Here is a 72089-nt window from a genome sequence, read left to right as displayed (position 1 = left end):
TAAAGTTCTTGTGGCAGAGCAGTGCTGTGCAAGGTGAATGCCTCTGTCGGGATGCAGAGATTACTATCTCCTGAATGAGATGTAAAACCAGATACACACCATTTATGGTTGTAGAGGTCACACGGGACCTTTTGCAAGAGTAAGGATTAAGGTCTCAGAATGCCAGCCAAGTCCAACTCTGGTAGTTGAATTTTGCCTATCTAAATTTTACAACAGTTTAATTTGGAAGACTTCACTTCCCCTTCCGCAAACACAGCTGTGTAGCGCTGCTAGTGCAGAATGTCTGCCGTTTTCCACCCCAGAGAGTGTTTCAGCACTGCTTGTACTGACCCATGAACATACAGCGTGTGAAGCACTTGGAGTGTATTAATGATTACCTTTGATATAAATGCATTATGGGCATTGTGTATTCATTCATACACACAAGTATATGCACAGACATATTCTACGTATTTTTCTGCAGGCTCGTCTATACAGATTGTTCATATACGGGCGCATGGAAGATAACCTCATTGGGCCAAAATATACTTTCAGCCAGAAAGGGTTTTTTTTTAAGTGTATAAAGTATGTAAGAATATTTAACAACTGAATTCATTACATAATAACACAAAAATTAGCAGGGAAAGTCCCAACTATGTTTTTAATCTTTTCTCTTCCAACTAATAGTTGGTATTGCCAGGAATAGCAGGGTATTAATCAGTGTTAAATCATGATAATAGGCAATATCACCACAGGGCTTGAGCATTAAATGCATGAGGTACTAAACAATCCCCAAGCACTGCGGAGTGAGCTGAGAACAGGATTATAAATTGTAAGTCAATTGATTAGTCTTTAGCGGATCTAACTGTGGTCTGGACAGAACGCATGTAAAGTGGCTCACGTATGTGTTAATGATAATTACGATTTACTTCAGTGTAGCAGTTTTCATCACAAAGGCTCCCACAGCGCTTTACGTTTCACAGTATGGCGTTGCTGACACACAGCCATCCCTGCAGTAGATGACAGAATATGAACAGCATAAAACCCAGCAGTGGATGAATGGGAAACTTTGGCCCATGACACTGGGACAGGCTCATGGGCTCATGGAAAGCAGCACGGGAGTTTTAATTTTCACATGAGCTCTGGGTTTTTAAGGGCACAGCTTAAAGACCCCTGTTCAATAAACTGCCTCGTAGTAAAACACAGCTACCATAGAAGGATGAAGAACTTGCTCGGCTCTGCCAATATTCAAACCTTATGGTTCCAGGATGTCTGTTCAGACGTCAAGTTTAGAGCACTAAAGTTATCCCCTCTGGCAGTAACTACGCTGAACTGTAACAGGCAGCTTAAGGGCTGAATAATTAAACAGTGGCATTGCGACCTTACCTTGTTTCATGCTAGAAAAATCTCAGTTCAAGAAAAACATACTTATTTCAGCAAGCATTTTTATTCCAGTGGCTCATCATACTACAGGCAATTGGTATAAAAGAGAGAAAACACTCTAGAAAATCAGAGCTCAAAGAACTTCTGGGAATGAATTAAGCTTCATTTTGCTCCCATACCCTAACAGTGAAATTAATTCATTCCTATGCTCACCTAGGAAGTATTTCAAGATGGCTCATTGTGATATTATTGATTTTTTTTCAAGAAATACCATAAGACAAACATACATATTTTAATGAAATGATATATAAAAACCAGCAAAAAATTCTTTGAACTCCAGTCACTGTTTAACATATGTTCATTTCTTGCACATGATACTCTTGGTTTTGCTTTTCTATACTATGCCTTTTAATATATGTTCTAGAATAACATATATTTTCTGGATCCCCTTGTAACTCCCCTTTTCAAATTTCTGCCTGCTGATACCCTGCTTTATTACAGATCCTTTTAGAATGCATTTTAAAGAACAGGTATTCTAAACTTTGCTGATGGCAGCAACCTTCCCTTATCTAAGTGCCCTCAAAATGCTATTACTTATTTGAGGGAAAGATTATAAAATAATGTTTCAGTGGTTATGTTGGAAAGTGCCTGAAGAGACTTTATCTGACTTTATTTTATATATATCTGCATTTATGGTACCAAATAAAGAACGTTCATAGTGACTATCAGCAAAACCAACAATAATAAATAGCAATGTGATAACATAAGAGAATCAACAGCTTAGGGATGAGTAAATCACACCTTAACAGCTATTTAATAGTAGGTGGATTTGCTAGCTTCTGTCTAAGATATTATACTGAAGCCTATGACAGAAATGATTATATTACAGAAATTATACATTCTGTGATATATTATAGCACAGAAATTATTGTATTTTTATACATATGACAGTATTTCATAATGTATGCTTTAAACAAGGTGTTCTTCCTGGTTTTCCTTTGGGAATGAATAGCTGCAACTACTACTAATTGGGACTTGGCTCTAGATTTCACCAACTGTTCAGTTTTGAGCAAGGGATTGCAGAGACAGATTTGCTCTTTTATGTCAAATTTATTTGTAATAACTTGTTTATGAAGTGTTACTGGTGGTACAGAACAGTAACTATTGGTCATTATTCTCAGGCCCATTGCTGTATGCCTTTCATTTTGAATCTCATGCTTTTAATTGCATTTAAGTTCATAAAACTTGTAATGAACGTGGTACTTCTAAGGAGAAACACAAAATAAATATAGTAAAGGCACTCTCCCTGAATTAAGTTTCCTTCCCATGCTTTTCCTGTGAACTGACTTCCTATCTCTTATCTTGGATAATATGAAGTTAAATGGAAAACTTTCTCATATTAGAAAACTTTCCCATATACTTTTAGCATGTTACCTAAAACAATATGGGACCCTTTGCTATACACAGAACAATGACTTTTATTTGTTACAGTTTAAACAGAAACTTTAGCAACTATGACAACATCACTTTCTAGTACTATAGAAATTCATAATTTTCTAACGCGCTTCCTAAGTTCTTAACTGAATCGCATAACATTTTTAGGCCTTTATGCACTTTTGTTTCTTATGTCTTGAAACTGGTTGAAGAAATTGGTTGATGTATAAATTATTCACATTTGATTAGCTTCTTTGTGTGTGTTAGTAATGGGGAGGCCTACAGTATTTGTTTTCTGCAAATACTCCAAAGTTCACTATTTTTCGTGAAAACACCTATGCATTTTGGAATTTTCATGAACTCTGCACAATGGAGTCTGTGACACACCATTTGCTGTGCCACTGCTTAAAAAGTTCCAGGCATCCAGTCAACAAGCAGAAGTAATACCTCAGGACCTGTCATATAGCACAAATCACAAATACAGTTTGGGAGCTGCTGGAAAATGGGGTTGAGTAATTATCAACCATAAATCCATTTGCAAAAATCAGGAACAGATCACTCCCAACCCTTCCCAAAATGGCTGAAATGCATTGTATTTTCAGTTCCACAATTAGAATTTGAACAATCTTTCTGGTTATGAAGCTGATGTCTATTTTCAGCTCCCCAGTAGAAAATAATTGTATAGTTAGTTCGTGACCTGTGCTGGATCAAGCCGAATTCTGAATTTTATTCTTTCTTGCAGTGCTTTATTCTCCAATAGATACTAAAGAGCCAGGTTCGTGTGTGGTATGAGCAAAAGGAACACCGTATGTGCTTAATCGCTCAGTACTGGCTGAGAAAACAGTCCATGATGGTATTGGCTCAGAAGACAAATCCATGCACCCTGAGCCCTCCAGCCAAATGAGCGGAGACTTCTTTTGTTGTTGCAAATGCTGGCGAGCCCAGCAGATGTGTGTGGTTGTGAAGCAAAAGAGTCATACCCGTATCGCTATCTTTCCAAATACCTGGACATCATCCTTAAATTCTCACATAGTCTTTTAGTATTAAAAATGGGTTTGCCCCGACACTTGATGGGTCTTAATGAGTGTGAACCACACACAGCCGGCACCTGCTAAGTGAAAACGTATTCCGTGTAAAATCACCTAGCCTCCCTACCTCACGCCCTTCTGTCTTTTTGAAGCTGGTCTGTTCTGATTTTATATTCCTTGCCCAGGACTTTGCCTATCGTTGCCTCCAAGTCTGCATTCTAAACATATCAATGACTTCATCTCTCCTCACATCCACTTTTCCTCATTCACAGTCTTTTTTGCAATCTACACCTTTTAATAGCCAATCCCATCTATCCCATTGCAACTCTCTCTGGGATTGATTCTGTACAGTGGCTTTTTATTGTTCTCTGTCCTCAGAGCCATAGAAATCTGAGATGGAAAAGGCTGATGAGGTCATCTTGTCCATTCCCCTTGCCAATGCTGAATTGTTTCCTACAGTCTAATTTTAAAATTACTCATTCAGCTGGGCTTCCACCTCTTCTCTTAGAAGATTATTCCACAGTATTAGGCTGTATATCACGCCATTAGGAAGTTTTTCCTGACAGTTATCTTGAATTTTCCTTCCTGTGCTTTTGTTCCGTAGTTCATAGCTATGTCCCATTGGGCCACTCCAAACAATACGTTTCACTCTTTTAGAACAGACATCCTTCAAAACCCACTTATTGCTCCATTTTTAAAAAATTAATTAGATACTATCAGTTATCTTCCCCACCCACAACACTGTATGGTGACATATCTGATTATCTCTTTTTCTTTTTGCTCTGCAAGGAAGGGGATGGTCCCCCTCTGTTCCAGCTCATATGATGACAGGTGCCATATGAGGACAAGATCTCTTCTCCCCTGCCTGGTCACAGCCACACTTTCTTTCATACTCTGGAGACAGGCATGCTATCTCTCATATTTATGTGTCTACGATGAAGGTTTTGCATCAGGTAAGCCTTTTGCTGCATCTAGTCCTGCTTTTGGTAGACATGTTTATCTGTGTGGCTCAAACTCACGTACAGCACGGGCTCCTGTAGCTGTTATAGTTGGAGTGGGATAAAGACTTTTTATTCTGATGTTCCTTCATTAAAATTCATGCTGCCATCAAAATTTTGACAATGCAATTAATTCTACTTACACCTTTCACACATCCAGAGGAAATGCTGATGTCCTCCACCAAAAATGAACTTTTGGGAAAATCCTGAATACAGACATACATACTGCTTTGAATCAGAGAGGCTTAGAATTATTTTGGTGATCACCTCTGAACATGTATTTGAAGGACCTGAGCTTCTTTCACCTTTTCATACCCAGTTCTCAAGTGTTCTGAACCAGCACATTTCAGCTGTGACTTTTCAGAAAGACCTTGCACCTCTTTGGATATTTAAATGAGTGGCCACACTCTCAAGTGAGCTCAGCCGCTTGGGTTGAAGTTGTATAAAAGTACAGCCCATTATTTAGACACCAAGAAAATGTTTTGAAAATCTGGCTTCTGCAGTGGAAACGGAGCTCTTGGAAATTTGGCCATGAGCAACTTTGACGAGTTGTTCCCCCACTGTGTGTGCCGAGTACTTCTGGCCATGAATGAACTTGTACATGACTTTTAAGACATCTTGAGTTCACCTTCATGTCTGCTTGTCAGCTTTTGTCAGCCTGATACGGACCCAACCTAGCATGGCCTCGGAGAGGTTAATGTGCCTGGTGCCTACAGCTATATAAAAAGATGTCATAAGAATTGAGGGTACATGTTGGCAAAAACAATCACCTGCTGTTCACAAGAATTTGAGAATCTCCTGGATTCTTTTAACCAAATAAATATTTTTGGGAAGAGCTTTTCTTAACCAGTTCTAAATCTGACAATTATCTCGGTAGGGTTGGCTCCAGAAAGTCCTGTGGAGCATCAACGATCTGGTCAGAATAGAAATAGACTGGCCATGAATAGTTTCTGTAGGAGGGAAATGAGAGGGATGATTTAGATGAGCTCACCACTTAAGAAGCATATGGGCAGGCTGGGAAGTACATATGCAGTACGGGCATGGCTCACTAGGACGCAATTACAGCAGGATATAAGATGTGGCAAGTGGAAGTATAGTTATACCAGAACTAAGAGGTAGTGGGGTTTCTCCCCCTCCACAAAACGCTCTGCAGTTTGAAGTCAACACTCACTGCTCTGTTTGAGATTCATACGTGTGGCTGTATGTGTAGAGCCCTGACTCTGTTTTCTCAATCACTGCTTCTGCAGCTTACGGAGGGTTATTTTTGGCAGTCCCTCTCTTGCCCCTTTCCCTGCACTCTCACTCTCACTGCAGCTGTAATTGTTCCTGCTCTCTCAAAGTACCTGGGGAGACCATGGAGGAATCAGACTTCTGAACCGTACACCCAGGTGGCTTGCAATTCCTCTTTTCAGGTGCAATTATCCGAGCTCTGTGGTTTTCCTCTGCTTTGCTCTCCGTGCTGTCAGGAGTGGTGTATTTATTCTGTGCAGAGCAAGGCGCCCCTCTGAGGCTCTGATCCCAGCCGAACTGAAATGGCTGACATAATGGTAGACTGTTTTCCTCCTTCCACTCCTAGCTGCATAAGTTGATGTTGTCTGTCTTCATGTTGTCTCTCTCTATTGTATAGCAAGCTGCTACACTGGGAGAGCTCATCTTTTAAAAAACTATCGTACTATACATTGTTCACAGTTATCTGTCCATGGATTTTATTATTAGAGAACAAAGAAACATTCTCCATGGGCATAAGGGGACCATTTTTAGCTGGAGTGCTACTTCTGGAAGAATGAATTACGTTTGAGGTCCAAGTGTCTTCAGCTAACCTATGAGCCTTACCTAATTTCTGAGCCAAGGATCATCTCTTAGAAACATCATGAAAATCTTGTCTTTCCTTAAAGAAAAGGAAATAACTTCCTAGCAAGACTCATGACAGAGTTTCTCCTGAAAAAAAATTCAAACAACATTTTGCTTCCTTTCCCCCCCCCGGTATTTCTGGACACTTGCCTTGGATGGCTTAATGTTGAGTGATAAGCATTGTAGGAGATCCCACAAATATTTCCATTCATGCTGTTGGTTGATGGCACTAATTTTGCTTCATGTTCTGTCTCAGCTTGCTGTTTTCAGCAGAGCTGTCTTTTCTGCTATTTTTAACGTCTCCTCCATACATCAAGTTATTGTATTTAGGTTAGTATTTCTTAAACATGTAGATTCTTTTCTTTCCTTTCTTCTTCCCTTTTTCCATGACCACTTCCCAGAATAAAACTGTTCCCCATATTTTTCTTTCTCCCATCCAGTTACAGAATTACTGACCCACAGTGTAAGAATGTGTTCCCGAAGTAAGAGGGGAAATGCATTAACAAATGTGCTCTTTCACATATTTGCTACGCACACTTTGTTTTTCTAGCTTGACTGGAGTAACTTTTGGCTCAGGAAAAGGTAGCTTAAAAGCATAAAGTGGAGTAAAGTAGATTAATGGAAAGAAGGTGAGCAGTGAGGACCTATATTCTAATTTGATTGCTCCATTGCATTAGTCAAAATCAGATAACTTCTTTTTCTCTCCATTTTTCATCTTTGAAATAGTTATTTCTTACCTCCCTTAGAAGGGGAGTGACTATTAGCTGGCTAGCCAGGAGTTAGCCACAAAGCACTGCAGGTGCTGGGGTTCACTAGCTAGAGCAGAAATGCTGGAAACCGAGTGCATCACATTGAGACAGCACTTTTAAAGCTGTTCACAGCTGCGGAGATGGAGCTGAGCTTTACTCCTGAGCAGGCATCTGTTGAATGACCTACTGGCTTATACACTTGTATAAGGTCAGTTAAGGCTGGGAAGTACTCCATAGATTCATTTTGGCAACAGCTCCCCTCAGGGTCCCTTCACTGGCTCTCTGCTTAGTGGTGGAAGGAGCTCAGTTACGCCTGGAAAAGGTTATTTCATATGGGATGGCTATAAGGGCTTTCGCAGAAAGATGTGAGCTTGTCCTGACTATGCTTCTGAGCACTAGGAAAGCTCATCAGTGCAATCTCAGCCTACCTCCATGTCCCCTGCCTGTCTGCAGGGCCTGCAGGCTCCATACCAACGGGATTTACAGGGTCTGGGTTGCCTTCGAATGCAGGCAGAGAGGAAAAGCTCACATCTGCTCAGAGCATTTGCAAAGCCTGCCTGCATTGACTTGCAAAACACTGTGTGGCCACGCTTCAGATGTTAAGGCTGATCCTGCTCATGCACCCTCCTTCCCATCCAGAGTGTTTCACAAGTGACTAACGCCTGCCAGTGTCTTTGCTTTTTGGATGACCGAGGCGAAGCACTTGAAAAGGGCTGGGTTTTTGAAAAGGGCTGAACATCTGCACTCAGACTCACGCCCTATCCTGGTTGGTTGAAGCTGGAACGCATAAAATCACCCATCATTTCTGAGGAAAAGCCATCCTGATGGGGGTGGGTCAAAGCTGCACGGCTGCATGTCCTTCAGAAACAAAAACGAAGGAAGAGGCAGTGTATCAGATTCGACCCAGGCATCCTAGCAGCATCTCTTAAGTGAACATGGGTCAGGTCCACCCTCACCCGGACACACGAACATGTGAGCTGGCCCATGTCTCGGTGCTCCCAGGAGTCTCGGTGTACAAAATACCCTTCAGGCACAGAGCACACAGGGGCTCTTCAGCTCTGGATTGTTGCTTCTGCAGACACAAACACTTTTCTTTTTGAAATATATGCTGATTTAGTGCCCAATGCCCACCTACTGAATTCCCAGGCTTTGGTTTCCAGGTTTCCTCACCCTGTCAGGGAATCCAGTAGTAATTCATGTAGCAGGCCCAAGGCCTGGCTCATAAGCTGGGCTGTCTGTGCCAATGCAGTTGCAACATTTTTTCACAGTAAAACATTTAATGGGTCCGAGTATAGATGTGAACCCTTATGGAGTGCTATTCTGGAACATATTTGCTATATTTTCATTCACATTGGTCATTTCTCATGTTTCTTTTGCATGTCTAATGTTGCAGAATACAGTTAAATTTAGTTATTTATTCCCCAAACCCCAGGATCATTGCAGTATAAGGCTACGCTAAGATTAATGCAAGATACTGGAGTGGGGATTAAATACCGAATTTAAAGACACATGAGCAATCTGGCTTGTTGCCAGTCACAAGGATAATGAAGTTGCTACAACTTCTGACAAAGCCAGTGGTTTAGGAAGGAACTAGGGACACGGTAGCACATGCGTAGAATGGATTTTAAGAACACGATGGGGAATTTGAGTAGTTCTTTTGGGGATCTGCAAGGGCAGCCATAGAGGATATGAGAATGGAGCTAAGGTTATCACAGCAGGGGATATAGGACGAAAACCCACAGGAAACAAAGTTTCATTAGCTCTGCCGCTTACAGAGCAACTTGTTTTAGTTAAGCTTTCCTTCTATTTCTAAAGGGAAAATGGAGGAAGAATAAAAAAAGGAAAGGGAAAAACCTGAAAAAATAAAATAAAAACCATGAAACATTTTCAAATATTTGGGTTTTTTTTTCTTATACTGTTTTGGTTGGGTTTGGTTTTTTTTTTTGGTCAACTACTATACCACTCCCTTTCACCCTAGGAACATCATTAATTACGTTAATATTCTTTTTCTATTAAAACATTTTCTAAAAGTAATCTTTGCGACCTACTTGTTGCTCCCTCTTGTTATAGCTAGGAGTTTTTTATAAAGGTTTGTGTAGTAGAAACTCATGGTCATATCTGATAAGCAAGAAGTCTAGAGGTAAAGCCTTTTGCCTTTTGAACTCTGAAGATTTTCATATCTGCCTCAGTGGGACCAGGATGTCAGTCTATGTCTGTAAGAGAGGGACCTGGACAAGCTTGAGAAGTGGGCCCATGTGAACCTCATGAGGTTTAACAAGGCCAAGTGCAAGGTCCTGCACCTGGGTCGGGGCAACCCCCAGTATCAGTACAGGCTGGGGGATGAAGGGATTGAGAGCAGCCCTGCCGAGAAGGACTTGGGGGTACTGGTGGATGAAAAGCTGGACGTGAGCCGGCAATGTGTGCTCGCAGCCCAGAAGGCCAGTCGTGTCCTGGGCTGCATCCAAAGAAGCGTGGCCAGCAGGTCGAGGGAGGTGATTCTGCCCCTCTACTCTGCTCTGGCAAGACCCCACCTGGAGTACTGCGTCCAGCTCTGGAGCCCTCAGCACAAGAAAGACACGGACCTGTTGGAGCAGGACCAGAAGAGGGCCACAAAAATGATCAGGGGGATGGAACACCTCTCCTATGAAGAGAGACCTTATTGCAGCTTTTCAGTACTTAAAGGGGGCTTATAAAAAAGATGGCGGCAGACTTTTTAGCAGGACCTGTTGTGACACGACAAGGGGGAATGGCTTTAAACTAAAGGGGGGTGGATTTAGACTAGATAAAAGGGAAGAAATTTTTTATGCTGAGGGTGGTGAAGCACTGTCACAGGTTGCCCAGAGAGGTGGTGGATGCCCCATCCCTGGAAACATTCAAGGTTGGGTTGGACGGGGCTCTGAGCAACCTGATCTAGTTGAAGATGTCCCTGCCCACGGCAGGGGGGTTGGACTAGATGACCTTTAGAGGTCCCTTCCAACCCAAACTATTCTATGATTCTATGAAGAAAGTGTGTCTTTTGTGGTATCTTATAAATTTTATCTCATAGCATTACATGGTGATGAAACTTTTCTGCTCTGCATTATCGTTTGCTCTTTGGATGTGGGAGATTTTGCTACTGAGAGGTAGACAAGTGTTCAGTCACATCTGGGTCACTGAAATGGATGGTCTGGTCCACAGGGAAACACAGGCACCGTGTAGTCCTCACCGATGTCAGGGGTATCCTCTGAGCGTGGCTGTGACAGCACCTGGCCAGTCTACTCCAAAACTGACCAGGCCCCTTGGAAGACAGGGAGGTGACGACCATCAGCCTGGGGACATGATACCTTTGAGGAGCTGAACTTTTAATCTGCCTTGCAGGGTTTCATTGCCTTGCAATGATATTGCCTCGCAAAGAAAAGGATTTTCTTGTCTTGCAAGATTTTAGCTGCTCTGCTTGTACTCGTGAAATCCCAGAGCTTGATTGACTGTGCTGCGGTGGAGCTGCAGCCCTGCAGTTGGGCTGAGAGGGTCGGAGCTCTGGCCCCGCAGGAGCTTTGGGAAATGCAGCTATTTCCTTGGTTTTAAAGTGGGTGTACGAACACCTCACTCCCAGTGGTTAGACAAGGTTAACATAATAATACCTGTCCATGACTTGGAGTTACTTGGCTCAGAGGCACAGCTAAGAGAAAAGTAAGCATTAGAAAGCTACAAAGTCTGTTCTTGTTTTTCAAACAACATTCACCTTATTCAAGAAAAGTGGAGGGAAAAACAAGCAAGCAAGAAAAAGAAAGCAAGCAAAGAAACAACCAAGCAAGAAAGAAGGAAAGAGAAAGAAGGAAAAATGGGAAAAAAAGAGCTTTGTACGGCAAGGAGCAACAAAACCATAAAATATATAATAAACCCACATGGAAAAAGAATATAGTTGATTTCCTGCATATCTCTGAGTTATGTTTCAGTAAATGTACAGCACACATACTGTGTTTAAAGCAGATTTGACAACATATAAAACATTAAAAATATTATGACATTGGCCAATATTTATGATGTATATTTCCACACATAAAATATATTGTGTCATGTCATTGATTTTAAAAAGCATGGAAATTGGCCATGTCATAATATTTTAGAGCTTTTTTATACATTGTCAGAGCTATTTTAAATATACGTGCTCAGCATTTTATGAAACTTCCAACACATGGACATACGGAAAATATATTCTGGGTCCACAGGAGACCAGCATTTCAAATGTAAAGTTTAGCTAATACACATTTTCTAACACAAGAAACCTTTTCTTTTTGGTATATTTCTTGAGCTTCAGTGTATTCACCTTATTGTATTTTGTATAGATTTACATCAGTGGTGCTCAGCCTTTAATGAATGCGAGTTGCATTTGACCTGATCATGCAGTTTTAACGTAGGTGAAATTCTCACTGAAGTTGTTGCAGAATGGGATCATCAGGCAACACATGCAGCTACAGAAAGCCTCACAAAAAGAAATGATGTTCAGCTCACAAAAACCCTCCATTACCACTAATTATTTGCACTTCCCTCTGGAACATTTCAGTGCTAGCCCTCAAAGCACACTCCCAGCACAGCTCAGGGACATTCAGAAATCTCTCTTGGAAGAGGATAAGGACAGGCTGGGCTAAAATGGGCTAGGTATTTTATCTGTGTGAAAACTGAAAGGTTAAGGGAGCTGGAAGGTAAAAGCACTTGCTGAGGATCAGAGGGAAGTTCTGGCATTTTCTGGAAACAAGAACTTGATTCCCAGTCCTTTGATTTAGCAACAAGACCACCCTTGCCTTTCCAAATTTCTTGGGGAATGATGGCAATGGTTCTGCCAGAAGATTAACTCTAAGCTGTGTTATTGAAGTCTGTATTTTCAAATACTACTTCAACCTAAATATGAATATAACTACTTTTTTCTTTCCTTTTAACTTCCTTTTATTTTTCCTCCAAGTGCAAACTCTGCTGCTGGAGACTTTGCATGATATGCCATACAACCTCCACGTGGCATCATGGAGTGTTATCATGTCTTAATGAGCACGTTTAGTTTGCTTGCGCTTGCCGGCATCTGTGTGGCGTCACCACACACATGGTACTGGGGATTCTTGGTTTTGTTTTTTTTTTTTCACATTTCCTACTTTATACATTAGCAGAAAGTGACTGGAGACAGGAAATTGCTTCCAAGGATGCTACATAACTTATCTCTCAAGGTCTTTAGAGGAAACTGAGAAGCAGCAGATGTGCCGCTTGAATGGGTAATGTATATGGCATCACCAAGCACTACAGGATAATTATAATTATAGGTATCACTGTGAATAAGGATGGGTGGAGGTGGGGGGAGAAGCCTGCTTTTGCTTCAGCAGGAACGCAGACCTACCTATGCTGCTGTGGGGCCGTGTGACACTGCTCTAATTGGCTACTTAAACGTTACTTCTCTTTTTGTCTCCTGAATGTTGGTATGGCAATTCCTTCAGCTAAATATGTGCCTAATTGAAACAGCAGCAGTGCTTTAAAAATAAAAATCAGTTTGGAGAGTATTTAAAAACCAGCTATGTTCTGTAAATAAGGTTGTCCCGCTGCCCCAATTAGATTTGGCTTTTTTTTTTTTCTTTTGCTGGCTGATAGGGAAAGTTATTTCAGCACTTCCAGGACCACTGGGCTTCTAGGCTCTGTCCAACTGGTTTAATTTAGATTTCCATTATTTGTTTGACTGATTTATCTGAAATATTTTAAAGGGTAGCATAAAGACATTGATTCTCCAGAGCAAGTTATTGCTTTCACATATGCTTTATGTCAAGCTTTGGGTTTTAGTGGAGGGTTTGCTTTTGAGGAGGCCGGAGGAGGTGAGAGAAAGTTTGGGCAGCATATGCATCATGGTCCTTTCTTCTTGCTTGGGTGTTTCTTTGTCGTTCACTCCATGTCTTTTCCAAGAGGTTACCCTTGAAATACAGACTTACTATATGGGAAAAGAGCAACTGCTGCAAAGTCCTAGATATTTAAGATAAACACAGAAACACAAAAGATCTTTAGTTTCTTAGGGGCTAAGAGGACCATATTGTCTCCTGCTGAGAAAAGGGGAAGCAAGGAAACGACCTAAACAGTGAAACCTATTGCCAAGTACGGAAAACAATTTGAAAGCATGGTATGTATTTGCAATTAAAAACAAAGACTCCAATTCTTTCCCTCTGTGGACAAAACCTTGGTTAGAGACAGGAATTTAGAGCAAAGACTTTCCTTATTTCTTAGGAAAACATGCCCAACATAGTGACAATGAAAAGCGGGAGTTTTACATGTCTTGATATCCAGAAGATGTCAGTCTCATGCCCCATTTGTTACAGTAGTAGCAGCATTAAGGGTAAAGTTAAAACTTAAGCAACTATAGTCGAAGGAGGTACACACAAGAGAGCAATCCCTGGAAGAAAGTTAAGGCAACAGAGAAAAGATGGCTCATCAGGAAACATTAAGCAATTTGTATGGAGAGAGGTCATTTAGTGAACTGTGTCCAGCTGTTTAGGGGAAGCAGCAAGACCATCATAACATGTTTTGAAATGTATATAGCAGAAGTGGGTCTGGGGTTTTGGAATTGTCCTGTTTAACTCTTCCTTATGAGAGAACTGCATTTGCCTTTACCCTGCAGAGTGACTGCGATATGCTTTCCCCACGTTAAACAAAAATCAAGAGAGATTATGGTAAGTGAACAGAAACCCACGGAGTTCAAACACAAAATGATATTTAAGAGGCACTCTAGCTCCAGGTCAATGCCCAGTTTCATAGCTTTATAGAGTATGTTTTGCCATTAGACCTTCAAAGAGAGGAAGACTTCATAAACGCTATGCCGAGTCTAAGACATAAAGTACTCCATACAAACCATGGTAGTGTTCCTCACTGTCCATATGACCCCATGTAAGAAGAAGGATGCTGAGCATGTGTGTGCTGTACAGCAGGACCTGATCTTGCAATCTTCCCCATCCAGACTGACCCCGGTTGTTCTCCAGATGGTCTTGCTTTGGATGCAGGAGCCCTGAGCTCCTGGCAAGATTAAAAACAGACCGTTGCATTTGAGGAACAGGCCACTCAACTTCCACAGGGACCAAAAGCTTTGACTGTTTCAGCACTGAGCAGAGAGGGGAACCCTTTCTGCACAGATTCCGTGTTGCCGTGCTTCTGCTCAGCCCACATCACTAACACCTTCTTGAATGTTATTTCTTACCTGGAAGAGTCAGCAGGTTTAGGTCTGGGAGGATCTGGCCATTAGCAGGAATGTTCAGCAACACCGTGGAAAGGACATGAAACACCTGGCATGGTCCCAGACTCACGCAGCCTGGAACATTTAATGGCACTCAAGGGATAAAATGACCAAACTGTAAACCTCTCTCCCCCCACCCTTCTTCCTTTTTTATTTTTTATAAATGCACTTTTGAACATGCAGTGCATAGATGCTTTCTACCTTCCTTTGTCTCTCTGTTTCTTACTTGTGACTCCTTGGGGCCCAATTGAAAAAAAATTGTTCTGCACCATTTACTAAGGTTTTTGGCAGGGTTTTTCTAGGAAAGAGTGAGGAATGCGCTGTTTCTACATCAATTCGCCCACAGGTCACTCCTTGTGCACTGCACACACTTCAGGGACTAAAAATGCCAGGTTTCCCAGTTTGTTTGCTCTGAAAAGACTGCACACACATATTCATCACACACATCCACATATGCACACATACACAAACTCTTTAGTGACAATTACTGGTGACATGCCTGTCAATGTCAATGCAGTATCAGTGACATCATGCAAAGTTTAGATTAATAGTAAACAAGTTGTTGATGTCAAAGACAAATAGAGATTTGGCTATTTCCCTAGGAAAAAGGGAAAAGTGTAGCTGGTAAATTAGCCTAAAAGAAATTTCAGAGTCTGAAGGTTACTGATTAAATAAGTTTACATATTTTATATATAACTGGTTTCTTGTCTTCATGCCTGTCTGGGCCTGGTGAACATTAGGAAATGTATAAGTTGTTAGCAAAGTGATGAAGAAGAATACCAAAACATGAAGGGTGTTGGTGCTTACTGTAAATATGTCAGGACTCAGCTATATTTCCATTTGATGGCGCTGAGAAATTGTTTCTGATGGAGCAGAATGTATGGGACTAATGAGATTTAGTTAATCTAGCAATTTATGTGTTTACCATATCTACAGGTTTTTTGAGTTAGCTTTAAAATTCCTCATAAAATGAATACTTTACAGTGGTAGCCCCAGTAACACTTCTGTATAGTCCTTCGCATTTTTGTTGGCTTGCTGACATCAGCACTTTAATGCTTAATATCCTGTGAACATTTCTGTGTTTTATAGTTCTGTATGTACTGGAATAAGGAGGGAGGGGAGGACCTAGGCTCTCTAATAAGGAAACACACATTATTCTTTACTGATATGTTTTTGTTCTCCGCTAATCATTTTTTTCCTTTTCACATAAGCCTGAGGAAGAACTGCTGTCGGAACAGAAGAGGGCAGATGGAAATGTGTATGTGAAGTGTGGTTGTAATTATTTTATTACCTAGGCTTCACATAAGGCTTGTTTATGTGAAAGGAGGAGATTAATTCCTTTGGGTTACTAGAGAAAAATCTCAAGCCTGTAACTGATTTCTCCGGAGAGCTACTGAATTCTTCGGCTCTATCCCTTTGCCAGGTTGTGCCTTTCATGTGCCACCTCTAAATAAAGTAAATAAATTAAAAAAAAATCCTGGAAAGAAGTTCTGTTTCAAAGATGAGGCCTCGCCTCCTTGTTAAACCAGGGCAAAGGAGGAAGGAACATGCGAGCGGGTGGTCTAAAACCCGGCAGCTCTTGGAGGCAGCCTGGCAGAGCTGCACTGCTCACCAACACGGGGACCCCACCATGGCTGAGAAGGTCATTCCCGCTGGACACACTCCCTGCAGCTCATGCTCTTTGTGCTGCAAATACTCACTCTGGGAATGTGTTTTAATCTGTTTTGAAGGTGGTGGGGGCAGTAAGGAAAGGGCGGGTGTATCTGCCTCTAAGACCTCTGGTTACCATCAGCCTGACTTAAAAAGCAACAAAGAAAACCTGAAAAAGAGGAAATAGCTGTAGCTTATTTGTAACACAGCATTAAAATGTTGTCTTTGAAACACTAAAGGTTGAAAGTATAGAGTATTGTATGGATGAGATGGGAAAAACACTTCTTTAAAGATGCAGTGATTTTTGAAAGACGCAACAGTTCTCATGTTTTATTTTCAGCTCTTATAGAGTAGGTTTTAAAGCCATGACCTTTCAAAGTTACAGATTCAGAACAATATCCTCCCTACTTTTCTTCAGGTTGAGATAGTTCAGAGAAGAGAGGGAGGAAACAATTCATAAACATGTTTTGACCATATTGGTGACGCACCGCGGCAGGCAACTGTGATACTGCAGAACTGGAACCAAGTGAACACAGCCAGTCCCAAAGGGACTCAATTCCTCCTATCTCACTGCATGCTGGAGCATCTACCCTGATGGTACGCCTATTCAGATGGTTTGATGAAAGCTTACCGTCCTTGCTGAAAAGGCTCCTACTGGCTTTGGTGGCCTTTGGATCACTTACATAGGAGGTAGCCACAAGGACAATGGAGATATGTCCTCCCACGTGGCCTTCTGTGCCAGTGTGGTCCCAGCTCCAGTGAAGCTGGAGCGGTGCTGAGCCTTAACCCTGATGCTTGCAGAGGAAACCCCTGCAAGAAATCTCTTTTAAGAACAAAAACAAACAAGGCCCTCGCTACAGCTCTTGCTAGGCGCTGTTTATAATGTGAACAATTTGGAAAGGGCTTGTTCCATATTTATGGCATTTTTAAAAATAGATCATATGGCTTAAATATGATACTGTTCCCCACTTCGGGGAAAGCAAAATCTTTCCTCTGTAGTACAAAATATTTCCAAAACGGACGACTGTTAAAAATCAGAAAAAAACCCCAGTTTATAAAAAGCATGCTGACATTGTAAAAAAATTAATAGTATGCTTGGAACCCTTTGAGTTTCCAAAATGGTCAGTTCAATAGAAAAAATGGCACTTTCTTATTACAAAATTGAGTTGCCTGTCTTAGGTTTTCCCTAATGAAAGAATTTTTGGAGAGAATAAAGCTCATATTGAGTGTTCACAGCCCATCTCCCCCTCAGTGTGTAATTTAACCACCCAACCCTGTGGCCTGGAACACTTTTGATTACAACTGTAATACTTATTTTGGAAAAAATTGGTAGCCAAATATTCAACCTTTAGAATATTATGTATGAGAGTTTTTCTTCTCTTAAATGTCATAGGAAATTATGATGACAGTGTGTGTGTGAGTGTGTGTGTGTGCCTAAGCAAAATAAATTTACTATTTCATGCTACTGGATTCCATTACTCGAAACCTTGACAGCTATAGCCCTGGGAGGGGCAAGGAAGTTGGGCCAAATTCTCAGTCACTCTAAAATGGGTCATATTAAAGCTGCTTTAAAGATCATCTTAAATGTCATAGGAAATTATGATGACAGTGTGTGTGTGAGTGTGTGTGTGTGCCTAAGCAAAATAAATTTACTATTTCATGCTACTGGATTCCATTTCTCGAAACCTTGACCGCTATAGCCCTGGGAGGGGGAAGGAAGTTGGGCCAAATTCTCAGTCACTCTAAAATGGGTCATATTAAAGCTGCTTTAAAGATCATCTCTATAAATAGCCCGGAAAATCAAGTGTTGGGTAGTACTGCACCCTGGCCTGGGTTCCATTACTCCAAGTAAAGGAGACATATTTATGTAGTGGGGTTGCCCTTAAGGATCTGTTAAAAAAAAAAGGGAACAGCTAGTGGTATTATACAGAAGTCATTTAATTCTGTTATGCTCACAGTTAGGCTGAGCAGAAGTCACTGGTAAAATAAGAGCTGTATATTATTAGCTTTCAAGAGCTGAAATTGCTCACAACTGTTTAATGTTTTATTATTTTCTCGAATTAGCAACAAATATTTCAGCAGTACAACACATGGCATTCCTGATTAATTAGGACCAGGATTAGGTCTTTAAATGAAGTGAGCTGGAGTTCACCATTGGCTTACAGAGATGGGTTTGAAAAAAACATCTCTTTGGTACATTTTTTCCCGTGTCTTTAAAGAAAAAGATCAGAGCTTTTAGTGGCTGCTTTTTATTTCCCCAGCTTATATATCTAGCCTTGCAGAACTTAAATGGCTTAAGTAACTATCTTACCTCAAATCCTAGGTAAAATGAAATGTCTATTTTAATGTTTTAAGTGCATTTTGATGGTTGTAAAAGGAATCAGATGCTAGTCATTAGAGTCCTGAATGTCTTCTGTAGGCATTTGAATTGGACTTCCTTTGGTAAGCATCCTGCTGGATTTAGCTGTTGATAAATGGAAAATAAAAGACCATTTTGTGATAATGCAGGCATTTTGTGTTGCTGTCTTAGGCTGGATTACGTTCCACAGATCTTGACATTTAGAGTACTGTAGGGGGAATAAAGCATTAATTAATGACAACTGTACTAGGCTGTGAAATGTCATAGCTTGGGAATAAAATCCCTGAAGAATAGAGTTAAAAATGTGTTTGTAAAAATTAGAAAAGAGGAGGTGCCAAATGTATTAAGAACTCTTCCTAATTTCACAGGCTTGAGTCCAAACTGCTGACAAAAATATATCTTAAAAAACTCACTATCTGCTTGCTTTCTTTTAATTACTTCTGCAATTCGGAGGAATGAGAACATTCAAGCACCACAGACAAGTCTATTTTGGTGAATATTGAATATGAACATATAAAGAATAATAAAACTAGAAGATGAAATGATGGAAAAATAAACAAGCGCGATCGAGGTTCTCCTATCGCCTTTCTTTGGAACTTCTTCATCTTTTCATGCTCCTCCTTATTTGTCATGTGGGTATCCTCACTGCAAAGAACACTTTGCTGTGTAGATGAATTGCAGAATATAACTACTGGGTGTAGTTATTAATACTATTAAACTTTCATGTTTTGGAGTGTCTAATATGTTGCCAAAGATCAATATTTATAATTATGGGTTACAACACCATAGCAAAACATTTGCAACTATAAAATGGCCTTGAAAGTTCCAGCTAGACTAAGCAAGCAGTTAGCCACTTCCTCTCATCCTTATTTGTGAAAAGAAAGCCTCACTGTGTTGGAGGATAATAAATTCCACTAGGTCCCTGCAGAAGGAATAACATGTATTTAATGGATAAGCTTTCTGAAAGCAATTCCCGCTCATTTTCTGAACAAGCCAGTGCACTATCTTTCCTGCAGTGGCATGGACTATACTCCTTCCTGCTGCTAACTAATAGATCATTCTTTGTAGCTTTTATAGAGCACTGAATTTTGGGTAAAGGAAAAAAAAAGTTATAGCTGGCTACTAACAACACAACCAAAAAGTCCCCAGTCTCTTTTCAAATGCCTAATTATTTTAGCCTATCCTTCATATGTATGGAAAAACAACTGGTGTTCGCCTGATCCTGTGCTATGGATGCATTTATCTTAAATAGGAGGAAGTAACACGAGTAGAGGATTTTAATGTAGTCCTGTGCCTATTATGCATATGCTAAGGTACTGAGACCACTGTCCCAAATATCACTCTTATACTCCACTCGATTTTCTGTTTTCATTTCTGGACTCTGTATTTTTATAGCACTTTAAATGAAAGATTTTTAAAAGGTAGGAAGCAGCCTCCTGTACTCAGTAGGTTTATCAAGTTGTTTGTCAAGACTAGTTCGTTTTCTGTGTAGGTTTGCCTTTCCAAAAGAGTGGGTTAAAACCATCACAGTAGCAGAAGGACAACTTGTGTAACTAGCTGAATCTCTTCCAAGTGATCTTACATAGCTTCTTTTGGTAGCTGGACAAATCTTATAATACCAGAATGCTAGTAGAATATAATGTTTCCTAGGTTTTATTAGAATTGCTCACAGAATCTGTTTCTGAGATTTTATTAGAATTGCATGTTATATGCCATGAGCAGTAAAGTGTTGCCTATAAGTTTATATTTTTGTCATTCTTGTCGTCTCCCTCTGATGTTGCTCCTCTAAAGAGGTGATATTATATTATGTTGTCCTAGGATCACTCCTTAGCAAAGGACTGATATGGTTGTAGCATATGCACAGGAATGTACATGTATCCTCTACTTCTACCTTTTCCAGGGTCTTTGTGAAATAATGTTTGCAGCACATGAGTCTCATTTCATGGGAAAATAATCTTTGATATTTAGAAGCAAAGATTTATTTTAAGAAGAGAGATTAATTCTTGGAAATTTTCTGTTTTCTGTCTGTGCCAGATCAGAACATACCAGGAAACTAATGTGAGAGCATGTTCAATTGGGATGAAGAGACCTCTTTTACAAACCTCTGAAGTTTATTGAGGTTTTACTGATCATTACAATTTATATACCCACATTATCATCAAGTGAGAATACTAAGCTAAAACAATATGAGCAAATAGTATTACTTAAGAAAAATTATTTGTCCACAGTATTTATGAACTTCTCTTTGTACTGCAGTAGATCTGAAAACTGGCATTTAGGAACTTTCTGCTGAAGAATATGACCATCATCGTTTAGAGTTTTAGGGAGAAAATTAACAAGAATTGGAAGCATAAGCAACACAGGCTTACATGAAAAAGGATTGTTAGAGACTGCTAATAATTGTTAACAGTTGGCATTGACTGACTAAAATAAGTAGAGGATTCAAAATAAGTAGCTGTGAAGGATTTATTATATTGATAACAATTTTCAGTAATTCTTAAAAAGCATATATTTTCCTATACTTTTTGATTGAAAAGTTTGAATTTAAGGAGAGTTCTTGACTATTCTCCACCTATAAAACCTCTGTTGTTAATATCTCTGACTTCTGAAAATGAAATAGTAAAACAACTGGTATGAAAAGCTTACTTAAAAGTGTATAGTGCTCTTTCAGAAAAAAAAAGGAGATTTGAAAACACAAGTTATGACAAACATTGCTGGACAATCACTGTTCAGATCACTGAAGAGAACTGACCTTCTTATACCAGTAACGAGAGTCCTGGGTCCATGGTACTCACAGGGAATAAAAGAAACTCACCCAAGAGGCCTGGCGAGATCCAGAATTGGCGAGGGTTAGCAAATGGCAGAAAACTTGAAGGCAGAGACATTTTTTTTGAGGTCTAAAGTTGGTGGCAAACATATAATTTTTCTTCTGGTTGTCTTGGCTAAGTGTGATCAACTCTGTTCACAGGTAAAAATAGCAACTATTAGCCCTCAATAGCCAACGTGCTGCCATGCTACATTTTATGGACATATGACTAAAAGAAGAATTAAATGTGCAGATTGATATATAGAAAAGACTAAAAACCAAACTTGTCATCTAACACATTTTACGATGAGAGATAAGAAAATAAAGGATAAAATGTGTCCATGGCTTCTTTTCTTGGGGTGGGAGATAAGTTCTCTCTAGGTTTATTCCTATTTTAAAAGTGCATTCAACTCAACACAAACATTTTTTACTCCTCTTTTTGAAAGTTTAATGCTACGATGTTCCAGTTTAGTGACTTTCAGTGCAGAGCAGAAATATTGCTGAGACAAAAATGCTGACAGCTAGACTTCAAAAATAGTTTTGGATGAACTCAGATTACGAGTAGTTCATACGCACTTTCCAAAAATGGACATAACAACTGGAGACTTTTTTCCCCCCATCCAAGAGGTTACTGTGGTCTGTGGGTTTCTTTGTGTGGGAGCTTGCATCTTCATACACAGAAGTATAAGAAAGCAGCCTCCAATAAGACACAAAAATAAAACAAAATGTAATGTAGAAGTCTTCTGAGGTCTTGGGAATTCTGGGCAAAGTTAGTCAATAACATTATGGAAAAGGAACCTATAAAGTGTTCCTGAGGAGCTTTTAGGCTCCAGAGAAGCAATCAATTTGATGATGAGGCATGACAAACTCAGACTGGACACAGGACTTTAAATAGACCTTTACAGTGAGCTTAGTTAAAGTGAACAGCTCAACGAGGAGTGAGGCTGAAATCCAAACCAGAGACTTTAAAGAAATCATGTGGTTTATGTTGTACAGGGTGGCAGATTAGATGAGCACAATTAAAACTTTTTTGTTGTAAATTATGAAGCTGTGAACCTATATTTCTTTGCTGGCTTCTCTTCAGCGATCAGAGAAGATGCATAGCCGCTTATCCCATGTAAACTCCCAGGAGCCGCTCCAGCGCTGCTGAAGTCAACAGGAGTATTTCCATTGCTTTTGGTGCACATTAGTTCAGGTGGTGACTAGTAGAAAAAAACATCGGCACATGTACACACAGCTTCCACGTAGACTACTCCTTCTAGGGATATAGTATATGGACCAGCTGGGTCTAGAAAAGCACAAGCTAACCTCTCCTGACTTCACCTCCCACGCTAACACCCAAAGGCAGGTGCTGTGTCCTGAAAAGCTGCAGGAGTCCCCACCAGGGTTGTCACTAATTGCACCCCTCTACCACTCCAGAGGTTCATTTTCTTCCAGTTTTGCTACTGGGTATAACAGAGCCGTGCCCCAGCTCTCACCTCATTCATAGCAACATGTGAAACAGCTCACCAGATGAGAGTTTGCATTTCAGATGAGCGAATGTGCCAGCATTTTGGTCAGTTTTTCAGTGGCGTACGTAGCCTCCTGAGAAAATCAGAGGCGAAATTTAAGCTTGATGCTACACACTCTCTCTGTGCAAGACGTGGAAGACCAAGACAATGTGCCCCTTCCAAGTCCATCTTGAACTGATTAAGAAATGGGATCACCGTGTGCCAACTTGCACTTTGAATCTCAAAACTGCAGCAGAAATTTATCATCCTGTCAAATCTGGTTCCTTTAAGTACTTGTCAGACAGAAATTCAAAGAGAGCCAAAACACTTTTTTCCATTGGCACCTTCTCTTGCAACATTTTAACATTTTCTGGTGTAGCATTTCTATCCAGTGCGATGCAACACCTCCTTGAAAAATGAGGGAAATGATGGAACAGCAGGGATCTCCCCTCTGCAGAGGCACAAATGTGCCTTTTCTCTCTTCTTTCCTTTTTTTTGCAGTATTTTCTGCTATAAGGATTTTCTGAGAAAAAAACCCTGAAGCCATGGTATCAGAGTGATATTGACAATCCATTTTGCAGGGAGCAAGGCAAAGGGAGGTACACACACATTAACTGCTTTAAGGCTTTGTCTTTTATTCTTGCCCACTCTGAGAAGAGAGGAAGCATGCTGAGCTGCCACTGTTGGATTTTGACTTAGCGTAGGAGCAGGAGATCTGGTAGAAATCCCAGAGCATACTGCTCTGGACTGTGAATCTCACTGATCGGTGAGAGCTGTTTGGCCCCAGCGTTTCGGCTCTGGTTGTTCAGGCCCTTGTCCAGCACAGTGCATATTATCTTTCACCACAAATACTTCGGTAGGTTTCTGCGAGACGGCTCGCGTGCTGACAGACAAGCATCGTGCAAGTGCTCTGCATTTTTAGCATATAAATCAAAAAATAGGAAGTGCAGCCAAAATCTATGTGTTTTGGAGTGGAGCAGCAGGCAGGCATACATTGCTCTGCCAGCATTAGCTAACAGGAGAAGATGTTACCTATTTATAAAGCACGCCTATGGGATGCTTGCTCAAAGGACTGTAGAGAGACCAAGTCCTGTGGACAAAGATAGCAGATTCCCTAGGTATCTTCACCAAAGTGACTGATGATGAAAGTCTTTATGCAAAATAGGAAAGTAAAATACTACTCAGCTCTTCCTTAACAAATACAATATGTTTTTTGCTAGTAATTTGTCTTCTTATCTTTATACATCTAGCATGTATCCACATGCTCTCATGACTCATCTGATGAAGAGCATTATTTTTTTCCTCACCTAGATTTAATGAGATTTACCCTTTCTAAACATCTAAAAAAAAGCTCACTGGTGTTTACATGCAGATAGACGTTGGAGGGATAGGCTGCTTTTGAAAATATGTTTTCTAGAGAATCCTTCTATACCTTCAGCTTTCACCTTTTGCTGAATTACTTGAGCTAGTTACTGCAAGCAGACAGGACATACCAGATGATACATCAGCAGAACATAACCTATTTTTTTCCCTTTTCAGCACCACCATCCTCCCTGACTCTTTCCTCCCCCCCGTCTTTCTGCTGGGAAAGCAGAAACCCTCCCTCCTTTGGGTTTCCCTTCTTTTTGCCACCCAGTCAGAAATATACCAAAAAAATTGGATTTGTGTTTTCCAACTTGACTGTTGCACATCTCAACTCTCACGTGCTTCTCACATGTTGTGGAAATTAATCCCTCTGTGATCAACAGTGAGAGGGGGTCAAATGGGAACATTCAAATTTTGACGCGTTATTCATTGGTCCGTAGTTTTCAAGGCATTTTATACAGAGCAGAATTCCTGTATGCGTCCCGAAAGGGAAATTATGAAAAAGAAAATATGAAAAGCTAAATCTAAATGGGATTTGGGCACTGCAGTGATAAGTGGTGTGGTGCCTGTTCTTCAGGTGTATGTTCAGCTAAATCCTTGAGCTGGACTCATAGGAAGGGTTGGAGGACTTACGCAGGGTTCACAAAGATCAACAAACTGAGTTGTAAGCTGTCTAAAACCATACCCAACAAGGCATGCTGCAAAGCGATGAGACTTGCACCCTAACCAGCTTCTGACCTATTCTCCTACCTCTGGTTGCAGGAAGCATCTTCTGTCACTTAGTATTTATAAGCTTGATTCTGATCTGGAATTAGGTAACCAAATAATTTGTTCTATAAATTGAATGGGATTTGAGCAGTTTTTTCCCTTTTTTCAAAAAGAGTTGGACCCGATTTTTCCCTCCTCTTTTCACTCAAAGAACATCCAGTAGGAGTTGACAGAAGTGGGTTCAACCCTTCAGCCTGATGTGCATCAGTCCTGTCAAGATAGGTCAAAAAATGTCAGGAGAGCCACTTCTGTTTCTGGAGCAACAGGGATGCTGATGACACCTCACAGTAGCTTCAGCAGAGCAAGCATCTTCTTGTTCAGGCTGTGCAGTCAAAGTAGGTTTCAGAGCAATTCTCAGGGCCTTCCCTTAAAAGCAAATGTCTTTCTAATCAGTCCAGGAGGGATGCCCAAGAGAATGGAATGATTTTGCTTGCTTCTGTTAACTGATATGGAATAAAATTTGCTCTTGCTCCAGGAGGACGCCGGTTGCTCTTCATCCAGTACACAAACAAGGAGGGGGGGAAGGAAAGAATGTGATTTTTCTCTGCTGTTCCCTTGTCATCAGCACAACATGAAAAGAGTATTCTAAACCTCAGACCTTTCCCTGCCAATTTCTCTCCTCCTTACTCACAGCGATTATTTCAGAGGTACAAAGGTATTTCTTTTTCTGTTGAGTGTGTATCGGAGCATATTGCTATTCAGGCTAACACTATTAGGCAACTGCAGATGCATGCCTGAGTCACACATATGTCAAGAGCACTGAAAGAGCATTACAGCATTAGGAAGAGAGAAAAGTCTGGTTTTGATTACTGATAATTATAGATAAGCTGTAGCTGACAGTCATTTTCTGACCGCAAACTCAAATCAATCAATTAAAGACTGCATGCAGCAGCACCCGTGTTTAATCATTTCCAGGCTCTTTAAAATGATCCATTACTCTGATAGCATGTCAGAGCTGCTGTGTACCATTTGTTGTTGCTGCTGAGGGTCAAATATGCAGCTACTTTCAGGCTGATTTCAAGAACACAGTTCACAATCTAAAAAAAAATAAATCTGCATGTAAAGATTAGCCATAACTATTAAATCACTCTCTTAGTTTAATTAGACAAACATCACAGCTGATGATTTAAATATCTTTTGATCTCATGACACATAGATAAGTGCATTTTTTGATAGAATGTATCAGTGTTGCATCAGGGATAAAAGAGGATGGAATAATACAAGTTCAACAGTGTTCTTCCCTAGTTCCTATTTTCAAAGGTTTTTCACATGGAACTTCAAATACGGGAGAGAAGTTTGTAATGGGACCTGGACAAAGAACTGCTGTCAGACTGGAAGACTCTCCACTGGAACTACGTTGACAAACTGGGTTGTTTTTGCTGAAGTTTGTTTTCTTCCCAAGCTTTGAAAAGAGAAAAAAGGTTCTGATGCTTTAGAAATTATCAGCTAACATTTTCAGAATAAAATATTTCCATTTTTGCTTTGAAACATTTTTTAAATTAGGTGTTTTAAAATACTGAGTTATTTCATGTCACATACACAAAAAAGCTAAGTGAAACAAGTTATTATGGTTTTATCAAAATGAAATGTTTTGGACGATTTAAGATTCATTTTTACAGGATTTTCCTCCAGGGAGAAAATTTCCATTTTTATTGATAATCCAGTTAAAACTTTCTGTAAAAATTATGGTTTGAATAAATCAAAATTTGTAATAGAAATCATTCCATCTGTAATTTTTCAGTCAAATCCTGGATAACAGTAGATAATAGCCTATACCTTCCAGGTGATGTAAGCCAGCATAGCACCAATTAGTGACTTGACTAGATTTATCACAAAGGCTCAGTCCAGCCCATGGAGCAGTAATGATGACTGTCATATAAGAATATGGTCCAGTTACACACAGAAATTAAAAGAAATTAAATCTCAGAGAAAATAATTAGCTAATACAGCATAATACTGAGTTGCAGGACTTCGGGTTTCTATCATCAGCTTTGTCATTCTAGTAAATTTTGAATGTGATGCCTAAACTATATTCAGTCCACATATTTTTAATGTTTGGTGGAATCTGAATGGCTTTATTTCAATTTAACAATTTAATTTATAAGGTAAATTGAATGAAACTGGATAAAGTTACTTCTTTAACTAAGAAAGGGTACTTTTACTAAGCAAGGATATCTGTATCAGGATTCAACACATGTTAATAAATCCATTTTAAAATAAATATGGACTGATGTTCCTGATTGTCTTTGTATCCCAATATTTCACTTAAAAGACTGAAAAGGATCTCCACGTCACTGACTCCGTTACTCAATACAATACACGAGTAGGAAACAAAGAGCAACTCCAACATTATAAAATAAAGGCTGATTTCTGCCAAGCACAGCAGGTGGGTCTCATCTCAGTTACCTTTTGACATCTCCAACACAGACACCTACATATAGTCACCTTATACAACTGGCACAGTCACTGGAGATACATAGTGTCTTCTAGGACACAGTTCATCTCATCCAGAGGGATGAGACCCTGAAAGTCTACTTCTCTACTCTACCTACTTCTCACGGCAGTCAACAAGAGGAGCCAAGGGTGACCAGCTCAGCTGTAGACATGTGCATGTGGCCACATAAACCTCCTGCACAGAGTTACATCTCCCTAAAGAGCTGGGATATCTGACTTGAGAGCCCTGGGAGCTTGCATGAAGGTCACTGAAGAGATCCTTGATGCAGCTGCCTGACCTAGCCCTTAGCTGAGGGTTATTACACTGGGAAGGAGCAGCAGAAGCAAAAACGTGCTTTTGTCCCAATACCTGCACTTCAGGCTTGATGAGTTACCCAGTGTGGTAAAAATTGGTGCCCAGTAGCTGAGACATGAACCCCTTCCTCTGCTTCTTCACAGGAATACCCTGACATCCTGCCCACAGACCTGCCTGCGCTTCTTTCTGAAGACAAAAGGTTTGGTATGAAAACAGACTGCTGTTTTTCTTCTTTTCCAGGGGCTTTAGGTAAGCTGTTGTTAGGGATTCACTGCCATCATACCAAACAAATCCCACTGCGTGCTAGTTTGAAACATTTTTGGGCAGAGGTTGCTGTGGGTAACCCTCCCCCTGTCCCGGGAACAGAAAATGTCTTCTGTGCACAAGCTGTTCCCTCACTGACGCAGTTTATCCTGCTGGCATGCACAAGCACCTGTGTAGGCACAATTTATCAGAGCCCCTTTTATTGAAAAAAAAAAAGGGCTTTTAATTCAGTAGAGATGCTTTTAACAAACTCTTTACTGCTGCTTATTTATGTGAACTTCCTGTTGATCTCCTTGAGGATTTTGCCTGTCTCTGGAGTTTCAGCAGGACCCAGTGCCGGGGTGCACAGCAGAAACTCTTTGTCCCTTCGCTGGAATATTATCAGCTGATCTGAATACCCTCTTGTGAAATTGTTTATTTATAATATTAATCTCAGAGCATTTACACGCCACTGATGACTTGAAATTCAAGCAGTTATTTATAATCATGTTAAATAAGACCACATTTCTATTCCGCTCACAAGTTAAGTTAGTTATCAGATTACATGTCTGTTTCATTCCTTTTATCTCTGATACAACGCGCTGCTCTCAACAACGGCATCAAATGAACTTAGATGTCCGACTATAAGTCATGCACATGTCGAAACAATAATGCTGAAAGGATTATCATCACCCTCTGTAATTACAATAATGGAAAACAGATACTGAAAGGACATTTTTCTGATCCTCGGAAAATCCCTGAAGAGGTCAATTTACTTTTCTTTGGGGAATATTTAACACAAGGAAAGTTATTGGTTTATACATCTGTTGAAAGAACTGAACTTATAATAAGCACAATGTCACAATATAAATTTAAAGTATATTTTATTGCACTGTTATGGTGGGGGTCTCCAGATGGTCCTGATATACATAGTTTTATAAGGAAGTGCTTTTTTGACTGAGAACACTGATCACTGTCTGATGAAATGCTGTCAAAGCTGAGCCGCACTACTGTTTGTGGGAACCTGTTGCAAGTAGCAGCGGCGAACATCATCCACCAAGACCTAACTGGCATCTCGTTTTGGAGCCAGGTTGTGGTGGAGCTGGGTGTGGTACTTTGCTGGAGGTTTTGGAAGAGGAGAATTTCTTGTATGCACTTTGACCAACTCTATTCAGGAATGGATCTATGTGGTATCATAAAAGAAAATAAACGCTAAGAAAAAGAAACCCCTACATACCATTAATTTCTTTTATTGTAAGAAGCATGCATCCAACTCTTAAGTCCTGAATTTGCAGCTCTCAAGTCTAAATTGAGTCATATATTTTAGGACTTGAATAAGTCTCAGTGGATGCATAGGCTCTTCTCATCTTCTTCATGGTGGCTAATTCTGTCTCACAGAATTAGATGTCTTAGTCCTATTTTTGAAGGCAAAAGTTGACTACTGTAACAGATAAATTCCACATCTCCTGCTATTTGCCTGTACTGTTGTTTTCCTGCCATCCAGCAAACCATTTTTAAGCTAATGTTAGTCTGAACATGACCATACTAACAGTTGTGTCAGCACAGCTGAGGGTGCAATAACCTTCAGCTTGGGTACTGTTGTGACAGGACAGGAGCTCAGATCCGTATTTAAATAACCAGACTTTGCCCATCCAGCACATTTTGACTTTAACAGGGTAGGGTGTACTCATACGGGCAATTTAGCTGTCATCTGAGGGAACACCAACCTCCAGCAGGCAGAAGTAGTAACCTCTTTCACTGGCATGGCCAGAGCTAGAAGTCCACAACCTAAGCCACAAGGTTTTGGCTGCATGAGTAGCTCGCTGCTTCAAGAAGAAGGCTGCAACAGAACCACACAAAAATGTTCAAATGAGAGTTGTTATTCACCTACATGGCTGTTTGCAACAAAAACCCATCTTCTCTGGTCACTCTTGACAGCAGTACTCTCTAGCACATCCTGGCAGCTTTGTCCACCGGCATCTACAGTGGAGGGCACAGTTCTGGTCTCTGCATTTCCAGATGGACACAGAGAGTTGAGGCAAGGGCAAAAAAAGTAATACGTGGGATGAGACAGATGCCTTATGAAAAGGCACTGTCGGAGCAGCTTACTGGGTGACATCGGGTCTAATTCCGTAAGGCATGGTTTGTGTTTATGCTCTTAGAATAACAGCTTACAGGAATAACCGAGATAGTGAATATCCTCAAAACAAATGCTTGATTGTAGAGTTAACCAGCAGAACTGCTTTGTAACAAACTCCACCTGAATTTCTCCCTCAGCGAGCCCATCTCACCCTCCAGCATGTCACTGCCACATGCTTGGGGAAGCAGCACACGCCACTGCTTGTAGTTAGCAAAGAGCTCCCTCCGTTTGAAGAGCGGGCTTGCTTTCTCTCCTTACTAGTTGGCTACTTGTTTGTCTCCTGGTAGAGTCTGTGAAAGCTGTTGTGAAATGTGTGGATTGCCGGAAGAAAACATTGCTCTGTCTTGTTTACAGAACCCGAGCTCTCTTAAAACAAACCCATAATGGTTAAAGTGAGTACCTTGTGTCCTTCTTCAAAGGATGGCCAGCACATAGATGTTCTATCCAGGACACAGGCTGAACACTGCTTTTGAGAGACATGATTCGGTCTTTGCTTCTCACTTGGTTATGGGAAGAATAAACTGTATGAGCCTTTTTCCTAGACTGGATCACTCCCTTTCAGATGTGTTGGAGGAATTAATGATGAAACGTAGTCCTGCAAAGCCAAGGTACTGACCGTGCCTTGTCCATGTGCAGTTGTCAGTATGAAAAGGAAATATGGGCCCAGTGAAGTTACATCTACAAATCTAGGCCAAATATGGTAGTAAAGTGGCCTGAATATAAGTTGGAGAAGCTAACATTTGTAAATCCATCCCTGAATGCAGGTCCTGATTCCTCTCTCCTGTTTTCTAATGACCTGATATGTCCTCTGGGACTATCCATTTTCAAAATTTGAATGTGTGGTCAGAAATTGGGATTCATCTTCTCTAATTTTAGGGATCTACAAAGTAAGTGTGTATATCTGAGCTCGTCACTGAGACTCCTTTCACAGTCAATACAGATCTCTTCAGCATAGTCAGTAGAGTCTGGGATCAGGCGAAACATGCCCCAGACTGCCATTGATAAACTAACTGGGTCTCCAATGACTATAGGTCGTGATTACTTGACTAGCTCAGATGTAGACACCTACACTGTAGCCCCCTAAAATTAGGAAAGATGAATCTCGCTGAAGGAAACGAGTATGAGCAGATCTTCAAAGACTGCACTTGTACTATAGATACTGAGCACCAGATGTTTTAATTTTTCCTTCCTTTACTGGACTATTGCAAAGGAACCTTGCCCTAGATAAGAATTTCTCTGATGTAGGACTTCTCAGCAGCAGCTCCTTCTTGTGAACATAAAAAAAGTTCCTGTTGGAGAGCCAGGGACACTATTGTAAGAGCTGACAAGTACGGGCTGGTGGAACAGTCCATCATGCCCTCATCACTAGGAGAGAATCACTGCATAATTAGTCCTAGATCTAGGAGAGTCATAAATTACTTTGACAGCCACTTCTCTGAGTGAGAAAGCGGATCACCGGAATATGGTTGTGCTAGGAGATCTTCACAAGGACTGTAAACTTGCCCTTCAAGTTAATAATATTTTGCTTAAATCCTGTGAAGACCTATATAGACACAACATCCTTGGGCACTTTCCCTGTACTTGCTCGTGCCCCCACAAGTACAAACAGGACTTTAGCAAAGAGCTTCTTACCAGCTCTCAGACCTCCCAGTCACCTCCCAGACCTCCACCTACTCTTTTTCTTAATGGCACCTTTCAGCAGTTCTTACCACACCACCGAAGGAGCAGGTGCTAATTCTAATTCTAAATAAATATTTCCTGTGTCCTTTACGGTCAAATCTAAACCATAGTAGCCTTCTTCAAGTTTCCTGCCATCCCATCCCAGGGAAACAGTGAGAGTTCACGTTGTCTTTTTACATTCTCCCTACTAGGTAAGATCACTGTTACTACAATATGCACCTATGTCCCACACTGCTCTCGCCCTAATTAGACTGAGGGCTGACTAAGAGCAGAGCTGGTCTTTGTGTTCAGGGTGCAGCGTCATGGACCCAGGCTCCAGTTCTCATACTATATAAAAAGATAATAATAGTCCCCATGAATCTTGTCTTTGAGATAGACTTTAAATCTGTTGTTAAGACAAGATTGAATATTGGCTGCCTTTCATCTCAGAACGTTATTACATTAGGTACACTAGTCAGCTTGCAGCTGTTCAAATGCATGTAAATATATATAAAGACAAAAAAATGTTTACTCTCTGTTGCATCAGTCTTAACAGAGAAAGCCAACGTCCAGCATGCTATTTTCTGATCACTCCGCCTTTGCTTCAGTAATACTCGGATGGGATACAGGGAGAGGAACATTATGCGATGCACACTGATATATCACCCTGACCCTAAACCTTAGAGTGCATCAGGCAATATTACTCAGTCAAATTATACTCAGCTCAACACAAACATCTAAAATAGATGAACCTCAAAGAAGAAATGCTGCCCTCAGACATTTCAAAGGCATTTGCAAAAAAATACGATTCAGGATTTTAGAGTTGTTCTTGTTTTCATTACTCTGTGCTCAAGTATTGGCCAAGTATCAAAGCTCCTGAAAGCAGCTAGACAACTGGGATATTCAAAAAAAAGGGAAAAGAGCCCTCAAACTGTCCCTTGAAAGACAGACTTTTTTTCTCTGAAGTATTAGTCTCTCCTGCAAGGTTTCATTTTTACTATATTTTTAAATCAATCTACAGTGATTCTTTAATTACACTGTTATCAATACAGCAACAGTATATCCTTAAAGCACTATAAATTCATACTGAAATTAATCTGCCTAGACCCCAGGGTTCAGACTACCATCTGCAGTCTCAACATACAACGGTCCTTTGTTTTGCCCTTCTAATTTAGCCTTTGGAAAGTCCTCTGTGACAGCCAAATCAAGTGGTTTCAGAGAGTGGCAATTCTTGCAGCTACTTTTCATCAATCATTTCCACTTTGTTCCCTTTTAAAACAAGTGCATTCGATTTCCACTTTAATTAAGAAGCTGAAAACACAAGATGAGGCACAAATAACACAAAGACTCAAAATACTTGTCACTAACAGAGTCAACCTATAGTTTCTACTATCTTCAGAAATGAAATTGACTTTTCCAGGTGATTGAAACACTGTTTTTAATAGCATCAAATGTTAACTACTGTGTATTACAGTGATCCAAATTGAGTCATATACAACTTTGTCCTTATCATCAGTAAAATAAACAAACAATAAAAATGTGACTGTAAAGCTGTGCTAGTCTGATACTTACAGCTATGGGACAGATTTTGTAATTCTTTTTTCCTCTCATATGAATACTTCAAAAGGAGGAAAAGTAGGATGAAAGTGGAGACATTTTGTGAGATGCTAAGGGAATGTTTTCATTCTTCCATTTTGTAGGACTTCATCCTCTTGGTTAAATTTTCCCAGAATTTTGGAAGACTAGAAACTTTCTTACTGAAATAAAAATATATCAAAGAACAGCAATGCCATCTTTTATACTTTTTAATTGAAATTAAATAGTCTTATTTTATTTTGGTGGCTATGGCCCACAGAATGCCTGAGGTCTAGAGGGTCAGAGCTGGGAGCTCCTTCTGAGCACTGTTTTCACTAGCTGACTTATTTCTCTTTTTCTGTATGCATGCCTTCTACAAAGAGTTCTGCTGAACAACATCCTTCCAGTGTATTTATTTATAGCTTAATGTATGGTGCGGTTGCCTGTGTCAGCAAGGCACTGGAGCTGATGATTCAGGAGGTCCAGTCCCGTATTTTAGGTTTCGCAGATTTGTAGCACCAGCCAAGAGGTGGTACTCATCCCAGTTTCAGGTATCCTGGCAACAATGAAGGAAATGGTAGTATCAAAACCAGCAGTAACTTTCTGCTCCCCATACGTAGATTACTAGTTACAGCAAAAACAATATTGCTTCTCCACACACTCCCCCCCCAAAAATATTTTTTTGCAATCAACAATCTCCCACAAGGTTTCCTTTGCTTTTATAATTTCTAGCTTGGGTGTTGATCTAAGCTTGGACAGCATAACCCAGGACATGACGCACTTTTTTAGGACTCTGTAGAACAAGCCCGCTGCTTTAGGTGTTCCAGAGACGAGGGCAGAGGAAGAGACTAAGTCAGCAGGAAGGAGGGGAAAATTGGTTTTACTTCTGTTAATGGAGGAAGCAGAAAGTGGCCAACCTGCTCTGCCAGGGAAGCTCCAGCACACACTGATGGCAGGGTCAGGGGCTGAATATTATTTCACCAGGGAATCTAGAAAGGCAATTACCTAAAGTCACTGGACAATGGAGAGTTAGAGGTGGATTAAAACAACAGATGACTTGGCTCTGAATGGCAAGTCTCCTCTATTAGCCTTGCTGTGCTAATTCCCTCACCTATAACTCAGAAGCAATAATAAGAATACTCATCTCACAGGGCTTTGCAGGCTTTTACCAAGCATTACATAAATGCTATTCATACAGCACTGACTTCAACGGTGCTACTTAATATGAATAAGCACATAAGAAGGAGGCCCACAGTAAGTGATGTCTGAACCTTAACAGTGCAGACAGTAACTCTGCAAAGAATAATGCAATGATCTCTTCAGTGTATTTTTCTCCTTCTTCGTGCACAGACTGCAGATTTTTGACCAGGGGGTCCCAGTGAGGGAAGGTGCTGCTGCAAGATCCACGCACCCCCTGCTCCATGCCAGGTTTCCTCCCTGGCAGCGCCCAAGGACCAGGTGGAGCCCCTGGCCACAGAGCCTCCTGCCTGTGGATTTCCTGCTCAGGCTCAGTGGGAAGCAAAAGCCCCAGGTGGCCGAAAATCAAATCTATACATTAAAATTATTCTGGTTTTAATAACCAGAGTCAGGCAGATAAGGGTGTGTGTATGCGTATTTATATAGAGGAGCTCCCTTTGCATAGTGAAAGAAGCAAAAGTTACTCAGGTGGTTAGGGTAGAAGAGCGCCAGTGTACACTGGCAGCCGTGAGTGAATATCTGCTTTAGAGGTGTGACCCCTTGATCAAGCAGTTAAAAACATTCAGAATGTTATGTTTGAGGTAATCAAATTTTCTTTTAACTAATACAGTATGTTATAAAAATGAAATTGTGACAGAATCCTTCTGATGTTTGTTAGCGAGGCCATCACACGTTACTTTCATCACCCTGAGTACCGATGAAGCCTCTATTATCAAAACAAGAAGAGAAAGTAACTGTATATCTGAGCAGATAAGAAGACCAAACCTTTGTTTGCAGAACTGAGAGATAAAGTCCAAGCACTGCAGTTTTCAGAACTCTTTTTCCAGTTCTCTTGATAATTTCAAAGATGGAGTGAAACAGGAGTAAAAATTAATCTGCCCTGGAAGAAAATATACCATTGTTCAGGATCTCATACAGAAAGATACGGTCAAATTTTGTCAATCACATCACCATCACATTTTACTGTGCCTGTTAAGAGCTCAATTAAACCTGAGAAACCTTTACAAAGTGAAATTATTGTTATAGCTGCCTTGATTATACCCTGTTCCTAAGTCTGAACTGTGTGCTCTCCCTCACTGCAGTACATGCTATAAACAGCTGCCTCCTGAGGGGGAAGAATAGGAAGTGGAAGAATGTTTCATCAGGCAATTAGTACTATTAAAACATATATATATATGTACATATATTTAAATGTTACAAAAGCCTGGCAGGATACAGCGTGGATCTGTGTCTGACACATAAACATGAAAGCACAGCCTTGTTCTTTATTGCAAAGTATTTATATTGTAAAAATTGGTTAAACATGTTCTGCATCTATGCAGACTGAGGATGTTTCACAGCAACACACACAAAGCCAAGCGATTCTACAATGTACCAGAGTTCTTCTTGCAAAAGTTTAGTTTTTAATGCTATAATTATTCTGTAAGTTGGCCTGAAATATAGAAATATTTTATAAAGTCAAATTTTATTTATACAAACATACAAAACAAACAGGGAAACCTACTATTAAGTTGTGCTACCATAAAACATTTCAGAAATAAGGAGGATGATTTCTGAGAAACAAGGGATTGCAAAAACTTTCCTACTTCATTATAGAGTGTAGAGCTGTGGACATTCAGCACTTTCATTTTAATTTCCACTCTGGTAAGTACTTCTCATCTTGAAAAGTTTAATTTTCATGGCAGTTTTGGAAGGTGAATTCATATGGGCTTTCCGGATACGGTTTGCTTGCTTTTTCTGACAAACTATTATTGCATTTCCCAACACACTCATTTTTTTTTCCTGTTTACAGTCACAGGGATCAGCTTTTTATAAAAGACTATTACCCATAGGGAGTGAAAGAGCCAAGCAACTCTTGGAATCCTCCTGCAAAACTAAAACCCCTCCTGAAGGTTTTGCTAATTATCAGAAAAACTAAAGCCAAAATAATGAAAAGGAAGTGCTTAAACCTCCACTCTATAGTTTGTATTTAAACAGCAATATGGGCGCTCTCATTTAAAAAAACCAAACAACTCTAATTCTGTTTGCCAGCTCACTTCAGGAAGGTGTTTTGAGTGACTGATAAACTTAGACCAACAGAGTTACTAAAAAACTTTGTCTCCTTGTGGCAGACTCATAAGTTGGGAAGGTTTTATGTAGAAATATGGGAGAAAGATCACAGTGATTGTCCTCGATCCTGAATTCAGCTGGGATCACCCAATAAACTTAGAAATAGTTTTGAAGTAGTTTTTGAAGAGTATAGATAAAAAAATCTGTATTTTAAAGCATGGCTTAAAGATCCCATGGCATGGCTGTGAGATCTGCTGAACCACTCCAGGTGTCAGTGCAAAGTCATGTTCTTTGTAACATGTAAACAAAGCATGTTTATCTGTGTGGATGCATACTCACACACATTGCATAGTCACATATATATTCAGTCCGTTCTCGCTCTCCTGATTAAGTAATCAATGATGGCGTTCTCCTGCCAGGCACAAACCAACCAGCAGATTTTAAGCAGAAGGACCTGTGCATGTTAGGGACCCAAGGCATGGAGCTGTCTGGGCGTAGGGGCTGATTATAACTTGGCACTAGCTACAACTCCTTTGACTGTACATCTCAAGGTTCCTTAGGGAGGTGGTCAGATTTTTGTTACCAGGGGAGGCTGAAGCATATACACAAAACCAGACTCGAAGATGTTCTCTGAGTCAGTGGCAGAAAAGAATGAGCCCGCATCCCTGTGCCCTACCGTCTTCCCTGCACTTACTGAAACCAATTACAGCTGGACAGCTGATGGCTTGCAGAGCAGCACAGAGCACCGTGCAGTTTTTGTTTTCCATGAAGAACCTGAAGAGTTCCTTTGCCAGCATCTGGAAACATCCCCTCTTTTCTTGAAAGTTTTTTAACTTCCAGAACCTAAGATACAGCCCTCCGCATCTACCAGACCACCATAGGTTAATTGGCACTCACACAAATGACCACAGATGTTTGCAAGATGTTGTTGAGTCCCCTCTGAGACTATCATTACCTGCCTAGTGTCAGTGCAGCACTGATATATAATTTATTCCTTTGGAAGAACTCCATCATCATATAACAAAATAACATAAATCTCCCCACGAATGTCATTGCCTTGGGATAAGCCCAGCACTGAAAGGCTGGAGGGATTTCTTTACATCAACCGAGTTTGCTGCTTGGTCTTGCTGTGAGACAATGACTCTTAAATTTTCTGGCACCCTTGTTAGGACAGTGCCTCAGACATAGTTGATGGGAAACCAAACCGGTAAGCACTAATAAATGTTCACATGTGCAGGTACTATTTAGCAGTGTAAATATGGAACAAACCAGAGTTAGCAGTTAGCAGTGTAAATATGGAACAAAACAGACATTTTTGTTTCCCCCCCCCCTTCTTCCTATCGAAACCCCTCACCAGAGAACACTCAGCGCTTCCGTAACCCGCAGCGCTGTCCGTGATCTGGATGACGGAGCAGGCTTCCCCTGGACACCGTCCTTTCAGCGTCTAGCCAAGAGGTGGCAGTACTCCTCCACCATTCCGGGCCCGAGCCGTGCCTCATGCCACCGCAAGGTTCATCTTCGCAGCATCAGTATCATCAGCTCCTCCTCTGATTTATTGATATTTACAGCAGAGAGACATGAAATGTTCCGTATTTCTCCTGTGCTGGAGGGCTTCACTTCAGCAGCCTGGGAGCTACCTTGGTTTTTGGCATCGTGCAGCGACGCGGTGCTGCCTCCGCACAGTAGAGCCCACGGGGCTGCAGCAGGTCCCCAACTGTGGAGAAGGTTTTGATTTTGCTGAGGAGCACGGTTCTCGAAATGTCATAAACCGTGAACACACAGCTGGAGCAGTTTATGAACTGCAGAGAAACCCTGAGTATTTTAGCCCAAGTATTAATTCAAAGAGCATGCTTTGTTATTTCCTGTTTCATTGTTGTTTGTAAAATAGTTTAATGGGTAGTGAGCAGTAAACTGTTTAAAATCTGCTGTGCACATTGATGCGGTTTTATATTGCTAGAAAGGGAAGGATTTCACTCCTTTGGGTGTGAGGGAGAGAGGAAGATTATCCTGATAATGAAAACCACAACCAATGCATTTACTTTGGAACAATTGTTTCAATTACATTACCATGTAGATATTTTAATCAGAAATAAAAGTGATAATCCCCAAATGCAGGCCTAACAACAATCGAAACAGCTGCATACGTTAAAAAAAAGGAAGCTTAGCTGTTAGTAATAAGGTTTACATGCAGCCAAGGAGAGCATTTTCTGTAAAACAAAAGCGACCCCATTTAAAATATAAAAGGCAATGTTTATTAAGAACTGGTAATGACCTGATTACAGAGTTGGTATGGATCACTACCTCACAGCATCCAGGCTGTTATACCTGTGAAATTTTCTTATGGATATTACAAACATCTACCACATAGCATAGGCAGGGTGAACGAGAGCACAGGGACTGGCCTGCATTCGTATGGCTAAACTCTTTTTACCTCTCAACATAATGGACTCATCTGTCCTGATTTTGGGAACAGTCCCTGCCTTGTGCTCTCCCTTGAACAGTGCCCAGGAATGCTAGCTGGCACAGGACAGCCTAACAATATAGATATGGAAGGGAGTGTATTTACTATATGGTTTCCCGCGTAGTGTAGCATGCTAGCAATGAATCAGCAGAGAGAGATTGCTGTGCAACAGTACCCACGTCTATGCATTGGCCCTGTTTGGTTTACTGGTATGGGTGTAGCCAAAGGGGCTATATGCGAGCTGGAAGTCCCTACCCACCAACTAGACAACACTGGTATAGGAGTCCCTTTGTGCCTGGCAAAGCTGCTGTCCGAGGCTAGGCTATTGCAACATGCACTCTTGTGTAGCTCGTTCTGTATACTCTTCACTAAGCTTCCTCTGGAAAGCTGAAAGCATTTAAAAAACCCTTTTCCACTCAGGATCTTTTTTTGGACCTCGCAGCAAGATCTGTGACTCCTCAATATACCATGGCTGGTGCGAATCAAATTTTGAGCACATTTCTATTGCTCCTCCATGATAGAACTGCCTCTCTTCCTTGTGGCTTTCCTGATTTACTTCGGTGTCAGATAGATCAGAATCAGTCCCTAAGCCCGGTTTCAAAATAAACAAAAGGCAATAAGACCTTCAGCTCCTGCAGAAGGCCAAATACTGAAAGGAAAACTCACAAGAAGAGATCCTCATGCAGCCTGAAAGTCCTCTGATCTCAGTGGAGAAAACATAAACACTTTGGAGAAGAGTTACACGGAGTCCTTGTCAAAGTGCCTGTGTATCTTACAAGAGAACAAGGTGTCTTGGCAAAAGGAACCCTTTGAGCTAAATAGCAAAAACAAAAAGCGTGATTCTAGTGTTTTGGAGAGGCATGCTAGGAAGGTTTTTCTTCAGCTTCTAAAGTATTCAGCCTTCAAAGATGGTGGCAAACCTTATTTGATTATCTTTTTAGAACGAAAATGGGGGAAAAAGCTTTGATAGCAAGGCTAACTTCAAGTATAAATGGGGTTATGTGAAGAACTACAGTTATCCTTGTTCAGTTTCTGTACATTTACATTTACTGAAAAACTTGAGGCATTGACAAAAGGGAAAAGGATTCTTCTCACAGGAGCTAGGAGCAGCGAGGTGACTTCCCTGGGTTGGCAACAGATAAGGCTCTGGACTAGGCACATGAGGGGCTCTGGATTCTGATTCAGCATCAGCACTGACCTGCCAAATGGCCATGAATGAACCGTCTTCTTGCTATTTGTTGGTCTTTTGACTGTTTAAAATGCAAACTCTCAGAGCAGGAACTGTCATTCTTCCTTCCGTCTGTTGCGGTGGGGTCCTGGCTTCAGCTGAGGGGTGCAAGTGCTAAGGCAATGCAGACCACAGCACTGACAGTCATAGAAGCCTCGTCAGCAACCCCAAAACTTCTCCAGTACATCAGGCAAGATCCACTGGGACCATGAGCCTGTCGCTTGTGTGGTCAGATGCTTGAGACTCTTAGGGCTGAGGCTGAGGGGACACTGTGTCTGAGTTCTTCTCTTTGCTCTGCATGGTCTTTTGTAATAATTCAGAGCCTGAAAAAACACACTGAAAGACATCCTTTTGAAATCAGAGGTGACTTTCATGTGTACAACACCTCTGACAAACCAGACCCTTAACCTCCTTTTGTCTCTGATCTTCATCTCCAGAATGGGAGTCAGACCTTCATAAATGACTGTGATCACTGAGCTACTGCAGTGAGGGGAACATACAACTACTCAGAAAGGAAAGAATAAAAAGTCTCTTTCATCTGTATTTCTGCCAATGTTTTTAAAGTGAAGCTCATGAGTGTACAACTGTTACCCCAGAGGAGTATGCTTGGGGTAGGATTATCAAAGGTGTTAAGTGATATTCTAATTTTGCACACTTTGAAGGCATTAGCAATTTTACCTCCAGCTTCACTGGGAGCAGAACTAAATCATTGCAAAAATGCTTTTTATAAATGTTACCTTACTTTTCCTTTTTGAGAGTGAACTCTCACCTTTTGCTAACAGGGTTTTAGGTTAGGTCCTTGCACTTTTAAGAATTTTTTTAATTAATATTTGCATAGAGATAACCCATCGGTATATTGCCACCTCCTCATGAGTGGAGTTTGGAACGGCCAAGCAGGTTACACAGCATCAAGGTCCTACCAGCTACCAAATATACATCGCAGGCAAAACATTTCTCCTTTCTACAAAACCTTAAAGTGAAGTCAAGTGTGTGAATTCAGGGAAGTTTCTCAATATTTGTAACCATTCTAAATAAGGTAAAAATTTATCCACAGACTTGTTACAAAAGGCCGGTAGCAAACTTTCTCTCCAAGTTTACTCACAAGCTTTCTAGTACTTACTGCTTCTCTGGGCCGAAAATTCTCTGAGGACCAACTGTCTTTCCTGTGGCTTTTGCAACTTTTGCTCTCATTCGAGCCAGAAACAGAGAAAGTTGTAGCAGCTAATTAGCTAATATAATCCCAAGCCATAATTAGAGTTGATGCCAAAGCCACACCCTTGAACTTTACTGGTGTGTAGAGGCTGCTGTAAGTAAGAGGCTTAGTAAGATTTTGTTTTGGAAAAGAAAGTTTGGAAAAGAAAGGCCAGAGCTGTGTTTGTGGTGGGACAGGGCTAAGGAGATGCTAAATAAATGCCTGGAGAAGAACCTTCCTTTGTTCCCGATGGACCTGTACCGCTCAGTTCGTTCCCACAGTTTTGAGGAAGCAAGGATTAACAAGGCAAGAAATGCTAGAGAGCAATTGCATTTATGGGGGATGGCACCGCAGTTTTCCTCATGGGACCAATATCTCAGATTCAGGCTTACAGGGGCCATAAGTCTACAAGTGTCTAGAGAGGATTCAAATGCTCTCTAATCCACACACAACCTTTGGCTTAGGCTCGTAGGAGCCAGTCTGCCCACTTGGATATTCTTAGCTTACATGCTGCAATGCTAAAAATGATCAGCTGGAGCAGCACAGCAATTCAAAGTAGAAGAGATAGGTGTCCAAGCTTCCTAAAGAGTCAGTAGACCGTCCTCGGTATCACTGAAGTGTGATTCAGATACTCTGCATATGGCAAGGACAACCTCCTAAAACTAGCAAGTAGTAAATATTTCCCAGAAGAGAGGACTACAGCAGAAGGGTGTCTTCCCTCTCTGGAGCTCACATTGCCGTCTGTGGGTTGCACTTCTCCAGCTGTTGAGAATTCGGCTGCAGCTAAATACCTACTAAAGGAGAGCTCGTTCTTCAGAAGCATAGCTGCTGGTGGGCACAGTGGTGGTGATGGGACTCCCGAGTGGCAGAGTGTCTTCAACAGGAAGGGGTTCCTGTTGGCTCTGCCAGTCAAACTCTCCTAGAAAAGACTACCTAACCCAAGAGTCCTCAAAAGGTCAAAGCTTGCTTTGTGGTTCCTTAGTGCAGCCCAAAGACACCTTGAAATTCAAACCAAGTTTTTTAAACCACGCATGTACATATTTACAAATCAAGGGACAATTCTTCCGTTTCATTGCCCAACCTTCATTAAGGTTGGGCAATGAAACATACACACAAACAGGGCCTGTCCTCTAGCATCGGTCACTTCTATTCAGCATTAATATTATTTTTACAGTGACATGGACTTATCAAATGGGCTTTCCTGACGTAGTCAGGAAGAGTAACTCGCTAGGGCAATAGTTGCATCTACTTTTTATGGCTGGGGGTTGGAGAAAGCTTAAATAATGACGTCAATGCTTTTCACCTTAAATCTCTGCAGGTATAAGATACCACAGCTTTTACATGGCAGGGCTACAAGACATTGTCTTGCCATCATAAGGCTCAGCAGAGATGGTCCCAGACCAAGTAAGCCAGTGAGGTAGGGGTGCCTGTCAGCATCCTCTCCCTGGGCCCCTTTCCCTCATTCTCCCTGTGACAGGGTGAAATTCTCTGTTCAAACTTGGGATGACATGGACTGACACCTCTCTCCTACCCCCTCCTCACAAAGATTGATTTCTCCTCAACTTGTTTAGAATGAGACCAGGGCCACCTGTGCATGAGCTGTCAGGAAACGTAGTGCTTTCATTTAAACAGCAGGCAGCTATCAAAACAGCAATAAGAGAGGCTATCAGGCTTAATAATGGCATGCATTAAAAGTAAAATAACTCTCTCAGGTCCGGTAATGTTGCTTTTACCATTTGTCAGGTGTATAATCACTCTGGAGAATAAGAATAGTGAGGTCTTTGTAAAATCATGAATCAACATTCCCAACAATTCAACTGCTGTGAGTAGGTCAGGTCAATACCCTCACGTCTCAAAAAACTACTTAAGCCCTCATGTCTCCTGAGACCATTACATCAATAGATACCTCCAGTACTACCAAAAATGACAGCTTGCAATGTAATACCAGGAGATCCCCTTTAATAGCTCCTCTATATTAACAGCTGTTGGGCTCTACTCTGGGCGTTTGTCCTTGTTTCCGAAATCATGCCATATATAATCCCCTGGTCCTATGTGAGAAAAGCTTTTATAATTTTCAGGAGGATCCCTTTTTAAAAAAAAAAAACCATGAACAATGGAATAAAGCAGGTAATTCTTAAGAAAGAAGAATCAGAGTAGCAATCCTAAAACGGCTAAATATGTTGTTTCCAAGAATTTGAGTTTGGTTAGTATACAAAACTAGGCACTCTTCCTTCACTGAGATTTTTTTCAGCTTTGACGTATTTATATCAGATAAAATCCTGAATCCACTGTAGTTCATGGCAAAATCTATTTGACTTCAGTAGACCTAGATTTTACCTGCAGAGTTTATATAATGATTTGTGTTCCCACACCTCGTAGTGCCATGTTCTTTTGTTGTACTTGCAATTTGCCACCTCAGAAAAGGTGACTCGTCTCTTCTCTGCGTTAAAACTTCCTTTATGTCTTTTATATATGTTGTTAAAATGCAACAGTAAGTGTTGGCAATGACTGAAATATTACTGCCTCAAATTAATTCCCCAAGAGACAGTGGGAAAAGACAAATAGAATGAATTTTTTTTTTGCAGTATTTTTTCTTTAAATAGTCTCCCTTTCCAATAACCCAATGTTATGTGTTTGATATGTCTTTGATGCCTCTCTGATGACAACTACACTATAGCTAGTCCTGAAGTTTATACGCAGTGACTACCCCCCTGGCTTTGCCTGGACAGAAAGTCCAACACTTGACTTCTGCCTGATCATCTCTCCATGGGTGAGGAACAGTGCGGACTTGGTCCCTCCTTTACTAAGCTGGCAGTTTTCATGAAAACTCTAGGTATTTAGTTATTTTTGAGCCTTCTACCACTTTTTACATTTCGGTTGGAATTGACTGGTGTGACAGATTCAAAGTGATAAATTCACCAAATCAAAACCATTCTGGTGTAATGCAAAAAATGGGTATCTTTCACCCTGCTTAACCCAGTGGAGAGCACTTGAAGGAGTCACAGTGAACGTGTGGTAGCATGGGGCATCAGATATCTCGCTGTGATCCAATGTAACACCTGCTTTCTGACATACGTCTCAGGCCCCTGTAAAAGCAAGAAGGACAAGCTACATTTCAGCTGTCTTTCTTGTGACGCTACCTTTGGACATCTTGTCTTATGATTTAAACCAGCAGAAGTAAGTATAAGGTTGGATGAAGGTGTTTCTAGTGATTCTGTATCTTAGCTAACAAGTACACAGGAAAGTTCCTAGATTATATCTGGATGACAAAAAAATAAAAATGGGTTGGAAATACCTTAGCCCGTGAAGAAGAGGGCTTCTTCTGTCTCCAATTTCTTTGAATGTTCAAATATTGAAACATTCCGTGTATGAATATATTTTTAGTGCTGTCAAGCATGGAAACACAATTTTACTAGAAGTTCACTGTATGAAAAATCACTCTGCCTAGTTCAGAAAGGCACAGTTAAAAAGGAAATATATGAGAATGGGGTTTGACTGATATCTCTTTAATGTATTTATGCTCATAAATACTTTATTCTCTTCCTGAACTCGTTTCAGTTATTTATTTCTGATGTTAAAAGTTCAGGCTGCAAATGCTCTATACGAGCTCTAATCAGTTTTCTGAATGGTGAAAGAGAACAATAAGATTTTGTAGCAACTGAGATGCATCTTAGCCCTTGCTGGTGAAAAATGTAAGCTATAGAAAGTCCTTTTCATCTTTTAGCAAGGGTCCATTATTTCTGTATATCTCTTTTCTGTGCCTTATGAAAAGGTTTGTACAGTAAAGAATGACTGACTATGTAGTAGTTCTTTCTTCTTTTGCCAAGCTCTTTTTAGCTTTGGCAGCAATTCTATTTTCCCTGTCATCATCTAATGTCTATTTATTTTACATTGCTACAAAGCCCGTGCAATTCCCTCATAAATCCCAGGTTGTGAAGATGAAGAAACAATTCAATTCCTTTTATTAAAATTCTCCAGTGTCCTCTTTCTGATTCCTACCATCTAATTAGGTTCGGAAAGGTCATCAGTTTGAAAAACTTTTGGAAAAGAATCAATTGAATTAAGAGATCAGAGGTTGCCAAATACCTTGCATTTCTGAGCTCTGAAATACCTGATCAATCTTCATTGTCACAGGTGCCACAAGAATGCTTGTCACTAATTGTTGATCTAACTAGCCTCATAACCTCACTCCCTTTCTCTCACCTCCACCCTCCTGTCCTCCCTTGCTCTCATGTGCACACACATGCGCGCAGCCCCCCCTCCCCTCCCCATTAAACTCTGAGGAAAGTGAAGATATTACTCTTGCTTTGCATGTTGTTTGAACGATTCAGCATCCCCCACAGCTGCCTAAAATGAAGGTGGGAATAATGACAATGGGAAGCTCCATTGACTTAATGCAGTAGAATCCTGAACGTAAAGTTGTGAACATTAAATGGCATCATGTTGGGATAATCTAGAACTGTATTATGATAATCAGAGAAATGTCCAATTTTTTTCATTTTGTAGCCAGTTACAAATACTAGAATTTTTAAATGATTGCGCTCCCAGTGTGTGGAGAGAGAAAGTAATTTGGATCATATTCCTTCTCATAGTACAATAGCAGATCCCTCATGTCCCATAGCTGTAAGTCCTGGCTTCAATTTTAGGTAAAATTTTTAGAAGGAGACAGCCTCAGAGGATGCTATGATGTTTTCTGAGCTTGCATGGTGTAGACACTGCTTCACAGCTACTCAGTCACTAATGAGCTCACTGTTAATGTGCTGTTACACTGAACTTGGAGCTGCCAATTGGCAGGCAGGTTTCAAAGACACTGCGCAATAAAAGTGAGATATTAGAAGTATTGCATTGCAATGACAGCAGAAGAAATGCATCATCCTGGAACATTTAGAAGTTTATGGCCTGTATACGGAAGTCAAGCTCTTCCCCAGAAGTAATCCCACCATCATGCCTCTCCCTGCGCCTAAAGCTGTGCAGGGATGGGTGATAGACTCAGTCTGTCATCTCACCCACCTCAGAGGGTTGCACAAAAGTCAGCAAACCTGGTCTGCTGAATTTTATGAGTAATACACCTCCTGTGAACACAGCTTTCCAACTCACAATGTGAAAAGATTGCAACGGGGCTGAATTCATCTTCCATTGATATTTTTCAATATTTCACTTTTTTTTTGATGTGTAAAGAGTGAAATGGTGGTTTCTCTTTCCCTACCCTTATTTGCTCCATCTCAGTTTTGAGGTAACTATGAGGTAACTCGTTATATCATCATGAAATGATCATGTTATGCACAGAAAAGAGGATGTTGGAGTGTATCTATCTCCTTTGTATTATGGTTTAGATTCTACTGATGATAAAACATGGAAGGTTAAGAATTTTATTTTTGTATTTTTTATTTTGAAGTGCATACAAGGCATGGAGGTTCTCTATTTAGCAGCCATGTTCCTGCTATTCTGCTTCTTGAGCCCTGAATTTCTATTCCATTGAAATACATATTTTATATGTTTATGTACATTTCAGGCTTAAAAACCGTGCAAACAGGGCTGAAAATCTGAAATATCTGAGCTTTTAATTTTTTGCTGCATCTTCTTCTTAACCAGAAAAAAAATGCTGAACTCTTCATGCCCTCCTTGTACTAATGCGTCATTTAGTAGGACATTAAAAACACATGAGGTCACTCAAGAAGAGGTTAGGAAGACATCTTTAAATACAACTGAAATTTATGAATAATTAATTAAAACATGTAAAGACAGAACAATTCAAATTCTATATTTTGAATCTATATATTTTAAAGAAATATGTCACACACAAGAAGGCGCCTGAGTGATTCACTACAGCGTGAGATGAAATCTTCACCAGTTACATGCAGAGAGGTGTATTTTGCCTTTCCATATACTGACAGAATAACTCTGGAGAAGTGAACTGAGACCAAACGCAGGGGTGTGTGCATGGGCACACCTCACCCCCAAATACCTGTTGCGGGAAGTTGATGGGGAGTTGCATGTGAGAACATGAGCACTGGCTTTTGCCCTTTGCCTGCCTGCTGTCACTTGAGAGTTGTCTTTGTTTTATGTCTGGCACAAGTTTAATATATGCCTTGCCTTTAAAAACCCAATAACTGATCTTATCTTTCTCGTTGTGCTAGTATTTAGCAATTAGCATCAAACGGATCGGACGCTGTGCTCTTCATAGAATGGGAAGAAAATTTATCACGCGCTCAGATTATCTCTTGACAGAGAAGTGTTAAATAGGTCTCTTCCAATACAAATGCGACGGTCAGTAATACATGTTCAGCGCCTATGAAGACTGGCCCGTGCTCTTTCAGCAATGATTAGAAACTCCTGGGAATACAAACGAAACTGTATTTCTGAACTTTCCGCCTTTCTAACAATTAAAGAACTAAGGAAAAAGCAATCAAATTTATGAGGCCTGAAAAAAATATTTAAGATTATCTACCTCATAAAATGAACTTTTAAACCTGAAGTCATATTTCTTCAAGCCTAATACTTTAGTTTATCTTTGATCATTATAAATTATCCTCTGTAAAGAGCAGTGGTTGGGAAAGTAGTTGGCAGTACATACCATTGGAGTTCATTCTGCTTTATTTATTGAAAAATACTAAAAAGTAAAACATTAAAGTACTTCACATTAAAATTGTATGAACCCACCAAGATAACTGCTTGTAACTGTCTGTGTAAAATTATGGTCAGAGTAACCACCTCTGGCTCCAGAATAAACTTTCCATGTATGTCAGAGCCAAATGCATTTGCTTACTCAGATTTTCAGTTGAATGATAATTTTTTTTTTTTCCTTTTTTTTTTTTCATATACATGAAAACCTTTAAAGGAGAGGAATGGAGAAAGGCATCAGATAGATACCTGTCACCTTAGGGGATGAAACATCATAACAACGAAGAACCTAGACAAGTCTCACTGAACAGTTCATTCCTCTTCTTCACTGACACCAGTAGCATGTGAATGCACACATAATTACACACTGTGGATTAATTCCCAAGAGAGATTTCATTCGTCCCAGAAAATTGTTTTCCAATGAGAAGACCTCAGTCCTTCAACAATGGGATCATAATACCTAGATATTGGTATGCATTCCCTCTGCACTGAGTTTTACACCACCTGGCTTTGCAGTGGTGTCCTGATCTGCTGGCACCGGGACAGAGCTGTTCACTGGAGGCCAAATTCTCATTTTGTAGTATTTGACTATCTTTCAGTATGTTATATTGATATTATTGTTTATAATATTAAATAACTCACAGGTAAGTAGCTACTTATTGTGTAGCCAGAGCAAAGCTCTTGCATTTTGACTATCATCACAGTAGTTTTCATCCCTTGCTAAAAAACATAGTTAGGAAAATCACTAGTTTTTGAATTTCTGGCCATTTTTCGCTAGGAACGCAGCCATGCCTTGTGCTGGGGTACTGTTACCTCCAGACTTTGGCAAAATTTCCAGAGGGTCTGAAGCTGTTGGCCCTTGAAGACTGACTCACAGCAAAGGGCCAGCTTATTCACACGCAGCAGTGTGCAGGATGCAATGGGTGAGCTCTGGGGAGTTGGGAGCTGCTGTCCTGTCAGGCACCAAGGGTGGTGGATCCGTGAAAGGAGGGGCTTCCCCGGCTTATGGTGGTTTGGGAGGAGTTGGGATCTGCTGCCATCATGGAAGCAAGATCAGGGGAAGCCATCAGGGGCTGATCTTTCTTGTCTGCCGCTTGCCTTGCTCTCCTGCTCCTATGAGGCAGCAGCTTCTGCCAACTTCAGAAGCGCAGCTGCTCCTTCCCTCTCATTTCATGCTCTGCCCAGAGCTTCCAAGTCATACAGCTGGGACAGCAGTGGGTATCATTGAAGGGTGCCTGAAACCCCTGTTTGAGACAGGACATAGTTCTGGGAAGACACACCTACTCCTGCATCTCACATTTACTTTGGTAACTACTGAGGGAATGAACCTGGGTGGCCTCACATTAGTACTTAGGCTCATTTTATTGGTTTACTTGTCCATTCCTAAAGCTTTGCAGCTGGTCTTTAAATTTTTGGAAATGATATTATAAATATTAGAAATAACTGAGTCCACAGGCTCTTGCAGCATTTTCACTGTAATATGATTTATTTTTAAATCCCTCATCTCCTTGCTTATTTCTCTGGCCACCCCTCACTGAAGGGAGCTCCCAGGATCTGAGATGACCTATGCTTTGATGCTCCTAAGGACCTTTCCAGAATCACTAGGGTTCACCAACTGCAGCTACTTTTGGATCCTTGATGTCAGAGCCTACGAGCCGGGCATTTTGAGCTGGATTGGGTGTTTTTGGAGAATATGTGTCCAAGTGTGGTGAGAAGAACAAGCAGTTCTGACAGCCATTACGTTGGACCCGTTGGGAAGTACTTTTCTTGCAAACCTTTGCAAATCTCCAAGCTGACACAGAAGAGTTCATGCCTTAGAGCCTTCCAGGGTTTAAGCACAGACTTCTCTATTTGCAAAGAGCCAGGGCAGACATTGTTTGGATTTCATTAGAAACTCATCAGACATGCTGGATCTGAAATCACTGCTGCCCTTGGCCAGCTGGAAAATACCCGCCTGTTGCAAGGAAACTCTAACCCACTAATTATCCTAAAAAATTCATGTAGGAACTTTCTTGACCCATTTTTTTTCCTGTTCCTTTCTTTTCCCCTTGAAGACATGGATCAATTACTTTCTTAGAAAAAATTAGCTGATTTCAATGTCATCTTTTTGGAGGTTTAATCATCACAAAAAGTACAGTGCTAAGTCATGTAGCATAGCTGCCACAAATTAACAAGAAAATACTGTTCTGAGAGCCTTTATGGTAGGGAGAAGCATGTGAGTTTTGAAAAAAACAAGGGGTAACCAAATTATTCCTAATTTTTAAATCTGAACATGAATCAAACTTTTAGAATATGAAATATTCAGTTTAGCTATATTATTCACTATTTCTCATTTTCACATGCATCTGCACTTTTGGTTTCCAGCTAGGACAGAAACCAAGGGAAGCCAAAATACCTAGACAGGAACAGATAAGAGCCAAAATACCGAGACGGGAACAGAGAAAGGCCAAAATATTAACCAGAAACAGGAAGTACTGGACATCTCACAAGACAGCCTCCATATTCTTGTGAGATCTCCAGCCAGGGGTGCTGACTGAAGAGGTTCAAATTGTTTGGATAAGCTTTGAATAATTATCTGAATCTTTAGGTATTTAGTTGAAGCAAACTTAAAGTCTGAGTCTCTCACAATTTGTCTGTCACTTGAATAAATGGCCATTTCTCAGATATTAAAGCAAATTTGAAGTGGGAAGAAATTCAGCTAAAATATCAAAGAATGGCTTAATAGTAAATAATCTCAATCTGCTTTCTAGAGTATTAGGGGAAACTGATTTGTCCAAATAGCAATTAATTCAGTAATCATTGATTTTGTTGTACATTTATTGTTTGGATGTTTTGGGGTTTTGTTATTCTTCAGTTTGGAGCTGACTTTTGAGCAGGAAGCAGAAGAAACAAGAGTTCAGAGGACCAGTTCACCAGACAAGAATGGCCAAAGGGCTTCCTCCTGCTCTCACTGTCACTCACCTCTGTATATCTGACCAGTGGATAGGTCAGCACAATACACCACAGTATAGCGCATGCTCACTTAATGTTCTTTATTTGCTGCCTGCTCAGGAGGTAGTATTGTTTAGAACCAACAAGTTGGATCCCTGTCTGGTATCTGATTATTTTGTTTGCCAATACCTGTCTTGTAAAGAGAAACCTCACTCCATTCCTGCTCTCATCCTGTAATCTAGATGGTACCTCTCCCTAGGTATGAAATAGGCATAATGTAAATACTACTATCCTGCGGAACTGCGGAAAGGATCTTAAGAGAAGAAATAACATTGGCAAAATTAAGTTTTAATTATGTTGCATTTATGGTGATGATATTGAAATATTTTCAATGCATATGGACAGAATCACATTTTGAAATTCACTTTTCCAATAGCTCTTTCACGAGGAAAGGAACAACAGAAAATACTGCTTCATGTTTGCTCTATTCTGATAAAATACAGGAATGTTACAACCTTTACTTGGCTTAGCATCCATCAACCCTTTCTTTTTCCACTCTTTGAAAGTTTTATTGTAATGAAATGTAGTAAATGTCATTATAATGGGCCAACGTTGATAAGATGATCATTTATTGAAAAAGGGTTTTATAAGAATTCAGCTTCTCCAGTAAATTAAAAAACTTTAGATAACATACCACTTAAAATGACAAAAATAAACATACCGCAATCTCTGTAGTAACAACATGATCAGCTTGAGCACATACTTGGAACTGAGATGGGGAGTAAGAGGGCAAAGGAAACAGCTGGTGGAGTGGTTTTCCTTAAAAACATTTATGCTGTTTCTACAGGAAAATTAAATTATTTCCTTGGTGTGTCCCCAGTCCACAAGCCAGAGATGGTAAAGGATTTTTTTGATTTCAGTCAGGTTTGGACCAAACCTTATTTACAGGTTAGTCGCTTGTCATGCTAAAGTTTGGTGAGATGAAACGAGCACATTGTAGTTTTGAACATGAAAAATCTCAAAGTAATTCTTGCAAAAGCTTCATAAAGAGACAAGCGCTGTACAAATAAGCCATACAAATTGATTACTGAGAAGTACCAGTTGAAGTACTCTGCCTTGCATAGCTTAGGAGAAGAGATTGAACAGAATGTTTATTTTGTAAGGGTAGGTTGAAGGGAGGAACAACGTAACAACAATATTCATAGCTTACCATAAAGAGGATAAGAATTGAAACTTTTCCATACTGAAAGTGGGCAGAAGGAGAAATAGTAAGTGAAATAAAAGGGTAGCAGGAGAGACACATGTTAAATGTTATAAAAAAACTCTTCAGTATAAGGACAGAGCAGATATGTAATAGCCTGCTTATTGTCACTGGTAGTTACTGAAGATTTTTAAAAATAGGCTAGACAAAAATTTCTCAGGAATGATGAGCATAGCTGACACTGTCTTTTTTGATGCCACACAAATTCTTCTATAAGAATACTCTTTGTTAACTGTAACAAGAGATATAGATCAAGAATGGTGTAACTGTGTCCTGAGTGTTTCTTTATAAACACTTAATTCTCAGAATACAATTATAAAACTTGATTCAAACCAACAGTTTACAGTTTGAAGACGGTTTAACAGTGGCCAATGCCACAGACTAATTGGGAGTATGCAGTTAAGCACGCAAGGCGGATCTAGGTTGATCTACTCAGGAGGAATGTCTCTTCCATCAGTTTCTTAACCTCTACTTTTAACTCTGAGTGACCGTATTACACAAGTAAATAGCCTTTCATAATCCTAGGTACTTCTGGCCTCCATGACGATTTGTGGTGTTGAGTTTTCTAGGAGGAAACACCAAAAATATAAAGGAACTATTTCCTTATTTAGTTTTACTTTTGCTCCTTTTCAATCAAGTTTGTCAATGGATCAAGTCATCAGTGGTCCCTTTTACTGTAAAAAGAGAAAGAGTTAAAAAGAAGTCCTAGCTCAGTCTCTAAATTAATGATTCAGTATTTTCCACTTTATATCTCTTTGACATTTCAGCTGTATTGTTTTATTCCTGTTCAGAACAAGACCCAGACTTTTCCACATTTCTTTAGAATGAATGGAGGTCCAGGTTTAGGTCAATCTGCCCAGTGAACTGCTTTGAAGTCAGGTAATTCTGCAGTATTTTGGGGCTACAGCTGCTGTGTATTTCTAATTCCTGAACTAGTAAGTCTGCTAGGGTGTCTATCAGGGGGACCGAGCCTGCAAGTTGTAGCTGTCTTTCCTCAAAGTGGTATGGCCAGAAGTAATGAACTAATTTCAGTAATGAAATTAGTGATGTGGCTGATACAGTTAATATAGAAGGTAAGAAAACATTCATCTGAAGTTTGTGAAGTTATATTGATTTACATGGGTTTTACAGAGCATGACGATACAGAAAATGTAATAGAAATCCACGCTGCAGAACAGAAATGATCTTATTTGCTTTAGTATTTGGAAAGTTTTTGATCTACAGTTCAATGTAGCTATGAATTAAATAATTGATCTGAATTTTAGGATTAAGCCTTCATCAGGTTCCCCTCTAGAGTAGTGCCTTACGAGACGTGAAACTGGTAAGTTTCAGTGGAAGAGTCTAAATACACATAAATGTAAATTGAATTTTTAAAAAATGCTATTGATTTCAGATCCTCAGGCAAGAATATGGAAGTAGCTACAGTCTTTGTTTTTTCAAGTTATCAGGACTAACTTCTTCTGGTTTATAAAAGTCTCTCCCGTGTTGTAAGTCTAAAAGCCAAATATGTATTTTTGTGATGTGATAGATTCACACCAGCTACAAATTATGATAAATATCCTTCACCTTGCTGCACATATGCAGTCCAACGTATTAGTGAGATATGAGCATTGAGCTAAATATGGAATCATAACAAAATATGCACGCTTGAGGAAAGTGCTCTCCAAATCTAAATGCAGAATTCAGTCAGACCCCTTTGGCCTTTGCTTTTATTGAACAAAAACAAACCAGAAAAAACCTCTTTGCTTATTTCTTTGTATGAAAAATGTAGCATTACTTATACTTTGAAGTAACAGTATTGCAGTAAAAATCTGATGGTAAACTGTGTTTCTGTTTCCAGTCAGAAAATATGGTTCCATTTTATTTGTTTTTTACAGTGGCCTCTCATGCTAAGTCTCCATGTGATCATGACATTTCCTCCCCAACAAGAGAGAGACCAGAAATCCAAGCAATCACACGCAGAATATGTGTGTCTTGGCAGCTGTGATCTGTATGTTAATACACATTCTGCTCACGCCAAGGTCCAATTTGCTGAGATGTATGTAGTTTGTTCTGCGGGCCTAAGCCACATTGGGACCCTTCGAAGAACTCCTAAGTGAATCCTTAATCATGGTGTGTTCACTGGAAAAAAAAATGGACTGTGCACCTAGAAAATCCAATTTCCAGTGCCAGATAGCTAACTTCCCACAGCTCTTTCTGCTCTCCAAAAATCAGCAGTGTCTTTGAACAGTTGACAACATTTTAAATGGTACATCTGGAGAAGCAAAAACACTAGAAAACATCTGTTTTTGTTGTTGAACAAAAATAAACAGTACAAAGCTGAAAGCTGAGCAGAGAAAAGCTTTTCAGATACAGTTAACATTTTGTTTATTGCACAACCCTGTTCATACGAACTGATCTCGTGCTAGTGCGTAGATCAGAGCATTGCTGCTACGTGCTGTAAATACACGGCTATCGCTGAGCGGGCCGTGCCAGTTCGCAGGGCTACATTAATGAAGAGGTAGGAGCGAGATTTGTGGAGGCACAGCAATAGCGAGCATTTCAGCACCGGTGTCATTGCTTTGTATGATTCACCATACGCAGGGAAGGCACGCCTGCGCCCATCCGTACTGCAAATGAGAGCCCTCAGAAAGGCAGACCAGAGTCACCAGAGGCAGCACGTCGGCTGGAGGGCTCCTATCCTGGCTGGCTTATGGGGAAAGAATGGCTCCTGCATCTGGGTGTTCATGTTGTATTTTGAACTTCAGAGGAGTATTTCCATCCGCTCAGCCCTCCACTTCAGCCTGACTTCCATAAACTCCTCTCTGTCACCTGTGAAGCTTTTAAGGGAAAGCTGGAAAGAGACGCTGTGACACCCCTCCTGACATCTTGATTGAGGTTTAGAAGATTCCCTGAAAATTTTCAGGACAAGATGCAATTTCTGGAGAGATCTGAACTGACCTCCTACCACTCCCAAGAAGGTGCCCTCAAAACTGTTGTCTTCAGATGCTAATGCTGATCTTGCTACTGATTCTAACTCCAATTAAACAAGAGCCATTGCTGACCTCAAAGGTGTTATTCTAGACTTAAAGCATGGTGCTTCAATTCTCTGTGAAGTTCAATATGTATCAGTTATTCACATGAAGGATACTATGGTGATGTAATAGATTAACTGTGGCAGAAATAATTTATGAGAAATCAACTTTATTGTTCATTTATAATAGCTCTAAAACGTATTTATAACAAAACTGACTGTATTCACAGACCCAGGGTTCTTGTCAGTCCAGAATGAGAATTAATTACATTTGAACTGAAAGGGAGATATTAATTATTGAAGGAGAATTACACTGAAAATAGGAGGCCCATTAACTAGTGATACACTAGCGATACACTAGCCCTTGAAGATGCTGGAGTTGTGGATTCATTTTTTTCTTCTCTCTGAAGGGATCTGAACTCACAGGCTACAGGACCCCTAGGAAGCTCAGAAAAAAAATGCATGTTGTAAGACGCTCTCTGAGGAACAAATTCCACAAAAATTCTGGCTGTGTTTCATTGGACAGGCTAACAAATGAGTCAAGAATTTTTTCTAGAGAAAACTTTATTAAGCAGGGTATTGTTTATCTTAGGTCACTGAATGCAATTATGTGGTTTACTTCAGTAATCTAATTATCACACTGGATTAGAAGTGGTAGAAAGTGCTTTTGTTTTCGTTTCAGAAGAGTTTTTTAGATTGTGTATCTGCCACTCATCAAAAAGCTGGCTAAATATTTGAAATTTTGAAAATTCTTCGGAAAAAACCTGTCATCTTTTGTGTTTTCTTTCATTCTTCCCCACCTCCGCCCATTATCTTAGTGTTTGAATTAGGTTGTTCTGGAGAACAATAAAAATTTTTATTCTGAGAGTGATAGGACATTTTGAAAACTTTTTGAAAAGTTTTTTCGCCTCAACTTTTTCATGTCATGAAATTAACCAAACCTGACTCCTCCCCTCGTTTCAACTCCAATTTTGGCAACCTGGCAATTTTTAGTGAAAAAATTCATTTGACATTATGTCTTGTGTGAAAAATCTTTTTTTTTTTCAGAGACAATATTGCTGACAACACAGGCTGGAAGGATTGTTTGTTTCTTGCAGTGTCCATGCAAATAGACTGAGAAAAGTGTGAGGTGTGATCCTTGGGAAAAATGAAGTCAGTTAGGAAGAGGCTACACAGCGATAGACATCAGTCCAATAGAACAACAGACATGCTTCAACATCTTCAGCTGCTGCTCTGCGCAGTACCTAAATCACCTGAATGAGAGACACAGAGAGAAATTACAGTGACAAAAATGGAGTATTTGAGCCAAAGTGGAAAATTAACTAAAATAATAGAGGGCTTTTGGGAAAGATAAGATTACAAAGATCATTGGAATAAAAGAACAGACCAAAAGACAGGACACCTGCAAACTCCATCCTGTTATTGCCCTACTTACATTGTGATGACAAAGAGTTGGTTTGACTTAGCTGGGTCTTCTCAGCCATTTCTTGCTTTGCATTGCCGGTACTACTGATGGCACAAGGCTGCAGCAGTGCAAGCCCAGGTTTTGCAGTGCTTTTGACACAAAGTGCAAGGGTTTGGTTTTTTTTTCCAACGTCTCAGATAGATAAATGGTGTCCTCTAAAAAAAGGACCTCAGTGACCTGAGCCTAAATCATGTGCCCCAGCCTCTGCCAGCGTTGATGTTACTGTAAGAGCAGAGGCAGCAAGAGCATGAGTTTAGGCTTATCTGAATACATGGTGGCCACCTCTCTCCCCCGGAGAAGCAACTCTGGCAGAGGGGTGAGGTGAGCAGCGGGGCATGCTGACGCCTTACGCTGGCGCTTTCACATTTTATAACTCCCACCAATCTACCCTATCCATCCCCTGAACACAGAAGTCACCACAACTGGATAACAGAAAATAGGATATTTGTCCAAATTTCAGCTTCCTCACTGGACTGCAACCTGGAAGGGCTGAGGCCAAGCCTACAGTGCATTCAGCATGCTTCCTATTCACTAGGGGTGACCTTGCACAGATAGGTGGGGATAGCAAAATAATCGATCATCAAATAAATGGAGTAATTTTTTTTTTTTTGACCCGTGAGTTTAACATGAAGGGAATTTATAATTTAAGAAAATAAACTATTTTGATTCTGCACATAATGTTGCTCTTTTGATTATTATCTTGGTCTTGTTTGATTTTCAGATAATACTACCACAATGTATCTGCATCTCTGTGCAATGCTGTAGGTCACATCTTTTATGGTTGTACCTAGCATTGCGGTTGCTTTCAATAGGAGTTAAGAGAAGAAGTTACTCTTCCTAACTATTAATTCTGATCAGTGCTGTGGTCAAGAATGGACCAAGCTCGTACCGATGAGGCATGATGACAGAGCACATGGTCTGCGTGGCAGCGTGATAACACTGAACGCTGAGGTTTATTCCCCTGCTAACATACTGTTTGTAATGCAAACCTTCCCCTATGTTAGACAATTGAAGTATGCATCCATGTGGGAAATTGGAAAGATGGACTTCATTGTGAGTGTAGGATGAGCATTACTCAAGGAACCAGGTTATGGGGATGAGCTGCAGCTGATGGGGAGATCCGCAGAGCCAACAAGGTGTTGTGTTATTTCATCTGCACAAGTGGCAGCTTTTGAAGCAAAGAATGTAATTAAAAAAGAAGTGACTGAGGTGACACTGAACCTGGGAGAATTATGTGCCTAAGTGATCTTGAGATAATTTTTCTAGCTTAGTTCAGTCTTGGATGGATCACAGCTTCTACTAGCTGCTGATTCAGAAGAGAAGATGGCTGATCTTCTTCTCCAGCAAAGTAAATAAATAGGGCTTTAGAAAGGCAAAAAAAAGCTCCTTTCTGCTTTCCAGCACTTCTGCGGGGCTCCTGGGGTTATGAGGATGTTAATTCAAATGACTGAGAAAACATGATCCAGTTCACTGATAGGTTTTAAAAAAAGAGTTTTTTAATGCAATGGAAACAAAGGCTGACATGAAAGATTCAAAATAGAAGAGAACAGCTTCTTCTTAAATCAGTATAAATTGCCTGTGTGTCATGGCAGTGAACATGTTTCTTTTTTTTTTTTTTTTTCTTTCAGGAACTACGTAACCACAGAGTTCCTGTTTACTGTATTTCTTAAGGATAAAGTTTTCAGCGGTAAGAGACACCTAAGACCATTAGGCACGCACACTACAGATCTAAAGAAAGTCTATTTACCAGAGCTTCCAGGAAAAATATTGACAGGGCAGTAAAAATACTTTCCTTGATTACTCAGGCTCATATTTTAAACCTAAAATTACAGGAACTTTTCTCTTTTACCAATTTATTTTTAGCATCTTTATTTTTTTTCTTTTTCTTCTTTTTTTTTTTTTTGCTTACCTTTTAAAGCATGGCAAGTTTCCATTGATTTTGCAAACCAGGGTCAATTTTGGTAAATGCTTCTAATACGCCTTATCCCTTTTTTCAATATTTTTACTAAGTCAGTAGGAAATGATCAATAGAAGGTAAATTTACCTTTCTTCAGGAACTGACAGATGAAGCTACAGTTTATTTCAAAGAATATGGCCTCTCCTTCAATCTGTTTTTTTAATAACACGTGGGTAGTGATATCTATGTAATGAAACTAAGCTGTCTACATATTTATGTAGTGCATATTACTGCAAAATCTGAACACCAAGCAAACACTGATGAATTATCCTGGAAACTCTTTGGGAAGAAAAATATTTCTTTTTTAAGATATCAAGGTGCACAGATAAGTTAAAGTGAATGTCAGGCTATTCGCATTTTATGGACACAGGATCCTTCAGTCTTAGATAGGAGGGGAACTCCAAACTTCTGGAAGTGCTTTTCACTGCAGAAGTAGGCAAACACGTTGAGTGGTCATCTGACACACATGTACAGACACCGAAGGTCAGTACCTCAGGCGTGGTTCCACTTAGCCCAAACACTCGAGTTTGAGGGCCCTGTCCCATGAGAGGGAAAATGGGGCTGACTTCTTCTTCAGGCAGCTGGATGGTCTCTGAGCCTTCAGATTTGCCTCGCAGACAAGTCATTTCCCTGCTCTCTTACTGATACAGCAGAAAACTTTATGGAAAACTGAAGCTGTACAATCATCTAAAAAAGATGACAACATCTCCTGGCTTGTGGCAGGTATCAAAAAAGGTATATACATCATAGGGTAAAGTGGAGCAATTTTGAAGTCCACCGGGAGAAAAACTATCCCTTTCAAAATGAGCAGGGCTTGTATCAGTCTTGGCTCTATCTCTTCAGCACTATCTGCAGGTCTTGCAGATGGAGCTCTCTGGAGTTGGACCTCCAATTTGCATCAGTCTCTTTGTATTTCCAGGAAAATGGCCTACATACTGCTTTGATCAGTTAAAGTTTTGGCATCTTGCTCAGGATGGGAACTTTCAAGCTTTTCAAGTATGAAGTCCTTAATTCAACCTCCATATGGAAACATAACACAGGAAAGAAACTCCCATTCATTTCAGATGCTCATCCTATTTCTAGACACAGAATTTTGTAGTGTTGCTCCTTCTTGAACTCTCTCTATATCTTCCCAGCGGATATTTATCTTCAGATCATTTCCTTCTCAATATTTCAGAAATGTCACAGATTAGATAATTGTGGTGTGATCTTACAAGGGAAAGAACATATCTGGACATCAACTTAAAAAAAACAACTGATGAGCAGGGAAAAAAAAAAGAAGAGCTTTATCACATAGCCAAAGTTCAGAGACAAATCACAGGAAAACCGTATCTACAGAAGGGATTAACTTGTTTTGGAAGAATAGAGAAAAAAAAAAATTTTGTGTTTTAGTTCAAGGATGTGTATATTTGCTGTGATCATCCAGGAGCTGCTATTGCAGAGGTAACTCATGATGTCTTTTAACGCTCCTGCTCACTTTCTACAAAATGCAGTTGAGCCTTTCTGTCTTTTACTAGAGGTATTTGTTCTAGCATATATATATATGTATATACACACACACACACATTACCTGTAGTGTACCGTGATGCAAGCAGTATATTTTGTGGGCTGCTAGAAGAGGTGCATCTTTTGTGTGGTTGCCTGTGACTGTGAGGACTGGATTGGACAAACCAAGCTGTATTTTGGGGAAAAAGTAAGAAATTAATTTTCTGTATGCCTTTAGTTGTAAACAGATTTAAGAAGAACAAGAGAAATATCGTAACTCTACTGAAAGCTACTAGGTGAAGTGGTAGCAGAAACCTTTTTGACAAATGCACTGAAGACATTTTGTCTCAAAAGCAGAAGGGAGCTAATATAGCAGTAGCTAATTTACATTTAATACTGACCGGTAAGGAAGAAGAGACTGAGTGGTTAGAAGAGAAATGTGATTTGAATGAAAGTGATTATTAAATGTTTGAGTTTCATATTCTAAGAACAGTGAGTGAGCAAGAAAAGAAGCACAACAAACAAAGGGATACAGAAGCTGCAGGAGAGATGGCAATTACTTCAAGCGGTTGTTCTAAAAAGACACTTGCAAACTACACCAATGCAAAGGAAAAGGGGGAAGTCTAGTAAGAAACTATTAGGGAAAGCTTTTTGATGATCTGAAAGTCTCAAAAGCAGAAGTCAGGTACATAATTTACGCTCAGATGAAAGGATTGTCTATTAGGAACAAAACAGAGAGGATGAGATGGAAAAGGATTTTCAGACAGAAATGTAAAAGTCAACAGAAAATACACGAGAAGTCAAAAGGCAGAAATACAGTTCCATCACAAAATGGGAAAAGAGAGCCAGCAAAGAATAAAGCTGAGAGGACTAAACTAGGCCATCCTTTCCTGTCTGCAGTCTTCCCTCAGAAATGGTAAATTTAGGCACATGAAACAATTCATTTGAAGAAGGAGGGTTGCACAGGCAACTGAGAGACGTCCCACTTAATTTTGAAGACATTTCACACTACAAGCACCCATGATCTTTCTGTGGGATCATGGTAACATTATTACTGGTTTTCAGGTAGGAGGGAATTCAATTATCTCTTCCCAGATAGGTCTTTTTTTTGCATGGGGGAGGAAGAAATGATCATAGACAGTCACACAGTTCCTGGAGTGTCTTGGACTCAGGACAAGCACAGACATGTGGTGCCAGGAAAGTCAGTCATAGGCCGAACTGTGGATGAATACAATTAGATACAAGGTCTCATCTCAGAAAAATGTTAACAGAAGGTGGCTATAATGGAAAACAAATGGTATCCCTGAAAGAAAAATAACTCTTCCTGAAGCCTGCTGGGAATTCTGAGTTCATACACAGGCATGCTTCACTGATCCGGAGTTCATACGATACCTTTATATCTAGAAATTCTGGGTCTTTCGTGCACATCTGGTGAAGAAGGAAGAATCAAATATTTTATTTTTCCTGGTTCAGTTGAGAAAATGTCACCAAAAATAAAGAGCACAGCACCTCGGTTCTTGAAACAGGAAAATTTCCATGGTATCAATCCCAACCTGATCCTGACTGTCCAATAATTTCTCATAGAAGCTGGAAAAAATAGCTGTAAGAAAATGTTTCTACAATGAACACAGTGTGTTTCCCATCTAAAGAATCAGCGTCCAACAGGGGAGGGATAGGCATATGTCTTCTCACGGAAGGTATATGAACCCGGTAGTGTTCATACATTTTCAGCTAACAGGCTGGATTAGGTGTGACTAAGATAATACTGCACCTTCAAGACCTCTGCTCTTGCAAAATCTTTCCAGACCAGTCTTGCCGCTGGGCTGAAACACACCCTAAAGATACTCAGGCAAATAGGTTTTACTGTCTAGTGCAGACTCTGTAATTTGACTGCTATTTAAAACCAAATAGACTTGAGCTCTTCCCAGAAGACTTTATGATGGGTATCAAAGACTGTCCAAACAAGAAGGTCAGATTTTAGCATGTTAAAGAAAAAGTGGTTTTATGCAAACCCGGTGCATTTTTTGTTTTTTCTTAGAACATCAGCTATATCCTAATCCAGGTAGTCACAGAGCACAGCCTTCCACCCACTCGCCGATCCTTACAGCATTAGCCAGATTAAAGCTTTTTAGGAAGCAGTGTTGTCTTTCTTCTCTATTGGAGTACGCGTCCTTACCCTTGCTATGACTATCAAGCAGTGTAATGGATATATAGATCAGGAGGTAGAGATGTATATCTAGATCTAAGTGGGTACAGGCAAAGAATAGAAGTAAAGTACACGTCTGCTAATCTGAAAATGCCTTTCAATTTTTTTACTGGGTGAAAATTATGATGCCTTGCAAAAGTTGTATTTTTAATTCTACATATACTTAATATAGTCTGTAATTTTAGAAAATTAATTTTAGGTATTCTGGCCACGCAAAGTAGCTCAACAAGTGGGGTTATAAGGGGGTGGGGAAACCATATTTTCTTAGTAGCTGAAAATTCTTTTCTTTCACCCCAAACTGCAAGTACAGCAAAATACGATCCCAGCAAACCTTTGCTACTTAAAGAAAAGACATCACAAGTATTTTGAATGCATTTTCCTCAAGTGCTCATTTTAGAGATGGCATAAAATGATTAAGGAGGAATTCTGTCCCAGCTGAAGAATTCTCACTGATCCAAGCAGGAACGAGATTTAATTCTAAGACACTTCCCTGTGCAAGGTAACAAGAAAAAACCTGAAACGGTAATGTGGGCAAAAGCTGAGATCTTGAATTCCTGTCCAGAGCCATAACAGTGAAAGTCTTCCACTTCATCTATGAATCTAAGTTAGGGGGAAAAAAAAATCACATTCACTTTTCTCCATTAACAGATGTCTACTAATTAGTATCTACTGAAATTATACCTAATATCCTGCACTATTACCCTTTTTTGAACAGATTTAATTAAGGAATCTGAAGCATCCTATATATCACTGTTTCCCATCTTTTTAGAATCTGGAATTTCTCATCACAGTATAACGGCCAAAATGGACAATATTTCATTTTAGATAAACGATGTGTTTCAGATACTTATCTCACTGCTTGTCAGACTAAAAATGGAAGATTTGGAAAACAATCTTTCCCAGGTTTCCCACCTGACCTGCTCCTAGTTCAGAAGAGTCAGGGGAGAGAAAGCCTTAAAATCATGACATTTTTATGTACAGGAAAGCGATTTGAGATCACTGTATGACGTTTTAATGGCTTTTGCTGAGTCCCAATCAGCTGGAGCCAGTAGCTAAAGCACCTGGTCTCTTAAGCATAGCGCATATATAAGAAAAAGGTCTGAAATTTGTAAAATCTGAACATATTTTGTATAATGGAGTTCTTAAGTTGTTTTTTCTTTACATTACTGCGTGCATCATACACAGTCTAAGCACATGATATGATATGAAACGCAGGTTATAGTGGCATCATTTTGGGATGACTGTATTATAAGTGGTGAAGACATGAGAGAATTATATATATCACCCCAAATACAAATGAGTGCCCATAAATCTTTTCTGTCTTTTCTGTCTCTCATCATGTATTCATGTTGCGTAGCTGGGTGAACATATTGAAGTAAAATTTTTAAGTCAATGCAGACCTTTTTTTTGGATCAGTTTTGAGCAGAATTTGATTTTGATTAATTTTTTGAGAATTCTAGATTTATGTAAAATAGGCGACCCAAAGGGTTGTTCAGTAGCATTTTTCCCTCATTGCTCCCTTGAATAGACATGGTCTGAAACAAAGACCTTGTATAGGGAGTTTCAGGAGGGAGAGAAGAGAACAAAAGCAGAGCAAGCTATGTTGTTAGGAGCATCTCTTACCTTCTGAACATCTGACTTTGAAATTCAGGAATCTTTTTATTTCTTTCTTCTGTATGAAATAATACTATACTTTCATTCATATGGTTTATGGCATATGTGCATATAAAAAAGATAAATCCTTGTGTTTCAGCAGAAGTGCATGATATATGCATGTGTAAGTAACATTAGAAGGAGTTTCCCCAGAGCCCCCTTTTTATCCACTGACTCCACTGCCTCTAGTTTCTCCCTGGTTTTGCCTCCCTGTTTTGTGGGTTATCTGAAGATTTATTTTCAAAAGTGAACTCATATGGTGAATGCAAATGGAGCATTATATCTGCTTTGAAAGGTATATACTGCTCTTGTTAACATTGTATATCATGATATAATGTTCTTAGCTAAAATATTGCTTCACTCCAGCCTACAAAAGAGCTGAAATATAAACACAACTAAGGAATGTAATGAAGAATAGTTCCGATGAAAACATATTTTTGTGGGCTGTTAAAGCGATAACTCTTAATATCATTAAGAAATTTTCTGCAGTAGTACACTGAACACCTTTTATTCTCAAAATATTTATCTTAATAAAAAGTATCTAATTGTCTACTGATGGTTTACGTGAGGTTCAGTTTCTAGTCCTAAGGATGGTACTACCATACTAATATATGTATGTATGTATGTATGTATGTATGTTTATTAGCAACAGGTGTACAAGGCAAAAGTGAGCTGTCATGCAAGGCCCTTAAGTTCAGCACATTTTGCAAACATATCGGAGATGGACATAAATCAAACTGCAGCTCTGAACAACTCCTTCAACAGAAGTCCAAGTTCATGGTAAAAACCCTTTGTATCAATAAGGTTGCTTCTTGTTTCCCATTCCTTAGATCTTGTATGTACAGTACGTTATATTTTTGCACCTTGTCTTTGTACTCATCTGCAAGGTATCTAGTATCCTGCAATGCTATGCAAATAACATATGCTAACCTTTGTTGCATATACCTCCTCTATACCACCTTGGTGTATGTGGGTCCCCAAAAGCCATTACAAGGCACAGGAATTCTCTATAGAGCATTGTAGTAGTAAATTTTGTGGTAGCTTCCATGTCATGGCAATGTAATCATCTGGGGACCATACTCCCAGCTCTATGAGCTATGGGACTGCTGAAAACCAACATGTATAGGACAGTACCTTGGCATTTCTGGTGTACTTGTTCACCATTTCATCGCTGTTTTAAGTGTGCTTTAGGATACATTGACATGCACACAACTTAGAGTAGACACCTGTGCAGAAAGAAGCGACAGGCAACTTAAACGAGAACTTCTTGACACTTAGGGAAGTTTTGAGGTCCAGAATGGTTTTGTATAAAATTGGAATCTGTCATAATAAATGATTATTTTGCAGAAATGTCATAATATTTAGTGAAAGATTCCTTTCAGACTGGCTCGCACTTAATGGGAATGTTAAGAATTTGTTGTGCTGAACTGAAACGTTCTGTGTAACTTATTTGTTAACCTATACCTGCCTGTTGAGTTGCATCGCCACAAAAAAAGCAAAGACTTTGTAGCTGAGCTTCTCCTTGGATGGAGTACAGCTGCCACAATGCACTTCGGTCTCCAATCCTTGCAAACTATACAGTGCCTCCTGGGAATTGCACACAATAGCATGTTATGAGAGATGTCCAAGCAGAAAACCTACCTAGCAGGGACCAGACAGGACATAATAATCCTTATTAGTGCTGCCTTGTATTACAGAAGCACTATGTTGCACCCCCCCACCCCCTCAAAAAAACCCACAAACAAGCAAACAAACAAACAAAAAACCCAAACCACCAAACTCAAGACTTTTTTTTTAGTATTTTGGAAAAAAATCCAGAGAAACTTTGACAGTTCTGCAATTTCTATTAATGCCCTTGAATTCACGTAGAATAGATTTTTCTTTGGAAGAATGACATTTTTAACATATGTGGTGTTATTACAACTATTCTTAGCACTTTTTTGACTCACCGAGTCAGTGTGTGTAGGGATACTCCAGATACTACCTTGCAGCCTGATAGCTTTTTTCAAATAAACTGCTTGCTTTTACTTCCATTTCATTCAGAATTAAGCAGCTCTGCTCATATGAGTAGTGCAAAAATAAAGGCTGGAATTATGTGATATATTCTTGGATGACATTTTAATGGAAAACAAAGAATTAGAATAATATTTTTAATACAGTTGGGTGACAAATACTTGAACATTGCTTTGAAAGCCTCAAGGGCTTATAGTTGAACAATAAAAATGATGAATAAACAAGAAAGTTTAGAAAATAAATTGAAGAGAATAGCTGAACTAGCAAAAGAAATCTGAAAATGAGTAGGACTGTTATTCAAAATTGTATTTTAATCTGAACATAAATTTAAACTGCTTCAGTTTTACACACAAAATCCTTGTTAAGTCCTATGAAACAGCAATTAGAAGTAAAAAAAGTACTATGTATAAATTCACAATGTCTTTTTCTGGTGCATTTTCTCAAGATTAAGGCGTGGTTTGGGCTTATTATATGAGAATCCAAAATCAGAAAATTTGAAGTCCTTATAATCACTAAAGTATGATTTTTCTTTTCTTTCATTGATACCAATTTTATACCAGTGTAGATAATTTGTTATCAAAAGTACATGATAACAGTAAAACAAACTACAGGAGCGGGATCTACACTGAGAGAAATGAAACACTTGTTTAAATCAAACCTGAGAAAATGTAAGTTGTAGCTATCAGTGCATTTAATTTTAGAGGTAAATAATTTCCTGTGTAAGAAATAATGGCCCCTCCCTGAATAATGGCATTTAGCAATGCAAAATTGTATCAATGCTTATATCAATGTATCAATGTATCAATGCAAAACTGTATCAGAAATAGTGTGGCCAGCAGGACTAGGGCAGTGATGGTGCCCCTGTACTCGGCACTGGTGAGGCCGCACCTCAAATACTGTGTTCAGTTTTGGGCCCCTCACTACAAGAAGGACGTTGAGGTGCTGGAGCGTGTCCAGAGAAGGGCAACGAGGCTGGTGAGGGGTCTGGAGAACAAGTCTTATGAGGAGCGGCTGAGGGAACTGGGACTGTTTAGCCTGGAGAAAAGGAGGCTGAGGGGAGACCTCATCGCTCTCTACAACTACCTGAAAGGAGGTTGTAGCGAGGTGGGGGTCGGTCTCTTCTCCCAAGTAACAAGCGATAGGACGAGAGGAAATGGCCTCAAGTTGCGCCAGGGGAGGTTTAGATTGGACGTGAGGAAAAATTTCTTTACTGAAAGAGTGGTGAAACATTGGAAGAGGCTGCCCAGGGAAGTGGTGGAGTCCCCATCCCTGGAGGTATTTAAAAGACGAGTAGATGAGGCACTTAGGGACATGGCTTAGGGGGTGGTGGTGTTGGGTCGACGGTTGGACTCGATGATCTTAGAGGTCTTTTCCAACCTCAATGATTCTATGATTCTATGATTCTAAAATAAATTATGTCAAAACAGATAAAATTGCAAATCACTTTAGTGTATTAGGCTTCCCTTTTAGTTTAGATTAATAAAATAACTTGAACAGATGTAACTCTTCTTGCTTCCTCTAGAGATCAAGAGGAAAATCTGGGGATCACAGCTAGAAAACGTTACAGCTATCAGATTCCTCATTTCCTGCTTGTGTGCTACCTTTCCACAGGAGGCAGAACACAGAATAGGGGGGAGGGTTTCACAAGTCTGTTTTTAGTTTGTTCTAGGCTTTTAAACACTGATTTCAAGATGTTCTAGTTCATGGTCCTGATCCAAATCCTGCCGAGGACAGTGGGAGAATTCCCAGTGACCTCAATGGGCTTTGAATTCGACTTTATGTACAAAATTTCTAAAAACCAAATAATAAAATTTGGCCTTTCCAAACTGCACATCTGCCATGTACTCTCTGCACCTTTCACGTAAAACTTAAAACACCAGATAGGCAGGAGAAGTCTGCATGGCAGAGCAAGAAAAAGATTATGCCAGGGAGAAAGAAACATAAAAAGTTGATACCCTTTCTTTCAGCTTGGAGACTGGATCTGGCTCTTGGGTCTGCAGATTTTCCAGGTAGTTTTCCTTAACGGAATGCTGCTAATGTGCATAATGCTCCTAAGGTTTGTTGGAAGGAGGGTGCCTCCCAGACTTACAGTGGCGCGTGGAGATTTGAAGGCAGAACTCCACTCCTGATGTCTGAACTACTAAACTGTGTTTTTCTGAGTGGTCATTAAAAAAAAATTGTTCACAAGGCAGTGGGCTGAGAAGAACTGACTGCTACCCACTTCCATTTGCCTTACCATGCCTTAGGGGATAAGAAACCTTGTAGAAGATGGCCTTTTAAGAAGATTCATAAAAATACAAGCTTATCAATCAGAAAAAAGTATTTGGATCTATGCAAGACTAGTAAGGCTCTAGCACAGTGTGCCAAAGTTAGCAAAAGAAAGCAACAGGAGTCCCACATGCTTGGACTGATTGTCGTGTTGGCTTTTCTTGCCAGTAAGCTTGTGTTTTAGTGAGCAACAGACTTTCCGGGGCTGGGCGGGGGGTGTGTGTGTGTGTGAAGGTGCAGACTGAAGCGCACCAGGTAAAGGTTTATTGGAGCCACGTAGAAAAACCTTGTTGGTTTTTCAGTTTTCTGAATAGGCTGAGACTCTAAAGTGTAGCGTAGGAAAAAATCTGATTATCAGATGTAACATTCACACAATATTTTTGCAGTTCAGTCTGATCTTTGGGTGTATACAGGGTTTCAGTGTTCCTTAATAAATTACCTCTTCTTGTACCAATTAACCCCCTTCCGTGAGGGTTCAGTGTTTACTTGGGGCTGTGCCAGTGCTAACAGCTATGGTTTAACATTCTTTTTAATGGCTTGCAATTACTACTGAGAGCGACGGCTATATAAAATATTAACACTTAAGCATCTTTTACACTCCTTTGAACATTAGATTGTGTGCATAATGTAAGTGACTTTTCATTCTTACAAACCTGTTATTTGCTTAGAATTCCACTGGACCCATGAAAATGCTGCAGTTAAGTGGTTTCTGTTGATTTATTAACTTCCCTCAAAGTCTGATGGAAGTCACTCCATGCAAAATATTGAATACATTTTGTTCTTTAAATTGTTCTATAGTAATGCCAGAAGAATAAGGATTTCCACATTTTAAAGAGGTAAAGTAACTTTGATAATAACTTTTACAGCATACTTGATTTTTTCCCCTGCTGTGCTACCCCTTTGAGAAAATCACCCGAAGAACAGCTACTGTATTTGCAGATTCAATGCCATGACTGCTGATTGTACACAAAGGATATGAAGGCAGGAAGGTCACAGATCCAACTGCTGCTGTGGATCTCAACTTCAGAGCAAGTTCACACCTTGAGAATAAAATCAATGGAAGCTGGGGCCGTAGGTATCCCACCCATGCCCAGATACGTATTTCTGTTGTGCATGGGTTGTCCCTATAGACAAGCAATGGTTTGCCTGAGTCTCCGGTTGAAGAGCAGATCCAAGCAAGTATCCCATCCCCGCTTGCCTTTCCCATTGGTCTCGTCAGCTGTTCCACATTTTAAGGGAAAACAGACTTACTTCATCATTTCAGGTTCAGTGGGCCATTAAGACAAGTGATAGACAAATTTTGAAAATCTTGGAATTGACTCTGGATAAGCCCTCAAATATTTGTAGCTTACATAAATCATTAAAACATCTGGGATCTACAAAATCGTCAATAAATCTCAAGCAATATGGATTTCTCATGATTTTCTTTCCATGTCCAGCTTCTGTTAAGTCCAGCAACATTTGAAATTAATCTCTCCCACAGTATTTTGGCATATCTACTTTTATCCCTAGCTGGACTTTAGAAATGTACAATACTGGAATTTGAAAAAATAAGGACAAAACTACATGATTCTGAACCTTGAAAGACTTTCACTAGTGATTTCTTTTCTAGTCTTCTTCTAAATGGTAGTGTCTTCAGTTTTCTGGAAGAGGTTAACAAGGACACTCCTTACCGGTTCCCTTGTTTTTCTTTTTTCTCTGTTTTTTTGTTTGTTTTGGGTATTTTTCCCCCACAAAGCACATTGTCCTTCTCTATTCTGTTATCCTACTTCCTTCTATTAATTTAAGTTCATCCAGAACAGCCCCTTCTTTTCACAGGCAGCCCTTGAATTTAAAGATGTGAATAATTTAAGTGAAGAAGCAATGTGAAAGCAAAGGACAGCATAGCATGGGTGAACTAAAATCTCTAAATATTCTGATTTTGAGTGAGTCTGAAATATCTGCTGGGTATATCTTTTAGCTTAATGCGGAAGAAGCATTACTTCATGATGCTTGCAGATATTACTGGCACTAAAGTGACAAACTGAGATACAGCAGCAGTAGGATCTGGTGATTCAAGCATTGTAGTGAAGATAGAACTGGGTCTTTCCCTCAGCACTTTCAGAAGCCTTTTCAGCTAAATCACTGGTTTCAGTTTTTAAGAGCGAAGTGCTCAGAGTTTGAGGAACAAACATTGTAATATAAAGGCATTATTTTTCTACAACTATTTTTAGTAGAATAGAATAGCTTCCTTTTTAAAGCAAACGCTTTTAAGAAAAGAACAAAATCTCCAAACTAAGCAATTTTTTTGTCTATAGAAGTGCAGATTTCTACAACTAATATTTTCCAAAGGTCTCCATGTATCATCATCACCATTTTAAGGATAGAATTCTTAAAAGCAGTTGAATCTATTCTTCATTTTTGAGCATATATCTATCCATCTTCATGCTGCCAGCAGCATAAGCACCTTCTTAGCATCAGTAATGCTATAAACATGTGATTAAACATGGGACTAAGTCCTTTGTAGAACTGCCTAAATAAGGCTGAGTGATACATGATATATTTCTTTATAGTTAAGTTAGATATCCTGCCTCCTTTTCACCTTAGAAAAATGTTATTATATAGGGGCTCATGGTGAACAGTGAATGCATTATTTCACAGCCACTTTCATGGTTGAAACCACCATTGTTTGAAGGTCGTTTTGGAAGGAAGTGGCTTTCTTCTCCTTCCCAGCAACTGGGCCCTCAGTGCTGTTACCTCTCCAGCTATAGATTAAGATAACACTCTGGGATGCCCTGTCGTCTCTCACTCATTCTCCTGCCCCTGCTGCCAGCCTGTGCTGAGGCTTGCGAGCTGCCTGGCCTCTTCCCCGAGTCAGTTCAGCTCATATTTCACTTTGTTTTTTTGTTCTCTGCCGCCTCCCCCAGTTACTTTGCCAGTTCTTAGTGAGTTGAATCAGTTCAGGAGTTGGCCCAACAAGACAGCAGGAGCCCATTGGCTGGAGCAGGAGGTGGTGCTGGGGGACCACCACCCCTTTGAGACAGCAGTGACAGATGAACTTGCCTGTATCATGAAACTGTACTTTGAGGTGCTTTAACGCCTACATTTTATGTGCGTGACCCTGCACATAGGCTGTCTCTTCAGTCCAATGCGTATGTTCGATGCCTGAAAAGGAAAGTTGGAAAACCTATGGGATGAGTGTACAATGACCTAAACCTGCCCAATAGGAGAACCTAATCATACTGGTTTTGAAATATGATCTTTCTCCCAAGTTTAAGCCTCTCAAGGGATGTGTCTTTGTTTACTTGAGATTCAAGGCTGGGAAAACTCTCTCCGGAGTATAGCCATTCTTTCAAAGCACTCAGCAGGCTCGGCTTTCTTTTTTTGGTGGTACCATGTCATCCGCACAGTCCTGAGGCCCGAGAGCAAGAGGCCCATGCTCTGTGCTGCCTCTCTATGAGGGTCCATCAGGCTGTTCTGCACGGGTACAGCTCCCCGAGGTGCTCTGTGCACAGAAATGCAGGTTCAAGGAACCAGAAAGAGAGAGTCAAGATTAAAAACAAAAACAAATCTCAGAGAAAAGTAGGTCTGGATTTGGTACATCTCCAGATAAAATTATTATACAATTACGAAAAGCCTCAACCCTGTACACA

This window comes from Aptenodytes forsteri, unplaced genomic scaffold (assembly GCF_000699145.1).
Source record: "Aptenodytes forsteri isolate BGI_AS27 unplaced genomic scaffold, ASM69914v1 Scaffold465, whole genome shotgun sequence".
Classification (NCBI taxonomy): domain Eukaryota; kingdom Metazoa; phylum Chordata; class Aves; order Sphenisciformes; family Spheniscidae; genus Aptenodytes; species Aptenodytes forsteri.
The sequence above is the reverse complement of the archived record's forward strand: the minus strand, read 5'-3'. Positions refer to the sequence as shown.